Source organism: Drosophila bipectinata, chromosome 4 (genome assembly GCF_030179905.1).
Source record: "Drosophila bipectinata strain 14024-0381.07 chromosome 4, DbipHiC1v2, whole genome shotgun sequence".
Lineage (NCBI taxonomy): Eukaryota > Metazoa > Arthropoda > Insecta > Diptera > Drosophilidae > Drosophila > Drosophila bipectinata.
The window spans coordinates 20,398,715-20,470,803 of record NC_091740.1 but is presented as its reverse complement, the minus strand read 5'-3'; the positions used below and the strand labels follow the sequence as shown (position 1 = coordinate 20,470,803).

The 72,089-nt window shown below is 37.1% G+C and overlaps 2 protein-coding genes and 2 long non-coding RNA genes across 4 annotated transcripts; 1 reads left to right on the top strand and 3 right to left on the bottom strand.

Moving 5' to 3' along the window:
• Nucleotides 1–37,223: 37,223 nt before the first annotated feature.
• On the bottom strand, nt 37,224–40,447 carry LOC138926929 (uncharacterized). Its single transcript, XM_070282549.1, has 4 exons — nt 40,330–40,447; nt 38,323–38,879; nt 38,003–38,251; nt 37,224–37,751 (listed from the first exon to the last, which is right to left on the bottom strand). Exons 1-4 carry the CDS (start codon nt 40,445–40,447, stop codon nt 37,224–37,226), a joined length of 1,452 nt encoding a protein of 483 aa, XP_070138650.1.
• Nucleotides 40,448–40,569: 122 nt separating this feature from the next.
• LOC138926928 (uncharacterized) lies at nt 40,570–42,169 on the bottom strand. The gene is made up of 3 exons (XM_070282547.1): nt 41,669–42,169; nt 41,349–41,597; nt 40,570–41,097 (listed from the first exon to the last, which is right to left on the bottom strand). Exons 1-3 carry the CDS (start codon nt 42,167–42,169, stop codon nt 40,570–40,572), a joined length of 1,278 nt encoding a protein of 425 aa, XP_070138648.1.
• An 8,640-nt stretch (nt 42,170–50,809) lies between these two features.
• LOC122322062 (uncharacterized) lies at nt 50,810–71,558 on the bottom strand. Its single transcript, XR_006246414.2, has 11 exons — nt 71,472–71,558; nt 71,241–71,303; nt 67,932–68,253; nt 65,037–65,127; nt 64,806–64,868; nt 62,903–62,992; nt 61,146–62,680; nt 54,316–54,417; nt 54,167–54,229; nt 51,087–51,142; nt 50,810–50,984 (listed from the first exon to the last, which is right to left on the bottom strand). It is a non-coding gene; the product is annotated as an uncharacterized lncRNA (long non-coding RNA).
• LOC138926819 (uncharacterized) lies at nt 50,930–55,418 on the top strand. Its single transcript, XR_011443498.1, has 3 exons — nt 50,930–51,530; nt 55,116–55,254; nt 55,313–55,418. It is a non-coding gene; the product is annotated as an uncharacterized lncRNA (long non-coding RNA).
• Nucleotides 71,559–72,089: the final 531 nt, after the last annotated feature.

Below are 72,089 nucleotides of genomic sequence, written 5' to 3'. Positions count from 1 at the left end.
AAACGAGAACAAAAGATGGCACACTCAACCATTGATATTTCCAGATTATCTGCTTGTTCCAAAAGACCCAGAAAAACCATTAAGGGGAGGGTAAGGTATTAAATTTTTTTTTTTTTCATTTTTTTTTTATTTTTTAAATTGAATGCATAATATCTGAAGAATATTGTGTCAAAATTTCAAGTCAATTAAAGCAAAATTGACGATGTTATTAGTTATTGACAAAGTTGCTTATAAACATTTTACACTGGATTACACTGGTGTTTAAAACTTTAAAGCGTTTTTCCCACAACTCACGTTTTCAAAGTCGGTGCCCCTCATAACTTCAAAACTACTGCACCGATCCTTTTTAAATTTTAAACACTATTTCTGTACATATTTTACGAGGTAACGCTGTCGATTTTTTTTTTTTTTTTGTTCATAATTTTGATTTTGCAATGACAAATTAACCAATTTTTTCCAAAAAAATTGAGTTTTTCACTTCAAAGTCTTCAAAAAAATTAAAAAATTGCAATTTTCAAAAAACCTTCACAGCGTTACCTGGGGCGAACTATTATCTGACGAATGAATTTTCATTTTTTGATTACAAATGATCCAGCACCGAGTTATGAGCCATTAAAAAAGAGTCCAGCCTAAACAACTTATTTTAGTGTTTTCGTGACTCACATATATTTGCAAGTTAAGCACAAGAATTTATTGTTATAGAACGTTTCGAGAAGAAACAAAATTCGACAGTTCTATTAAAACGAGAACAAAAGATGGCGCACTCATTCATTGATTTTCCTAGAGTATCTGCTGGTTCCAAAAGACCAAGAAAAACCATTAAAAAATGAATCAGCCTAAACAACCTTATTTTAATGTTTTCGTGTCTCACATTTATTTGCAAGTTAAGCACAAGAATTTATTGTTATGGAACGTTTTAAGACGAAACAAAATTCGAAGTTCTACTTAAAAGTGAACAAAAGACGGCACACTCAACCATTGATTTTTCCAGATTATCTGCTTGTTCCAAAAGACCCAGAAAAACCATTAAAAAAAGAGTCAGCCTAAACAACCTTATTTTAGTGTTTTCGTGTCTCACATTTATTTGCAAGTTAAGCACAAGAATTTATTGTTATGGAACGTTTCGAGACGAAACAAAAATTTGAGTTCTACTTAAAAGTGAACAAAAGACGGCACACTCAACCATTGATTTTTCCAGATTATCTGCTTGTTCCAAAAGACCCAGAAAAACCATTAAAAAAAGAGTCAGCCTAAACAACCTTATTTTAGTGTTTTCGTGTCTCACATATATTTGCAAGTTAAGCACAAGAATTTATTGTTATGGAACGTTTCGAGAAAAGAAAAAATGCGACAACTCTATTAAAACGAGAACAAAAGATGGCACACTCATTCATTGATTTTCCCAGATTATCTGTTTGTTCCAAAAGACCCAGAAAAATCATTAAAAAAAGAGTCAGCCTAAACAACCTTATTTTAGTGTTTTCGTGTCTCACATTTATTTGCAAGTTAAACACAAGAATTTATTATTATGGAACGTATCGAGACGAAACAAAACTTCGACAGTTCTATTAAAACGAGAACAAAAGATGGCGCACTCATTCATTGATTTTCCCAGAGTATCTGCTGGTTCCAAAAGACCCAGAAAAACCATTAAAAAAAGAGTCAGCCTAAACAACCTTATTTTAGTGTTTTCGTGTCTCACATTTATTTGCAAGTTAAGCACAAGAATTTATTGTTATGGAACGTTTTGAGACGAAACAAAAATTTGAGTTCTACTTAAAAGTGAACAAAAGACGGCACACTCAACCATTGATTTTTCCAGATTATCTGCTTGTTCCAAAAGACCCAGAAAAACCATTAAAAAAAGAGTCAGCCTAAACAACCTTATTTTAGTGTTTTCGTGTCTCACATATATTTGCAAGTTAAGCACAAGAATTTATTGTTATGGAACGCATCGAGACGAAACAAAAATTTTAGTTCTACTAAAAACTGAGCACAAGAAGGTGAACTACACCATTGATTTTCCCAGATTATCTGCTTGTTCCAAAAGACCCAGAAAAACCATTAAAAAAAGAGTCAGCCTAAACAACCTTATTTTAGTGTTTTCGTGTCTCACATATATTTGCAAGTTAAGCACAAGATTTTATTTTTATGGAACGTATCGAGACGAAACAAAAATTTGTGTTCTACTAATAAGTGAACAAACGACGGCGCACTCATTCGTTTATTCTTTCAGATAATCTGCTTGTTCTAAAAAACAAAGAAAAACTATTAAAAAAAGAGTCAGCTTAAACAACCTTATTTTTAGTGTTTTCGTGTCTTACATTTATTTGCAAGTTAAGCACAAGAATTTATTGTTATGGAACGTTTTGAGACGAAACAAAAATTTGAGTTTTACTTAAAAGTGAACAAAAGACGGCACACTCAACCATTGATTTTTCCAGATTATCTGCTTGTTCCAAAAGACCCAGAAAAACCATTAAAAAAAGAGTCAGCCTAAACAACCTTATTTTAGTGTTTTCGTGTCTCACATATATTTGCAAGTTAAGCACAAGAATTTATTGTTATGGAACGTTTCGAGACGAAACAAAAATTTGAGTTCTACTTAAAAGTGAACAAAAGACGGCACACTCAACCATTGATTTTTCCAGATTATCTGCTTGTTCCAAAAGACCCAGAAAAACCATTAAAAAAAGAGTCAGCCTAAGCAACCTTATTTTAGTGTTTTCGTGATTCACATTCATTTGCAAGTTAAGCACAAGAATTTATTGTTATTGAACGTTTCGAGAAGAAACAAAATTCGACAGTTCTATTAAAACGAGAACAAAAGATGGCACACTCAACCATTGATTTTTCCAGATTATCTGCTTGTTCCAAAAGACCCAGAAAAACCATTAAAAAAAGAGTCAGCCTAAGCAACCTTATTTTAGTGTTTTCGTGTCTCACATATATTTGCAAGTTAAGCACAAAAATTTATTGTTATGGAACGTTTCGAGAAGAAATAAAATTCGACAGTTCTATTAAAACGAGAACAAAAGATGGCACACTCAACCATTGATTTTTTCAGATTATCTGCTTGTTCCAAAAGACCCAGAAAAACCATTAAAAAAAGAGTCAGCCTAAACAACCTTATTTTAGTGTTTTCGTGTCTCACATATATTTGCAAGTTAAGCACAAGAATTTATTGTTATGGAACGTTTCGAGAAGAAACAAAATTCGACAGTTCTATTAAAACGAGAACAAAAGATGGCACACTCAACCATTGATTTTTCCAGATTATCTGCTTGTTCCAAAAGACCCAGAAAAACCATTAAAAAAAGAGTCAGCCTAAACAACCTTATTTTAGTGTTTTCGTGTCTCACATATATTTGCAAGTTAAGCACAAGAATTTATTGTTATGGAACGTTTCGAGAAGAAACAAAATTCGACAGTTCTATTAAAACGAGAACAAAAGATGGCGCACTCATTCATTGATTTTCCCAGAGTATCTGCTGGTTCCAAAAGACCCAGAAAAACCATTAAAAAAAGAGTCAGCCTAAACAACCTTATTTTAGTGTTTTCGTGATTCACATTTATTTGCAAGTTAAGCACAAGAATTTATTGTTATGGAACGTTTTGAGACGAAACAAAAATTTGAGTTTTACTTAAAAGTGAACAAAAGACGGCACACTCAACCATTGATTTTTCCAGATTATCTGCTTGTTCCAAAAGACCCAGAAAAACCATTAAAAAAAGAGTCAGCCTAAACAACCTTATTTTAGTGTTTTCGTGTCTCACATATATTTGCAAGTTAAGCACAAGAATTTATTGTTATGGAACGTTTCGAGAAGAAACAAAATTCGACAGTTCTATTAAAACGAGAACAAAAGATGGCGCACTCATTCATTGATTTTCCCAGAGTATCTGCTGGTTCCAAAAGACCCAGAAAAACCATAAAAAAAAGAGTCAGCCTAAACAACCTTATTTTAGTGTTTTCGTGTCTCACATTTATTTGCAAGTTAAACACAAGAATTTATTGTTATGGAACGTTTTGAGACAAAACAAAAATTTGAGTTCTACTTATAAGTGAACAAAAGACGGCATACTCAACCATTGATTTTTCCAGATTATCTGCTTATTCCAAAAGACCCAGAAAAATCATTAAAAAAAGAGTCAGCCTAAACAACCTTATTTTAGTGTTTTCGTGTCTCACAATTATTTGCAAGTTAAGCACAAGAATTTATTGTTATGGAACGTTTCGAGAAGAAATAAAATTCGACAGTTCTATTAAAACGAGAACAAAAGATGGCGCACTCATTCATTGATTTTCCCAGAGTATCTGCTGGTTCCAAAAGACCCAGAAAAACCATTAAAAAAAGAGTCAGCCTAAACAACATTATTTTAGTGTTTTCGTGTCTCACATTTATTTGCAAGTTAAGCACAAGAATTTATTGTTATGGAACGTATCGAGACGAAACAAAAATTTGAGTTCTACTTAAAAGTGAACAAAAGACGGCACACTCAACCATTGATTTTTCCAGATTATCTGCTTGTTCCAAAAGACCCAGAAAAACCATTAAAAAAAGAGTCAGCCTAAACAACCTTATTTTAGTGTTTTCGTGTCTCACATATATTTGCAAGTTAAGCACAAGAATTTATTGTTATGGAACGTTTCGAGAAGAAACAAAATTCGACAGTTCTATTAAAACGAGAACAAAAGATGGCGCACTCATTCATTGATTTTCCCAGAGTATCTGCTGGTTCCAAAAGACCCAGAAAAACCATTAAAAAAAGAGTCAGCCTAAACAACCTTATTTTAGTGTTTTCGTGTCTCACATTTATTTGCAAGTTAAGCACAAGAATGTATTGTTATGGAACGTTTTGAGACGAAACAAAATTCGACAGTTCTATTAAAACGAGAACAAAAGATGGCGCATTCATTCATTGATTTTCCCAGAGTATCTGCTGGTTCCAAAAGACCCAGAAAAACCATTAAAAAAAGAGTCAGCCTAAACAACCTTATTTTAGTGTTTTCCTGTCTCACATTTATTTGCAAGTAAAGCACAAGAATTTATTGTTATGAAACGTTTTGAGACGAAACAAAAATTTGAGTTCTACTTAAAAGTGAACAAAAGACGGCACACTCAACCATTGATTTTTCCAGATTATCTGCTTGTTCCAAAAGACCCAGAAAAACCATTAAAAAAAGAGTCAGCCTAAACAACCTTATTTTAGTGTTTTCGTGTGTCACAATTATTTGCAAGTTAAGCACAAGATTTTATTTTTATGGAACGTATCGAGACGAAACAAAAATTTGTGTTCTACTAATAAGTGAACAAACGACGGCGCACTCATTCATTTATTCTTTCAGATAATCTGCTGTTTTTAAAAAACAAAGAAAAACTATTAAAAAAAGAGTCTTAATCAACCTTATTTTTAGTGTTTTCGTGTCTTACATTTATTTGCAAGTTAAGCACAAGAATTTATTGTTATGGAACGTTTTGAGACGAAACAAAAATTTGAGTTCTACTTAAAAGTGAACAAAAGACGGCACACTCAACCATTGATTTTTCCAGATTATCTGCTTGTTCCAAAAGACCCAGAAAAACCATTAAAAAAAGAGTCAGCCTAAGCAACCTTATTTTAGTGTTTTCGTGTCTCACATATATTTGCAAGTTAAGCACAAGAATTTATTGTTATGGAACGTTTTGAGACGAAACAAAAATTTGAGTTCTACTTAAAAGTGAACAAAAGACGGCACACTCAACCATTGATTTTTCCAGATTATCTGCTTGTTCCAAAAGACCCAGAAAAACCATTAAAAAAAGAGTCAGCCTAAACAACCTTATTTTAGTGTTTTCGTGTCTCACATATATTTGCAAGTTAAGCACAAGAATTTATTGTTATGGAACGTTTCGAGAAGAAACAAAATTCGACAGTTCTATTAAAACGAGAACAAAAGATGGCGCACTCATTCATTGATTTTCCCAGAGTATCTGCTGGTTCCAAAAGACCCAGAAAAACCATTAAAAAAAGAGTCAGCCTTATTTTAGTGTTTTCGTGTCTCACATTTAGTTGCAAGTTAAGCACAAGAATGTATTGTTATGGAACGTTTTGAGACGAAACAAAGTTCGACAGTTCTATTAAAACGAGAACAAAAGATGGCGCACTCATTCATTGATTTTCCCAGAGTATCTGCTGGTTCCAAAAGACCCAGAAAAACCATTAAAAAAAGAGTCAGCCTAAACAACCTTATTTTAGTGTTTTCGTGATTCACATTTATTTGCAAGTTAAGCACAAGAATTTATTGTTATGGAACGTTTTGAGACGAAACAAAAATTTGAGTTCTACTTAAAAGTGAACAAAAGACGGCACACTCAACCATTGATTTTTCCAGATTATCTGCTTGTTCCAAAAGACCCAGAAAAACCATTAAAAAAAGAGTCAGCCTATGCAACCTTATTTTAGTGTTTTCGTGTCTCACATATATTTGCAAGTTAAGCACAAGATTTTATTTTTATGGAACGTATCGAGACGAAACAAAAATTTGTGTTCTACTAATAAGTGAACAAACGACGGCGCACTCATTCATTTATTCTTTCAGATAATCTGCTTTTTTTAAAAAACAAAGAAAAACTATTAAAAAAAGAGTCAGCTTAATCAACCTTATTTTTAGTGTTTTCGTGTCTTACATTTATTTGCAAGTTAAGCACAAGAATTTATTGTTATGGAACGTTTTGAGACGAAACAAAAATTTGAGTTTTACTTAAAAGTGAACAAAAGACGGCACACTCAACCATTGATTTTTGCAGATTATCTGCTTGTTCCAAAAGACCCAGAAAAACCATTAAAAAAAAGTCAGCCTAAGCAACCTTATTTTAGTGTTTTCGTGTCTCACATATATTTGCAAGTTAAGCACAAGAATTTATTGTTATGGAACGTTTTGAGACGAAACAAAAATTTGAGTTTTACTTAAAAGTGAACAAAAGACGGCACACTCAACCATTGATTTTTCCAGATTATCTGCTTGTTCCAAAAGACCCAGAAAAACCATTAAAAAAAGAGTCAGCCTATGCAACCTTATTTTAGTGTTTTCGTGTCTCACATATATTTGCAAGTTAAGCACAAGAATTTATTGTTATGGAACGTTTTGAGACGAAACAAAAATTTGAGTTCTACTTAAAAGTGAACAAAAGATGGCACACTCAACCATTGATTTTTCCAGATTATCTGCTTGTTCCAAAAGACCCAGAAAAACCATTAAAAAAAGAGTCAGCCTAAACAACCTTATTTTAGTGTTTTCGTGTCTCACATATATTTGCAAGTTAAGCACAAGAATATATTGTTATGGAACGTTTCGAGAAGCAACAAAATTCAACAGTTCTATTAAAACGATAACAAAAGATGGCACACTCAACCATTGATTTTTCCAGATTATCTGCTTGTTCCAAAAGACCCAGAAAAACCATTAAAAAAAGAGTCAGCCTAAACAACCTTATTTTAGTGTTTTCGTGTCTCACATTTATTTGCAAGTTAAGCACAAGAATTTATTGTTATGGAACGTTTCGAGAAGAAACAAAATTCGACAGTTCTATTAAAACGAGAACAAAAGATGGCGCACTCATTCATTGATTTTCCCAGAGTATCTGCTGGTTCCAAAAGACCCAGAAAAACCATTAAAAAAAGAGTCAGCCTAAACAACCTTATTTTAGTGTTTTCGTGATTCACATTTATTTGCAAGTTAAGCACAAGAATTTATTGTTATGGAACGTTTCGAGAAGAAACAAAATTCGACAGTTCTATTAAAACGAGAACAAAAGATGGCACACTCAACCATTGATTTTTTCAGATTATCTGCTTGTTCCAAAAGACCCAGAAAAACCATTAAAAAAAGAGACAGCCTATGCAACCTTATTTTAGTGTTTTCGTGTCTCACATATATTTGCAAGTTAAGCACAAGAATTTATTGTTATTGAACGTTTTGAGAAGAAACAAAATTGGACAGTTCTATTAAAACGAGAACAAAAGATGGCACACTCAACCATTGATTTTTCCAGATTATCTGCTTGTTCCAAAAGACCCAGAAAAACCATTAAAAAAAGAGTCAGCCTAAACAACCTTATTTTAGTGTTTTCGTGTCTCACATATATTTGCAAGTTAAGCACAAGAATTTATTGTTATGGAACGTTTCGAGAAGAAACAAAATTCGACAGTTCTATTAAAACGAGAACAAAAGATGGCACACTCAACCATTGATTTTTCCAGATTATCTGCTTGTTCCAAAAGACCCAGAAAAACCATTAAAAAAAGAGTCAGCCTAAACAACCTTATTTTAGTGTTTTCGTGTCTCACATATATTTGCAAGTTAAGCACAAGAATATATTGTTATGGAACGTTTCGAGAAGCAACAAAATTCAACAGTTCTATTAAAACGATAACAAAAGATGGCGCACTCATTCATTGATTTTCCCAGAGTATCTGCTGGTTCCAAAAGACCCAGAAAAACCATTAAAAAAAGAGTCAGCCTAAACAACCATATTTTAGTGTTTTCGTGATTCACATTTATTTGCAAGTTAAGCACAAGAATTTATTGTTATTGAACGTTTTGAGAAGAAACAAAATTGGACAGTTCTATTAAAACGAGAACAAAAGATGGCACACTCAACCATTGATTTTTCCAGATTATCTGCTTGTTCCAAAAGAACCAGAAAAACCATTAAAAAAAAGAGTCAGCCTATGCAACCTTATTTTAGTGTTTTCGTGTCTCACATATATTTGCAAGTTAAGCACAAGAATTTATTGTTATTGAACGTTTTGAGAAGAAACAAAATTCGACAGTTCTATTAAAACGAGAACAAAAGATGGCACACTCAACCATTGATTTTTCCAGATTATCTGCTTGTTCCAAAAGACCCAGAAAAACCATTAAAAAAAGAGTCAGCCTAAACAACCTTATTTTAGTGTTTTCGTGTCTCACATATATTTGCAAGTTTTTTTTTTTTTTTTTTTTTTTTTTAACGTTGCTTTTATTTCTTGAATCTTCTCTTTGCGAGACTAACAAGAGGTGTATCAAATCTTATATTTTTAACTTAACTAACAGTCATATTGACTGATACGGAGTTAGACGGCCCTAAAAATCGATTGCTGGGTTGGGAGGTCGTTGCGTCTAAGGCGGGATACGCTAGAAACCCGAGTCAATCCCCGAGCGAGAAAATTTGGGTGCGAAGACAGTTTTTCTTTGTATGACTCTTTTTGCTTCTGGATTTCGTCTTTCACTGCGAGGATGCCCAGATCCCGGTGGATGTTTTCGTTGCGAACATACCAAGGTGCCCCTGTGATAGTTCTCAGGATTTTTGATTGTGCGCGCTGTATGATGTCTATGTTGCTGCTGCTCGCGTTCCCCCACAGCTGGGAGCCATACGTCCAGATTGGCTTTAGGACTGAATTGTACAGTAGTAGCTTGTAGTCCAGGCACAGTGGCGATCGTGAGTTTATGATCCAGTGGAGGCTGCTGGCTTTCAGTTTTAGATGCATCTTTTTGCATTCGATGTGCTTACGCCAGGTAAGTCGTCTATCAAGGTGAACGCCAAGGTACGTTACGTCGTTAGCTTGAGGGATCTGCATACCGTTTAGTAAAAGCGGAGGGCATGTTTGTCTATTAAGAGTAAACGTTAGATGTTTACACTTTTGTTCGTTTTTTTTAATGCGCCAGTCGGACAGCCACCTTTCCACTATTGTGAGATGATTAGCCAGTTGGGTTGTTGCCTGCGTTGGGCATCTGGAGCGACTAAGAATAGCGGTATCATCGGCGAACGTTGACGTTGTTAGTTGTGCGCTCGTAGGAATATCCGCAGTATACAAAGCATATAGACACGGCCCGAGTGCGCTTCCCTGTGGAACTCCAGCTTCGATGGTGTAGTCGCCCGAAGTAGCTGCGTTGCATCTCACTGAGAATACCCTATTGAAGAGGTATGATTCCAGTAGCTTGTGGGTGTATGTTGGCAAATACGTTTTAATTTTGTGCATGAGTCCGATGAGCCAAACTCGGTCGAAAGCTTGAGATACGTCGAGGAAAATAGCGCTGCAGTATTCTCTTTGTTCGAAGGCTGAGCGTATTTCGGATGTTAATCTGTTCACTTGTTCGATGGTTCCATGGTTTCTTCGAAAGCCAAATTGGTGTGCCGGGATGATATTGCAAGCTTCCAGATGTGGTATTATGCGAGTTAACAAGCATTTTTCAAACAGTTTAGACAAACAAGATAGAAGGCTTATTGGTCTGTATGATGACGGAATTGTGTGGTCTTTTCCAGGCTTCGGTATCATTATAATAATGGATTTCTTCCACTTTTTTGGGAAATAGCCAAGATTAATGATTCCATTAAATAGTTTGCAGACGACCTCTATAGCGCATTTTGGAAGTTCGATCAGCATCTTTGGGGTCAATAGGTCACCACCGGGAGCCTTTTTTGGTTTTAGCCCTCTTATGACTTTTTCGATTTCGTTCGGCCGGAATGGAGGTGCGGCTGGCTGAGGGGAGGACTCTGGCTGAATTACTGGCAGGAGGAATGAATTTGAGGCTGGGTTTGGCTGGAAGACACTTTGGAGATGTGTGGCGAATGTTTCAGCTCGGTCTTCGTTGCTGCGAGCCCAGCATCTCGAAGAGTTTCTTATCGGGGTGGTCGTTTCAATTGGGGCACTAAGATTTGGGTGGGCCCTCCACAGGGGGTACTTTGTGCTTGTTGGCGAGAGATTCTGGATGTACCTCAGCTGTGCATTTTCTTCCTGTTGGTGAAGAGCCTGGTCGAGTGATCGGGTTGCTTCCTTAAGGCGTTGTTTTGAAGCTGGTGATCTGCTGTTTTGCCAATCACGACGCGTGCGCCTCTTTTCTCGCACGAGCTGTTCGATTTGCTGATTAGATTTGAAGTGTTTGTTTCGGTCTACTTCTTTCCTATGAGGAGTAGAGATTTTAGCTGCCGCAACGAGTACTTCTTCCAGGGCGCTCGTAGTGTAGTCGATGTCCGATTCCATGTTAAAATCCGGGGCGAGTTCTATGTGGGCACTCACGTACTTTTTGTATTTTAGCCAGTTTGTTTTTGTCGTCGTCAGACTGAAGGGGTGTTCGGTTATTTCTGGGCTTTGAAGAAGCGTTAGAAGCACAGGCGAGTGGTCTGATGATAAGTCCGAGACTGCTTTGGCACTTATTAGATTGCGAGGTATGTTTTTTGTCACTGCAAAATCAATAAGGTCTGGGAGCTTTCGTGAGTCTGTTGGCCAGTATGTGGGACTTCCAGGGGAAACGTAGTCCAGTTTATTTTTCACATTTATAATTGCATTGTACAGTGGACCGAATGAGGATCTCGCAGCTTTGGCGAAGAAGACGTCTGGCGTGGTTTTTGACGAAACGTACGCATTCTATGGATTTTGGTTGCGCGTTGCGGTCGCTTGAGGCATGCGACTCTTCAACTCCTTATACACAATACATCCTCTATAGTTTGCCGTATGGCTGCCTCCGCAGTTTCCACATTTCTTCACGGTACTGTCCTTGTTTGTAGTGCAGCAAGCGGACTTGTGGGCGTCCCCGCAGACTACACAGACAGCCCGAAGTGTGCAGTAAGACCTTGTGTGTCCATACTCTTGACATTAGTGCATTGCACTGGACCGTTACGTTTATGTGGCTCTTCAACAGTGATTTTCCGATGCAAAAGATATTGCAGGTTGTAGATTGGGTGGACTTCGTTCTTCTTCAGCGACCTGCTTTCAGGCTCGAGCTCGACCTTGAAGAGGGGTTGTGGCTTTTTATCTTTATTTAGAATGTTAATAACATTCTTGGCGGCGAAGCCCTTTTCTTTAAGGGCGGTTTTTATTTCCTCGGCGGTAACATCGGGTTCTATTCCCTTTACTACCACTTGTAGGCCCTTACTGCTTTTCAGCTGGTACGTGTAATAGTTTTTCTGTACAGTGTCCAGATATTTTGACACTATTCGGAAGTGCTCTTCAGTCTTGGTTTGCACCTTTGTTTCATGGATGTTCCCTTTGATAAGCGGAACAACATGAAAGTTTTCACCGTTCCCGATCAACGACGCAATTTTGTTGACCAGGGCACTCGAGCTTTTTTCCCTAATATAGATTGGAGGGGGCTTGGGTTTTTTTGCGGTGTCTTGGGCTGGTTGGTTTTCCTCAGCCTCCGCCAGTAGGGCAAATCTGTTAGTAGTGGATCTGTCTGGTTCATTATCGTTATTCAGGACACGGTTAATTTTTGTTTTGTTGCCTGCCGGATTACTCTGCGGGCTAAGCTTGCGCTTAATTTGGATGTAGCGATCCATTCCAGTCTGTGTGGCCGTTGCCGCTTTGGCACTTTCCGAGGTTGTTGTTTTTGTACTCGCTGTAGTCGTTGACGTCGTGGTACTTTGAGTTGCAGGGGTTTTCGCTGTTGTTGCAGAAGTTGTAGCGCTGCTTGTTGTTGGTGCGAAATTTGTTTCCGATATTGGAGGGGGGGTTTTACACTGCGAACTCCATGACGCGGGAGTCGGAGTGAGCAGAGCGGGTGAGCAAGACCGTGCCCTTTGGGTTTCAGCGGTCAGTAAAGCCGGGTTGCTTTTAAGCGCCGATTTTTCCACTTCGGTATCGCGGGTTGAAAAGTAAGAGTAGAAGCCGTCTCTTTGGTTCACTGAATTTCTACGCTCGTTCTTTTGGTCGTTGCTCAATGAGCTCATTGCGTGGTACGTATTTTTTTTTTTCAACAATGCACTAGTTTTGGTTTAGCACATTACAACTGTTACAAAAAAAAAAGCTTGTCTGTCGCTTTTAATAAATTGTATTTCAGTGTCTTTTCGCTTATATTGGCGAAAATATAAGCAAAGTGAAGTTTTCCCGGAGCTCGGACAAAGCACGTCCGCTCAGTTCGGTAGTTCGATTACGATTCGATTCAAATAAATGTGTCTCACATTTATTTGCAAGTTTAGCACAAGAATGTATTGTTATGGAACGTTTTGAGACGAAACAAAAATTTGAGTTCTACTTAAAAGTGAACAAAAGACGGCACACTCAACCATTGATTTTTCCAGATTATCTGCTTGTTCCAAAAGACCCAGAAAAACCATTAAAAAAAGAGTCAGCCTAAACAACCTTATTTTAGTGTTTTCGTGTCTCACATATATTTGCAAGTTAAGCACAAGAATATATTGTTATGGAACGTTTCGAGAAGAAACAAAATTCGACAGTTCTATTAAAACGAGAACAAAAGATGGCGCACTCATTCATTGATTTTCCCAGAGTATCTGCTGGTTCCAAAAGACCCAGATAAACCATTAAAAAAAGAGTCAGCCTAAACAACCTTATTTTAGTGTTTTCGTGATTCACATTTTTTTCATTTTCGCAGAGTATCTGCTGGATCCAAAAGACCCAGAAAAACCATTAAAAATAGAGTCAGCCTAAACAACCTTATTTTAATGTTTTCGTGTCTCACATTTATTTGCAAGTTAAGCACAAGAATTTATTGTTATGGAACGTTTTGAGACGAAACAAAAATTTGAGTTCTACTTAAAAGTGAACAAAAGACGGCACACTCAAACATTGATTTTTCCAGATTATCTGCTTGTTCCAAAAGACCCAGAAAAACCATTAAAAAAAGAGTCAGCCTAAACAACCTTATTTTAGTGTTTTCGTGTCTCACAATTATTTGCAAGTTAAGCACAAGATTTTATTTTTATGGAACTTATCGAGACGAAACAAAAATTTGTGTTCTACTAATAAGTGAACAAACGACGGCGCACTCATTCGTTTATTCTTTCAGATAATCTGCTTGTTCTAAAAAACAAAGAAAAACTATTAAAAAAAGAGTCAGCTTAAACAACCTTATTTTTAGTGTTTTCGTGTCTTACATTTATTTGAAGTTAAGCACAAGAATTTATTGTTATGGAACGTTTTGAGACCAAACAAAAATTTGAGTTTTACTTAAAAGTGAACAAAAGACGGCACACTCAACCATTGATTTTTGCAGATTATCTGCTTGTTCCAAAAGACCCAGAAAAACCATTAAAAAAAGAGTCAGCCTAAGCAACCTTATTTTAGTGTTTTCGTGTCTCACATATATTTTCAAGTTAAGCACAAGAATTTATTGTTATGGAACGTTTTGAGACGAAACAAAAATTGGAGTTTTACTTAAAAGTGAACAAAAGACGGCACACTCAACCATTGATTTTTGCAGATTATCTGCTTGTTCCAAAAGACCCAGAAAAACAATTAAAAAAAGAGTCAGCCTATGCAACCTTATTTTATTGTTTTCGTTTCTCACATATATTTGAAAGTTAAGCACAAGAATTTATTGTTATGGAACGTTTCGAGAAAAAATAAAATTCGACAGTTCTATTAAAACGAGAACAAACGATGGCACACTCAACCATTGATTTTTCCAGATTATCTGCTTGTTCCAAAAGACCCAGAAAAACCATTAAAAAAAGAGTCAGCCTAAACAACTTTATTTTAGTGTTTTCGTGTCTCACAATTATTTGCAAGTTAAGCACAAGATTTTGTTTTTATGGAACGTGTCGAGCCGAAACAAAAATTTGTGTTCCACTAATAAGTGAACAAACGACGGCGCACTCATTCGTTTATTCTTTCAGATAATCTTCTTGTTCTAAAAAACAAAGAAAAACTATTAAAAAAAGAGTCAGCCTAAACAACCTTATTTCAGTGTTTTCGTGTCTCACATTTATTTGCAAGTTAAGCACAAGAATTTATTGTTAAGGAACGTATCGAGACGAAACAAAAATTTTAGTTCTACTAAAAACTGAGCACAAGAAGGTGAACTACACCATTGATTTTCCCAGATTATCTGCTTGTTCCAAAAGACCCAGAAAAACCATTAAAAAAAGAGTCAGCCTAAACAACCTTATTTTAGTGTTTTCCTGTCTCACATTTATTTGCAAGTTAAGCACAAGAATTTATTGTTATGGAACGTTTCGAGACGAAACAAAAATTTGAGTTCTACTTAAAAGTGAACAAAAGACGGCACACTCAACCATTGATTTTTCCAGATTATCTGCTTGTTCCAAAAGACCCAGAAAAACCATTAAAAAAAGAGTCAGCCTAAACAACCTTATTTTAGTGTTTTCGTGTCTCACAATTATTTGCAAGTTTAGCACAAGATTTTGTTTTTATGGAACGTGTCGAGCCGAAACAAAAATTTGTGTTCCACTAATAAGTGAACAAACGACGGCGCACTCATTCGTTTATTCTTTCAGATAATCTGCTTGTTCTAAAAAACAAAGAAAAACTATTAAAAAAAGAGTCAGCCTAAACAACCTTATTTCAGTGTTTTCGTGTCACACATTTATTTGCAAGTTAAGCACAAGAATTTATTGGTAAGGAACGTATCGAGACGAAACAAAAATTTTAGTTCTACTAAAAACAGCACAAGAAGGTAAACTACACCATTGATTTTCCCAGATTATCTGCTTGTTCCAAAAGACCCAGAAAAACCATTAAAAAAAGAGTCAGCCTAAACAACCTTATTTTAGTGTTTTCGTGTCTCACATTTATTTGCAAGTTAAGCACAAGAATTTATTGTTATGGAACGTTTTGAGACGAAACAAAAATTTGAGTTCTACTTAAAAGTGAACAAAAGACGGCACACTGAACCATTGATTTTTCCAGATTATCTGCTTGTTCCAAAAGACCCAGAAAAACCATTAAAAAAAGAGTCAGCCTAAACAACCTTATTTTAGTGTTTTCGTGTCTCACATATATTTGCAAGTTAAGCACAAGAATTTATTGTTATTAAACGTTTTGAGAAGAAACAAAATTGGACAGTTCTATTAAAACGAGAACAAAAGATGGCACACTCAACCATTGATTTTTCCAGATTATCTGCTTGTTCCAAAAGAACCAGAAAAACCATTAAAAAAAAGAGTCAGCCTAAACAACCTTATTTTAGTATTTTCGTGTCTCACATATATTTGCAAGTTAAGCACAAGAATTTATTGTTATTGAACGTTTAGAGAAGAAACAAAATTCGACAGTTCTATTAAAACGAGAACAAAAGATGGCGCACTCATTCATTGATTTTCCTAGAGTATCTGCTTGTTCCAAAAGACCCAGAAAAACCATTAAAAAAAGAGTCAGCCTAAGCAACCTTATTTTAGTGTTTTCGTGTCTCACATATATTTGCAAGTTAAGCACAAGAATTTATTGTTATTGAACGTTTTGAGAAGAAACAAAATTGGACAGTTCTATTAAAACGAGAACAAAAGATGGCACACTCAACCATTGATTTTTCCAGATTATCTGCTTGTTCCAAAAGAACCAGAAAAACCATTAAAAAAAAGAGTCAGCCTATGCAACCTTGTTTTAGTGTTTTCGTGTCTCACATATATTTGCAAGTTAAGCACAAGAATTTATTGTTATTGAACGTTTTGAGAAGAAACAAAATTGGACAGTTCTATTAAAACGAGAACAAAAGATGGCACACTCAACCATTGATTTTTCCAGATTATCTGCTTGTTCCAAAAGACCCAGAAAAACCTTAAAAAAAAGAGTCAGCCTAAACAACCTTATTTTAGTGTTTTCGTGGCTCACATATATTTGCAAGTTAAGCACAAGAATATATTGTTATGGAACGTTTCGAGAAGAAACAAAATTCGACAGATCTATTAAAACGAGAACAAAAGATGGCACACTCAACCATTGATTTTTCCAGATTATCTGCTTGTTCCAAAAGACCCAGAAAAACCATTAAAAAAAAAGTCAGCCTAAACAACCTTATTTTAGTGTTTTCGTGTCTCACATATATTTGCAAGTTAAGCACAAGAATATATTGTTATTGAACGTTTCGAGAAGAAACAAAATTCAACAGTTCTATTAAAACGAGAACAAAAGATGGCGCACTCATTCATTGATTTTCCCAGAGTATCTGCTGGTTCCAAAAGACCCAGATAAACCATTAAAAAAAGAGTCAGCCTAAACAACCTTATTTTAGTGTTTTCGTGATTCTCATTTATTTGCAAGTTAAGCACAAGAATTTATTGTTATTGAACGTTTTGAGAAGAAACAAAATTGGACAGTTCTATTAAAACGAGAACAAAAGATGGCACACTCAACCATTGATTTTTCCAGATTATCTGCTTGTTCCAAAAGAACCAGAAAAACCATTAAAAAAAAGAGTCAGCCTATGCAACCTTATTTTAGTGTTTTCGTGTCTCACATATATTTGCAAGTTAAGCACAAGAATTTATTGTTATTGAACGTTTTGAGAAGAAACAAAATTGGACAGTTCTATTAAAACGAGAACAAAAGATGGCACACTCAACCATTGATTTTTCCAGATTATCTGCTTGTTCCAAAAGACCCAGAAAACCATTAAAAAAAGAGTCAGCCTAAACAACCTTATTTTATTGTTTTCGTGTCTCACATATATTTGCAAGTTTTTTTTTTTTTTTTTTTTTTTTTTTAACGTTGCTTTTATTTCTTGAATCTTCTCTTTGCGAGACTAACAAGAGGTGTATCAAATCTTATATTTTTAACTTAACTAACAGTCATATTGACTGATACGGAGTTAGACGGCCCTAAAAATCGATTGCTGGGTTGGGAGGTCGTTGCGTCTAAGGCGGGATACGCTAGAAACCCGAGTCAATCCCCGAGCGAGAAAATTTGGGTGCGAAGACAGTTTTTCTTTGTATGACTCTTTTTGCTTCTGGATTTCGTCTTTCACTGCGAGGATGCCCAGATCCCGGTGGATGTTTTCGTTGCGAACATACCAAGGTGCCCCTGTGATAGTTCTCAGGATTTTTGATTGTGCGCGCTGTATGATGTCTATGTTGCTGCTGCTCGCGTTCCCCCACAGCTGGGAGCCATACGTCCAGATTGGCTTTAGGACTGAATTGTACAGTAGTAGCTTGTAGTCCAGGCACAGTGGCGATCGTGAGTTTATGATCCAGTGGAGGCTGCTGGCTTTCAGTTTTAGATGCATCTTTTTGCATTCGATGTGCTTACGCCAGGTAAGTCGTCTATCAAGGTGAACGCCAAGGTACGTTACGTCGTTAGCTTGAGGGATCTGCATACCGTTTAGTAAAAGCGGAGGGCATGTTTGTCTATTAAGAGTAAACGTTAGATGTTTACACTTTTGTTCGTTTATTTTAATGCGCCAGTCGGACAGCCACCTTTCCACTATTGTGAGATGATTAGCCAGTTGGGTTGTTGCCTGCGTTGGGCATCTGGAGCGACTAAGAATAGCGGTATCATCGGCGAACGTTGACGTTGTTAGTTGTGCGCTCGTAGGAATATCCGCAGTATACAAAGCATATAGACACGGCCCGAGTGCGCTTCCCTGTGGAACTCCAGCTTCGATGGTGTAGTCGCCCGAAGTAGCTGCGTTGCATCTCACTGAGAATACCCTATTGAAGAGGTATGATTCCAGTAGCTTGTGGGTGTATGTTGGCAAATACGTTTTAATTTTGTGCATGAGTCCGATGAGCCAAACTCGGTCGAAAGCTTGAGATACGTCGAGGAAAATAGCGCTGCAGTATTCTCTTTGTTCGAAGGCTGAGCGTATTTCGGATGTTAATCTGTTCACTTGTTCGATGGTTCCATGGTTTCTTCGAAAGCCAAATTGGTGTGCCGGGATGATATTGCAAGCTTCCAGATGTGGTATTATGCGAGTTAACAAGCATTTTTCAAACAGTTTAGACAAACAAGATAGAAGGCTTATTGGTCTGTATGATGACGGAATTGTGTGGTCTTTTCCAGGCTTCGGTATCATTATAATAATGGATTTCTTCCACTTTTTTGGGAAATAGCCAAGATTAATGATTCCATTAAATAGTTTGCAGACGACCTCTATAGCGCATTTTGGAAGTTCGATCAGCATCTTTGGGGTCAATAGGTCACCACCGGGAGCCTTTTTTGGTTTTAGCCCTCTTATGACTTTTTCGATTTCGTTCGGCCGGAATGGAGGTGCGGCTGGCTGAGGGGAGGACTCTGGCTGAATTACTGGCAGGAGGAATGAATTTGAGGCTGGGTTTGGCTGGAAGACACTTTGGAGATGTGTGGCGAATGTTTCAGCTCGGTCTTCGTTGCTGCGAGCCCAGCATCTCGAAGAGTTTCTTATCGGGGTGGTCGTTTCAATTGGGGCACTAAGATTTGGGTGGGCCCTCCACAGGGGGTACTTTGTGCTTGTTGGCGAGAGATTCTGGATGTACCTCAGCTGTGCATTTTCTTCCTGTTGGTGAAGAGCCTGGTCGAGTGATCGGGTTGCTTCCTTAAGGCGTTGTTTTGAAGCTGGTGATCTGCTGTTTTGCCAATCACGACGCGTGCGCCTCTTTTCTCGCACGAGCTGTTCGATTTGCTGATTAGATTTGAAGTGTTTGTTTCGGTCTACTTCTTTCCTATGAGGAGTAGAGATTTTAGCTGCCGCAACGAGTACTTCTTCCAGGGCGCTCGTAGTGTAGTCGATGTCCGATTCCATGTTAAAATCCGGGGCGAGTTCTATGTGGGCACTCACGTACTTTTTGTATTTTAGCCAGTTTGTTTTTGTCGTCGTCAGACTGAAGGGGTGTTCGGTTATTTCTGGGCTTTGAAGAAGCGTTAGAAGCACAGGCGAGTGGTCTGATGATAAGTCCGAGACTGCTTTGGCACTTATTAGATTGCGAGGTATGTTTTTTGTCACTGCAAAATCAATAAGGTCTGGGAGCTTTCGTGAGTCTGTTGGCCAGTATGTGGGACTTCCAGGGGAAACGTAGTCCAGTTTATTTTTCACATTTATAATTGCATTGTACAATTGTCTTCCTTTGGGAGTCACTAGACGTGATCCCCAGTGCGTATGTTTGGCGTTGTAGTCTCCTGCGGCTATAAATCGATCCCCAAGTGAATTGTAGAAGTCCATAAATTGTCCTTCCGAGATTGAGAAGCGAGGAGGGCAGTAAACGGCAGAAATTGAAAGGATTCCGTTGCTTGACTGAATTTGTATCGATGTGGCCTGCAAGAAGTTTGTTGCAAACCTTTTGTGAAAATGGTGTTTAATTCGTTCTCTGATTAGAACTCCAGTTCCGCCGTGGGCTTTCCCATCTGGATGATCTGTGCGGTAGATTGTGTAGCCTCTTATATGAAAGTTGTATTTGCTTGTAAGATGCGTTTCCACCAGTAGCATAACGTCAATATGGTTTTCGGTCAAGAATTGTGACAATTCTAGTTTATGCCGTGAGACACCATTGGCGTTCCACATTGATATTCGTAGCGCCTGCATAGATTATTTGGACTGTTGTGCTACGAGCAGCTGTATCACCATGTTCTGGTTTTGAACAAGCGTTTGCATGGTCGTTTTCATGAATGACATAAGCTCCATCATACTTTGTTGGAGGGTAAGCATCATAGTTTCCGTTTTGCTGTGTGGCTGTTCTGGGGCCTGTTGAGCGCTTTGAGAGTTAGGCTGAATTGGAATTTCCCTTCCAGATCGTAGAGCATCGGCATAGGAGAAGCCGTTGGTGGTGTTTAGTGGACCGAATGAGGATCTCGCAGCTTTGGCGAAGAAGACGTCTGGCGTGGTTTTTGACGAAACGTACGCATTCTGTGGATTTTGGTTGCGCGTTGCGGTCGCTTGAGGCATGCGACTCTTCAACTCCTTATACACAATACATCCTCTATAGTTTGCCGTATGGCTGCCTCCGCAGTTTCCACATTTCTTCACGGTACTGTCCTTGTTTGTAGTGCAGCAAGCGGACTTGTGGGCGTCCCCGCAGACTACACAGACAGCCCGAAGTGTGCAGTAAGACCTTGTGTGTCCATACTCTTGACATTAGTGCATTGCACTGGACCGTTACGTTTATGTGGCTCTTCAACAGTGATTTTCCGATGCAAAAGATATTGCAGGTTGTAGATTGGGTGGACTTCGTTCTTCTTCAGCGACCTGCTTTCAGGCTCGAGCTCGACCTTGAAGAGGGGTTGTGGCTTTTTATCTTTATTTAGAATGTTAATAACATTCTTGGCGGCGAAGCCCTTTTCTTTAAGGGCGGTTTTTATTTCCTCGGCGGTAACATCGGGTTCTATTCCCTTTACTACCACTTGTAGGCCCTTACTGCTTTTCAGCTGGTACGTGTAATAGTTTTTCTGTACAGTGTCCAGATATTTTGACACTATTCGGAAGTGCTCTTCAGTCTTGGTTTGCACCTTTGTTTCATGGATGTTCCCTTTGATAAGCGGAACAACATGAAAGTTTTCACCGTTCCCGATCAACGACGCAATTTTGTTGACCAGGGCACTCGAGCTTTTTTCCCTAATATAGATTGGAGGGGGCTTGGGTTTTTTTGCGGTGTCTTGGGCTGGTTGGTTTTCCTCAGCCTCCGCCAGTAGGGCAAATCTGTTAGTAGTGGATCTGTCTGGTTCATTATCGTTATTCAGGACACGGTTAATTTTTGTTTTGTTGCCTGCCGGATTACTCTGCGGGCTAAGCTTGCGCTTAATTTGGATGTAGCGATCCATTCCAGTCTGTGTGGCCGTTGCCGCTTTGGCACTTTCCGAGGTTGTTGTTTTTGTACTCGCTGTAGTCGTTGACGTCGTGGTACTTTGAGTTGCAGGGGTTTTCGCTGTTGTTGCAGAAGTTGTAGCGCTGCTTGTTGTTGGTGCGAAATTTGTTTCCGATATTGGAGGGGGGGTTTTACACTGCGAACTCCATGACGCGGGAGTCGGAGTGAGCAGAGCGGGTGAGCAAGACCGTGCCCTTTGGGTTTCAGCGGTCAGTAAAGCCGGGTTGCTTTTAAGCGCCGATTTTTCCACTTCGGTATCGCGGGTTGAAAAGTAAGAGTAGAAGCCGTCTCTTTGGTTCACTGAATTTCTACGCTCGTTCTTTTGGTCGTTGCTCAATGAGCTCATTGCGTGGTACGTATTTTTTTTTTTCAACAATGCACTAGTTTTGGTTTAGCACATTACAACTGTTACAAAAAAAAAAGCTTGTCTGTCGCTTTTAATAAATTGTATTTCAGTGTCTTTTCGCTTATATTGGCGAAAATATAAGCAAAGTGAAGTTTTCCCGGAGCTCGGACAAAGCACGTCCGCTCAGTTCGGTAGTTCGATTACGATTCGATTCAAATAAATGTGTCTCACATTTATTTGCAAGTTAAGCACAAGAATGTATTGTTATGGAACGTTTTGAGACGAAACAAAAATTTGAGTTCTACTTAAAAGTGAACAAAAGACGGCACACTCAACCATTGATTTTTCCAGATTATCTGCTTGTTCCAAAAGACCCAGAAAAACCATTAAAAAAAGAGTCAGCCTAAACAACCTTATTTTAGTGTTTTCGTGTCTCACATATATTTGCAAGTTAAGCACAAGAATATATTGTTATGGAACGTTTCGAGAAGAAACAAAATTCGACAGTTCTATTAAAACGAGAACAAAAGATGGCGCACTCATTCATTGATTTTCCCAGAGTATCTGCTGGTTCCAAAAGACCCAGATAAACCATTAAAAAAAGAGTCAGCCTAAACAACCTTATTTTAGTGTTTTCGTGATTCACATTTTTTTTCATTTTCGCAGAGTATCTGCTGGATCCAAAAGACCCAGAAAAACCATTAAAAATAGAGTCAGCCTAAACAACCTTATTTTAATGTTTTCGTGTCTCACATTTATTTGCAAGTTAAGCACAAGAATTTATTGTTATGGAACGTTTTGAGACGAAACAAAAATTTGAGTTCTACTTAAAAGTGAACAAAAGACGGCACACTCAAACATTGATTTTTCCAGATTATCTGCTTGTTCCAAAAGACCCAGAAAAACCATTAAAAAAAGAGTCAGCCTAAACAACCTTATTTTAGTGTTTTCGTGTCTCACAATTATTTGCAAGTTAAGCACAAGATTTTATTTTTATGGAACTTATCGAGACGAAACAAAAATTTGTGTTCTACTAATAAGTGAACAAACGACGGCGCACTCATTCGTTTATTCTTTCAGATAATCTGCTTGTTCTAAAAAACAAAGAAAAACTATTAAAAAAAGAGTCAGCTTAAACAACCTTATTTTTAGTGTTTTCGTGTCTTACATTTATTTGCAAGTTAAGCACAAGAATTTATTGTTATGGAACGTTTTGAGACGAAACAAAAATTTGAGTTTTACTTAAAAGTGAACAAAAGACGGCACACTCAACCATTGATTTTTCCAGATTATCTGCTTGTTCCAAAAGACCCAGAAAAACCATTAAAAAAAGAGTCAGCCTAAGCAACCTTATTTTAGTGTTTTCGTGTCTCACATATATTTGCAAGTTAAGCACAAGAATTTATTGTTATGGAACGTTTTGAGACGAAACAAAAATTGGAGTTTTACTTAAAAGTGAACAAAAGACGGCACACTCAACCATTGATTTTTGCAGATTATCTGCTTGTTCCAAAAGACCCAGAAAAACCATTAAAAAAAGAGTCAGCCTATGCAACCTTATTTTATTGTTTTCGTTTCTCACATATATTTGAAAGTTAAGCACAAGAATTTATTGTTATGGAACGTTTCGAGAAAAAATAAAATTCGACAGTTCTATTAAAACGAGAACAAACGATGGCACACTCAACCATTGATTTTTCCAGATTATCTGCTTGTTCCAAAAGACCCAGAAAAACCATTAAAAAAAGAGTCAGCCTAAACAACTTTATTTTAGTGTTTTCGTGTCTCACAATTATTTGCAAGTTAAGCACAAGATTTTGTTTTTATGGAACGTGTCGAGCCGAAACAAAAATTTGTGTTCCACTAATAAGTGAACAAACGACGGCGCACTCATTCGTTTATTCTTTCAGATAATCTTCTTGTTCTAAAAAACAAAGAAAAACTATTAAAAAAAGAGTCAGCCTAAACAACCTTATTTCAGTGTTTTCGTGTCTCACATTTATTTGCAAGTTAAGCACAAGAATTTATTGTTAAGGAACGTATCGAGACGAAACAAAAATTTTAGTTCTACTAAAAACTGAGCACAAGAAGGTGAACTACACCATTGATTTTCCCAGATTATCTGCTTGTTCCAAAAGACCCAGAAAAACCATTAAAAAAAGAGTCAGCCTAAACAACCTTATTTTAGTGTTTTCGTGTCTCACATTTATTTGCAAGTTAAGCACAAGAATTTATTGTTATGGAACGTTTCGAGACGAAACAAAAATTTGAGTTCTACTTAAAAGTGAACAATTTTCCAGATTATCTGCTTGTTCCAAAAGACCCAGAAAAACCATTAAAAAAAGAGTCAGCCTAAACAACCTTATTTTAGTGTTTTCGTGTCTCACAATTATTTGCAAGTTTAGCACAAGATTTTATTTTTATGGAACGTATCGAGACGAAACAAAAATTTGTGTTCTACTAATAAGTGAACAAACGACGGCGCACTCATTCGTTTATTCTTTCAGATAATCTGCTTGTTCTAAAAAACAAAGAAAAACTATTAAAAAAAGAGTCAGCCTAAACAACCTTATTTTAGTGTTTTCGTGTCTCACATTTATTTGCAAGTTAAGCACAAGAATTTATTGTTATGGAACGTATCGAGACGAAACAAAAATTTTAGTTCTACTAAAAACAGCACAAGAAGGTAAACTACACCATTGATTTTCCCAGATTATCTGCTTGTTCCAAAAGACCCAGAAAAACCATTAAAAAAAGAGTCAGCCTAAACAACCTTATTTTAGTGTTTTCGTGTCTCACATTTATTTGCAAGTTAAGCACAAGAATTTATTGTTATGGAACGTTTTGAGACGAAACAAAAATTTGAGTTCTACTTAAAAGTGAACAAAAGACGGCACACTCAACCATTGATTTTTCCAGATTATCTGCTTGTTCCAAAAGACCCAGAAAAACCATTAAAAAAAGAGTCAGCCTAAACAACCTTATTTTAGTGTTTTCGTGTCTCACATATATTTGCAAGTTAAGCACAAGAATTTATTGTTATGGAACGTTTCGAGAAGAAACAAAATTCGACAGTTCTATTAAAACGAGAACAAAAGATGGCGCACTCATTCATTGATTTTCCCAGAGTATCTGCTGGTTCCAAAAGACCCAGAAAAACCATTAAAAAAAGAGTCAGCCTAAACAACCTTATTTTAGTGTTTTCGTGATTCACATTTATTTGCAAGTTAAGCACAAGAATTTATTGTTATGGAACGTTTTGAGACGAAACAAAAATTTGAGTTCTACTTAAAAGTGAACAAAAGATGGCGCACTCAACCATTGATTTTTCCAGATTATCTGCTTGTTCCAAAAGACCCAGAAAAACTTATAAAAAGAGAGTCAGCCCAAACAACCTTATTTTAATGTTTTCGTGTCTCACATATATTTGCAAGTTAAGCACAAGAATGTATTGTTATGGAACGTTTTGAGAAGAAACAAAATTCGACAGTTCTATTAAAACGAGAACAAAAGATGGCGCACTCATTCATTGATTTTCCCAGAGTATCTGCTGGTTCCAAAAGACCCAGAAAAACCATTAAAAAAAGAGTCAGCCTAAACAACCTTATTTTAGTGTTTTCGTGTCTCACATTTATTTGCAAGTTAAGCACAAGAATTTATTGTTATGGAACGTTTTGAGACGAAACAAAAATTTGAGTTCTACTTAAAAGTGAACAAAAGACGGCACACTCAACCATTGATTTTTCCAGATTATCTGCTTGTTCCAAAAGACCCAGAAAAACCATTAAAAAAAGAGTCAGCCTAAACAACCTTATTTTAGTGTTTTCGTGTCTCACAATTATTTGCAAGTTAAGCACAAGAATTTATTGTTATGGAACGTATCGAGACGAAACAAAAATTTTAGTTCTACTAAAAACTGAGCACAAGAAGGTGAACTACACCATTGATTTTCCCAGATTATCTGCTTGTTCCAAAAGACCCAGAAAAACCATTAAAAAAAGAGTCAGCCTAAACAACCTTATTTTAGTGTTTTCGTGTCTCACATTTATTTTCAAGTTAAGCACAAGAATTTATTGTTATGGAACGTTTTGAGACGAAACAAAAATTTGAGTTCTACTTAAAAGTGAACAAAAGACGGCACACTCAACCATTGATTTTTCCAGATTATCTGCTTGTTCCAAAAGACCCAGAAAAACCATTAAAAAAAGAGTCAGCCCAAACAACCTTATTTTAGTGTTTTCGTGTCTCACAGTTATTTGCAAGTTAAGCACAAGATTTTATTTTTATGGAACGTATCGAGACGAAACAAAAATTTGTGTTCTACTAATAAGTGAACAAACGACGGCGCACTCATTCGTTTATTCTTTCAGATAATCTGCTTGTTCTAAAAAACAAAGAAAAACTATTAAAAAAAGAGTCAGCTTAAACAACCTTATTTTTAGTGTTTTCGTGTCTTACATTTATTTGCAAGTTAAGCACAAGAATTTATTGTTATGGAACGTTTTGAGACGAAACAAAAATTTGAGTTTTACTTAAAAGGAAACAAAAGACGGCACACTCAACCATTGATTTTTGCAGATTATCTGCTTGTTCCAAAAGACCCAGAAAAACCATTAAAAAAAGAGTCAGCCTAAGCAACCTTATTTTAGTGTTTTCGTGTCTCACATATATTTGCAAGTTAAGCACAAGAATTTATTGTTATGGAACGTTTCGAGAAGAAATAAAATTCGACAGTTCTATTAAAACGAGAACAAAAGATGGCACACTCAACCATTGATTTTTTCAGATTATCTGCTTGTTCCAAAAGACCCAGAAAAACCATTAAAAAAAGAGTCAGCCTAAACAACCTTATTTTAGTGTTTTCGTGTCTCACATTTATTTGCAAGTTAAGCACAAGAATTTATTGTTAAGGTACTTATCGAGACGAAACAATAATTTTAGTTCCACGAAAAAGTGAAAAAAAGATGGCGCACTTATTCGTTTATTTTCCCAGAGTATCTGCTTGTTCCAAAAGACTCAGAAAAATTATTAAAAAAGAGTCAGCCTAAACAACCTTATTTTAGTGTTTTCGTGTCTCACATTTATTTGCAAGTTAAGCACAAGAATTTATTGTTATGATACTCATCGAAACGACAAAATAATTTTATTTCCTCTAAAAAGTGAAAAAAAGATGGCGCACTCATTCGTTTATTTTTTCAGTTTATCTGCTTTTTCCAAAAGACCCAGAAATATTATTAAAAAAAGAGTCAGCCTAAACAACCTTATTTTAGTGTTTTCGTGTCTCACATTTATTTTCAAGTTAAGCACAAGAATTTATTGTTATGGAACGTTTTGAGACGAAACAAAAATTTGAGTTCTACTTAAAAGTGAACAAAAGACGGCACACTGAACCATTGATTTTTCCAGATTATCTGCTTGTTCCAAAAGACCCAGAAAAACCATTAAAAAAAGAGTCAGCCTAAACAACCTTATTTTAGTGTTTTCGTGTCTCACATATATTTGCAAGTTAAGCACAAGAATTTATTGTTATGGAACGTTTCGAGAAGAAACAAAATTCGACAGTTCTATTAAAACGAGAACAAAAGATGGCGCACTCATTCATTGATTTTCCCAGAGTATCTGCTGGTTCCAAAAGACCCAAAAAAACCATTAAAAAAGAGTCAGCCTAAACAACCTTATTTTAGTGTTTTCGTGATTCACATTTATTTGCAAGTTAAACACAAGAATTTATTGTTATGGAACGTTTTGAGAAGAAACAAAAATTTGAGTTCTACTTAAAAGTGAACAAAAGACGGCACACTCAACCATTGATTTTTCCAGATTATCTGCTTGTTCCAAAAGACCCAGAAAAACCATTAAAAAAAGAGTCAGCCTAAACAACCTTATTTTAGTGTTTTCGTGTCTCACATTTATTTGCAAGTTAAGCACAAGAATTTATTGTTATGGTACTCATCGAGACGACAAAACAATTTTATTTCCTCTAAAAAGTGAAAAAAAGATGGCGCACTCATTCGTTTATTTTTTCAGTTTATCTGCTTTTTCCAAAAGACCCAGAAAAATTATTAAAAAAAGAGTCAGCCTAAACAACTTTATATTAGTGTTTTCGTGTCTCACATATATTTGCAAGTTAAGCACAAGAATTTATTGTTATGGAACGTTTTGAGACGAAACAAAAATTTGAGTTCTACTTAAAAGTGAACAAAAGACGGCACACTCAACCATTGATTTTTGCAGATTATCTGCTTGTTCCAAAAGACCCAGAAAAACCATTAAAAAAAGAGTCAGCCTAAACAACCTTATTTTAGTGTTTTCGTGTCTCACATATATTTGCAAGTTAAGCACAAGAATTTATTGTTATGTAACGTTTCGAGAAGAAACAAAATTCGACAGTTCTATTAAAACGAGAACAAAAAATGGCGCACTCATTCATTGATTTTCCCAGAGTATCTGCTTGTTCCAAAAGACCCAGAAAAACCATTAAAAAAGAGTCAGCCTAAACAACCTTATTTTAGTGTTTTCGTGATTCACATTTATTTGCAAGTTAAGCACAAGAATTTATTGTTATGGAACGTTTTGAGACGAAACAAAAATTTGAGTTCTACTTAAAAGTGAACAAAAGACGGCACACTCAACCATTGATTTTTCCAGATTATCTGCTGGTTCCAAAAGACCCAGAAAAACCATTATAAAAAGAGTCAGCCTAAACAACCTTATTTTAGTGTTTTCGTGTCTCACATATATTTGCAAGTTAAGCACAAGAATATATTGTTATGGAACGTTTCGAGAAGAAACAAAATTCGACAGTTCTATTAAAACGAGAACAAAAGATGGTGCACTCATTCATTGATTTTCCCAGAGTATCTGCTGGTTCCAAAAGACCCAGAAAAACCATTAAAAAAAGAGTCAGCCTAAACAACCTTATTTTAGTGTTTTCGTGTCTCACATTTATTTGCAAGTTAAGCACAAGAATTTATTGTTATGGAACGTTTTGAGACGAAACAAAAATTTGAGTTCTACTTAAAAGTGAACAAAAGACGGCACACTCAACCATTGATTTTTCCAGATTATCTGCTTGTTCCAAAAGACCCAGAAAAACCATTAAAAAAAGAGTCAGCCTATGCAACCTTATTTTAGTGTTTTCGTGTCTCACAATTATTTGCAAGTTAAGCACAAGAATTTATTGTTATGGAACGTATCGAGACGAAACAAAAATTTTAGTTCTACTAAAAACTGAGCACAAGAAGGTGAACTACACCATTGATTTTCCCAGATTATCTGCTTGTTCCAAAAGACCCAGAAAAACCATTAAAAAAAGAGTCAGCCTAAACAACCTTATTTTAGTGTTTTCGTGTCTCACATTTATTTTCAAGTTAAGCACAAGAATTTATTGTTATGGAACGTTTTGAGACGAAACATAAATTTGAGTTCTACTTAAAAGTGAACAACAGACGGCACACTCAACCATTGATTTTTCCAGATTATCTGCTTGTTCCAAAAGACCCAGAAAAACCATTAAAAAAAGAGTCAGCCCAAACAACCTTATTTAAGTGTTTTCGTGTCTCACAGTTATTTGCAAGTTAAGCACAAGAATTTATTGTTATGGTACTCATCGAAACGACAAAATAATTTTATTTCCTCTAAAAAGTGAAAAAAAGATGGCGCACTCATTCGTTTATTTTTTCAGTTTATCTGCTTTTTCCAAAAGACCCAGAAATATTATTAAAAAAAGAGTCAGCCTAAACAACTTTATATTAGAGTTTTCGTGTCTCACATTTATTTTCAAGTTAAGCACAAGAATTTATTGTTATGGAACGTTTTGAGACGAAACAAAAATTTGAGTTCTACTTAAAAGTGAACAAAAGACGGCACACTGAACCATTGATTTTTGCAGATTATCTGCTTGTTCCAAAAGACCCAGAAAAACCATTAAAAAAAGAGTCAGCCTAAACAACCTTATTTTAGTGTTTTCGTGTCTCACATATATTTGCAAGTTAAGCACAAGAATTTATTGTTATGGAACGTTTCGAGAAGAAACAAAATTCGACAGTTCTATTAAAACGAGAACAAAAGATGGCGCACTCATTCATTGATTTTCCCAGAGTATCTGCTGGTTCCAAAAGACCCAAAAAAACCATTAAAAAAGAGTCAGCCTAAACAACCTTATTTTAGTGTTTTCGTGATTCACATTTATTTGCAAGTTAAACACAAGAATTTATTGTTATGGAACGTTTTGAGAAGAAACAAAAATTTGAGTTCTACTTAAAAGTGAACAAAAGACGGCACACTCAACCATTGATTTTTCCAGATTATCTGCTTGTTCCAAAAGACCCAGAAAAACCATTATAAAAAGAGTCAGCCTAAACAACCTTATTTTAGTGTTTTCGTGTCTCACATATATTTGCAAGTTAAGCACAAGAATTTATTGTTATGGTACTCATCGAAACGACAAAATAATTTTATTTCCTCTAAAAAGTGAAAAAAAGATGGCGCACTCATTCGTTTATTTTTGCAGTTTATCTGCTTTTTCCAAAAGACCCAGAAATATTATTAAAAAAAGAGTCAGCCTAAACAACTTTATATTAGAGTTTTCGTGTCTCACATTTATTTTCAAGTTAAGCACAAGAATTTATTGTTATGGAACGTTTTGAGACGAAACAAAAATTTGAGTTCTACTTAAAAGTGAACAAAAGACGGCACACTGAACCATTGATTTTTGCAGATTATCTGCTTGTTCCAAAAGACCCAGAAAAACCATTAAAAAAAGAGTCAGCCTAAACAACCTTATTTTAGTGTTTTCGTGTCTCACATATATTTGCAAGTTAAGCACAAGAATTTATTGTTATGGAACGTTTCGAGAAGAAACAAAATTCGACAGTTCTATTAAAACGAGAACAAAAGATGGCGCACTCATTCATTGATTTTCCCAGAGTATCTGCTGGTTCCAAAAGACCCAGAAAAAACAATAAAAAAAGAGTCAGCCTAAACAACCTTATTTTAGTGTTTTCGTGATTCACATTTATTTGCAAGTTAAACACAAGAATTTATTGTTATGGAACGTTTTGAGAAGAAACAAAAATTTGAGTTCTACTTAAAAGTGAACAAAAGACGGCACACTCAACCATTGATTTTTCCAGATTATCTGCTTGTTCCAAAAGACCCAGAAAAACCATTATAAAAAGAGTCAGCCTAAACAACCTTATTTTAGTGTTTTCGTGTCTCACATATATTTGCAAGTTAAGCACAAGAATATATTGTTATGGAACGTTTCGAGAAGAAACAAAATTCGACAGTTCTATTAAAACGAGAACAAAAGATGGCGCACTCATTCATTGATTTTCCCAGAGTATCTGCTGGTTCCAAAAGACCAAGAAAAACCATTAAAAAAAGAATCAGCCTAAACAACCTTATTTTAGTGTTTTCGTGTCTCACATTTATTTGCAAGTTAAGCACAAGAATTTATTGTTATGGAACGTTTTGAGACGAAACAAAAATTTGAGTTCTACTTAAAAGTGAACAAAAGACGGCACACTCAACCATTGATTTTTCCAGATTATCTGCTTGTTCCAAAAGACCCAGAAAAACCATTAAAAAATGATTCAGCCTAAACAACCTTATTTTAGTGTTTTCGTGTCTCACAATTATTTGCAAGTTAAGCACAAGAATTTATTGTTATGGAACGTATCGAGACGAAACAAAAATTTTAGTTCTACTAAAAACTGAGCACAAGAAGGTGAACTACACCATTGATTTTCCCAGATTATCTGCTTGTTCCAAAAGACCCAGAAAAACTATTAAAAAAAGAGTCAGCCTAAGCAACCTTATTTTAGTGTTTTCGTGTCTCACATTTATTTTCAAGTTAAGCACAAGAATTTATTGTTATGGAACGTTTTGAGACGAAACATAAATTTGAGTTCTACTTAAAAGTGAACAACAGACGGCACACTCAACCATTGATTTTTCCAGATTATCTGCTTGTTCCAAAAGACCCAGAAAAACCATTAAAAAAAGAGTCAGCCCAAACAACCTTATTTAAGTGTTTTCGTGTCTCACAGTTATTTGCAAGTTAAGCACAAGAATTTATTGTTATGGTACTCATCGAGAACGAACAAAATAATTTTATTTCCTCTAAAAAGTGAAAAAAAGATGGCGCACTCATTCGTTTATTTTTCAGTTTATCTGCTTTTTCCAAAAGACCCAGAAATATTATTAAAAAAAGAGTCAGCCTAAACAACTTTATATTAGAGTTTTCGTGTCTCACATTTATTTTCAAGTTAAGCACAAGAATTTATTGTTATGGAACGTTTTGAGACGAAACAAAAATTTGAGTTCTACTTAAAAGTGAACAAAAGACGGCACACTGAACCATTGATTTTTGCAGATTATCTGCTTGTTCCAAAAGACCCAGAAAAACCATTAAAAAAAGAGTCAGCCTAAACAACCTTATTTTAGTGTTTTCGTGTCTCACATATATTTGCAAGTTAAGCACAAGAATTTATTGTTATGGAACGTTTCGAGAAGAAACAAAATTCGACAGTTCTATTAAAACGAGAACAAAAGATGGCGCACTCATTCATTGATTTTCCCAGAGTATCTGCTGGTTCCAAAAGACCCAAAAAAACCATTAAAAAAGAGTCAGCCTAAACAACCTTATTTTAGTGTTTTCGTGATTCACATTTATTTGCAAGTTAAGCACAAGAATTTATTGTTATGGAACGTTTTGAGAAGAAACAAAAATTTGAGTTCTACTTAAAAGTGAACAAAAGACGGCACACTCAACCATTGATTTTTCCAGATTATCTGCTTGTTCCAAAAGACCCAGAAAAACCATTATAAAAAGAGTCAGCCTAAACAACCTTATTTTAGTGTTTTCGTGTCTCACATATATTTGCAAGTTAAGCACAAGAATATATTGTTATGGAACGTTTCGAGAAGAAACAAAATTCGACAGTTCTATTAAAACGAGAACAAAAGATGGTGCACTCATTCATTGATTTTCCCAGAGTATCTGCTGGTTCCAAAAGACCCAGAAAAACCATTAAAAGCCTAAACAACCTTATTTTAGTGTTTTCGTGTCTCACATTTATTTGCAAGTTTAGCACAAGAATTTATTGTTATGGAACGTTTTGAGACGAAACAAAAATTTGAGTTCTACTGAAAAGTGAACAAAAGACGGCACTTTCAACCATTGATTTTTCCAGATTATCTGCTTGTTCCAAAAGACCCAGAAAAACCATTAAAAAATGATTCAGCCTAAACAACCTTATTTTAGTGTTTTCGTGTCTCACAATTATTTGCAAGTTAAGCACAAGAATTTATTGTTATGGAACGTATCGAGACGAAACAAAAATTTTAGTTCTACTAAAAACTGAGCACAAGAAGGTGAACTACACCATTGATTTTCCCAGATTATCTGCTTGTTCCAAAAGACCCAGAAAAACTATTAAAAAAAGAGTCAGCCTAAGCAACCTTATTTTAGTGTTTTCGTGTCTCACATTTATTTTCAAGTTAAGCACAAGAATTTATTGTTATGGAACGTTTTGAGACGAAACAAAAATTTGAGTTCTACTTAAAAGTGAACAAAAGACGGCACACTCAACCATTGATTTTTCCAGATTATCTGCTTGTTCCAAAAGACCCAGAAAAACCATTAAAAAAAGAGTCAGCCCAAACAACCTTATTTTAGTGTTTTCGTGTCTCACAGTTATTTGCAAGTTAAGCACAAGATTTTATTTTTATGGAACGTATCGAGACGAAACAAAAATTTGTGTTCTACTAATAAGTGAACAAACGACGGCGCACTCATTCGTTTATTCTTTCAGATAATCTGCTTGTTCTAAAAAACAAAGAAAAACTATTAAAAAAAGAGTCAGCTTAAACAACCTTATTTTTAGTGTTTTCGTGTCTTACATTTATTTGCAAGTTAAGCACAAGAATTTATTGTTATGAAACGTTTTGAGACGAAACAAAAATTTGAGTTTTACTTAAAAGGAAACAAAAGACGGCACACTCAACCATTGATTTTTCCAGATTATCTGCTTGTTCCAAAAGACCCAGAAAAACCATTAAAAAAAGAGTCAGCCTATGCAACCTTATTTTAGTGTTTTCGTGTCTCACATATATGTATTTGCAAGTTAAGCACAAGAATTTATTGTTATGGAACGTTTCGAAAAGAAAAAAAAATTCGACAGTTCTATTAAAACGAGAACAAAAAATGGCACACTCAACCATTGATTTTTCCAGATAATCTGCTTGTTCCAAAAGACCCAGAAAAACCATTAAAAAAAGAGTCAGCCTAAACAACCTTATTTTAGTGTTTTCGTGTCTCACATTTATTTGCAAGTTAAGCACAAGAATTTATTGTTAAGGTACTTATCGAGACGAAACAATAATTTTAGTTCCACGAAAAAGTGAAAAAAAGATGGCGCACTTATTCGTTTATTTTCCCAGAGTATCTGCTTGTTCCAAAAGACTCAGAAAAATTATTAAAAAAAGAATCAGCCTAAACAACTTTATATTAGTGTTTTCGTGTCTCACATATATTTGCAAGTTAAGCACAAGAATTTATTGTTATGGAACCTTTCGAGAAGAAAAAAAAATCGACAGTTCTATTAAAACGAGAACAAAAGATGGCGCACTCATTCATTGATTTTCCCAGAGTATCTGCTGGTTCCAAAAGACCAAGAAAAACCATTAAAAAAAGAGTCAGCCTAAACAACCTTATTTTAGTGTTTTCGTGTCTCACATTTATTTGCAAGTTAAGCACAAGAATTTATTGTTATGGAACGTTTTGAGACAAAACAAAAATTTGAGTATTACTTAAAAGTGAACAAAAGACGGCACACTCAACCATTGATTTTTCCAGATTATCTGCTTGTTCCAAAAGACCCAGAAAAATCATTAAAAAAAGAGTCAGCCTAAACAACCTTATTTTTGTGTTTTCGTGTCTCACAATTATTTGCAAGTTAAGCACAAGAATTTATTGTTATGGAACGTATGGAGACAAAACAGAACTACGATAGTTCTATTAAAACGAGAACAAAAGATGGCGCACTCATTCATTGATTTTCCCAGAGTATCTGCTGGTTCCAAAAGACCCAGAAAAGTTATTAAAAAAAGAGTCAGCCTAAACAACCTTATTTTTAGAGTTTTCGTGTCTTACATTTATTTGCAAGTTACGCACAAGAATTTATTGTTAAGGAACGTATCGAGACGAAACAATAACACAGTGCGACAGTGATTTGGAACTTTTGAAGAGACCTAGTAGGAATTGTTCATTAGGTCGAGTATAGTATAAAACCATGTTTGAAATTTTTCATACACCCTCAAATCTTGATTTATTTCGAAAAAACGGTTTTTCGAAAGTGTTTTGCTCTTAAAAATTCCTGAACGCGTAATTTTAGGCCTATTTTCAATTTTTTTTACGTTTTTCAATAGTTAAATGTTGTAGCTTTTGAAAAAAATACATCTTTAATATATTTAAACAGAAAGGATACACATTTTACAAAAGAAACTGACATTTTTGATTTTTTGTCGTGTTTTTCGAACTTGGACGCCATTTTTTCGGTACAACTTCCAGGACATGGTATCATTTTTAACACATATCAATATTGTCTCATTAATCCTCAATAAAACAAGACAATAAAATCTTGAAACAATAAATTCTTGTGTTTAACTTGCAAATAAATGTGAGACACGAAAACACCAAAAATAAGGCTGTTTAGGCTGACTCTTTTTATACCCTTGAAGAGCGTATTATAATTTTGTCCAAAAGTGTGCAACGCAGTGAGGGAGACATCTCCGACCCTATAAAGTATATATATTCTTGATCAGGATCACCTCCTGAGTTGATATGAGCATCTCCGCCTGTCTGTCCGTCTTTCTGTCAGTCCGTTTCTACGCGAACTAGTCTCTCAGTTTTAAAGCTATCGTCTTGAAACTTCGCACACACCCTTCTTTCCTTTGCACGCAGTATATAAGTAGGAACGGCCAGGATCGGCCGACTACATCCTATAGCTACCATATAACTGATTGATCGGAAATGGTATAACTTAAGTGTTTTTAGAGTTAGAGAGTTTCAATTTTACACGAGAGCTATTTTTGGCAAAATAATACGACATGGCAAATTTCATAGGGATCGGCCGACTTAATCTTATAGCTGCCATATAACTGAACGATTGGAAATAGTATTTGGTAGAAATACCAACTTTGGTATTTTTGAAGATAGAAGCTTGGGACTTTTTCTTAAATATTTTATTGTAATTAATTGGTTTTATTATTATGTTCTCATAAGGATTGGCCAACTATATCCGATGTTTGCGATATATATCCGGTTTTGAATGCAAGGGTATATCAACTTCGGCTCCGCCCAAATTAGCTTTTCTTTTCTATAGCTGCCATGTTACTGATTTATCAGAAATGGCATGACTTTAGTGTTTTCAGAGTTAGAGAGTTTAAATATGACACGAGAGCTATTTTTGGCAGAACATTACGACATGCCAAATTTCATAAGGATCGGTCGACTATATCCTATAGCTGCCTTATAACTGAACGGTCGAAAATGGTATTTGGTAGAAATATCAACTTTCGTATTTTTGAAGATAGAAGCTTGGGACTTTTTTTTAGATTTTTTATTTTAATTAATTGGTTTTATTATGATGTAATCAAAAGGTTCGGCCAACTATATCCGATGTTTGCGATATATATCCGGTTTTAACTGCAAGGGTATATCAACTTCGGCTCCTCCCCAAATTAGCTTTCCTTTTTTGTTTTAATGGGTTTTCTGGGTATTTTGGAACCAGCAGATACTCTGGGAAATCAATTTGATAGAATAGAACTGTCGAATTTTGTTTGGTCTCGAAATGTTCCATTAAAATAAATTCTTGTGCTTAACTTGCAAATAAATGTGAGACACGAAAACTGTAAAGTAAGGTTGTTTAGGCCGACTGTTTTTTTAATTGTTTTTCTGGGTCTTTTGGAACCAGAATATACTCTGGGAAAATCTATGAATGTGTGCGCTATTTTTTGTTCTCGTTCTTTGTTCAAGCGGCCCGCCGTCGTCTCCAGTCGGTGGCGCTCTCGTGCAAGCTGGCGGCACTCGAAGACACCGTGCTTGGCGTTCTTGACTATCGATCTCCCACATTCCGGGCACCAGTCCTCCTCCGCGTGGCCAAAACGCTTCAGGTATAGCCGGAAGCAGCCATGACCACTCAAGACCTAGGTCAGGTAAAAATCAACGTGCCGTGGCTTCGAAGCACCCACCTACACCCACCACCTCCACCGTGAAGCAATGCATCGCACACCTCTGGCGCCCTACTCCTTCCGCCCATTGCCCTCTCCAGGGCTCTCAGCTCCGTCATTATCTTGGTCACAAATACGGCTAAGGCTTCTTATTTGACTGGTGTCTGGAGCATTTGAGGCACCATGCTGCTGGGTGTAAAGGCCTCTTCAAAGATCTCCTCCAGGGTTAGGCGATCCTCCTCAAATCGCCTGCTATCGAAGAGGACGTGGAGTGGGTCTTCTGTGACTCCACTGCCGCACGACGGGCAGCAGTCCTCGCTTTCATGACCAAAGCGCTTTAGGTAACTTCGGAAGCACCCATGCCCACTAAGGGCCTGCGTGAGGTAAAAGTATACCTGACCATGCTTCTTTCCAGTCCACTCTCCCACGTCCGGAGCGAGACGAAACGTCCAGCGTCCCTTGGATGATACCTCCCATCGCCGTTGCCAGTTTGACAAACTTGTGGCTCTCGTTTCCCTCTTCCTGACCAACGCCGAAGAGAGGCTGTCCTGAGCCATGTTGGCCAGCTCCTTCCTCTCTCGGACCAGCTCTTTTATGGGTATCAGACCTTCGATCACGAGAGCCGCGTCGTCCGACACCGTCCACGCAGGACGTCCGTAGCGCGCAAAGGCGGTGGTCTGCCTCGATTCCTCGTGCGTAGGATCTTACTCCCATCGCCTCGGCCCACACTGGGGCGGCGTACAACATTTGGGAGCTCACCACGGGCCTCTGATATTAAGGAGCATCCGCGAGAGCGCTCTCGTCGTCTCATTCGCCCTCCTATGGGCGTACTCAAGGTGTTCCCGGAACGAAAGCCTCGTATCCAGCATAACCCCAAGGTATTTTATTGCTTTTTTTGCAGTAACGGCCACTCCTCCTACCATCCTACGATGATAGTACCCTCCGCCATGGGTAATCGGAAGACTCCATCATACATGGTGTTCCTCAAGAGCGGGCCTAGCACAGATCCCTGCGGCGCTCTAGCGGAGTCCACTCGATCTTTCTGACCTTCCCGCGTGTCGTACAGGAGTATTCTGTCACTCAGGTAGCTGTCCACCATATTCATCAGGTACTCCGGGATCCTTAGCTCCTTCAGGGCTTCGAGAGTCCGCAACCAGTTCGCCGTGTTGAATGCATTCTTCACGTCCAGGGTGGTAACCAGACAGTATTGTTTGTTTGGGCCAGATCTGGTATTTGGGCCAGAGCCACCTTGAGCGCTCGGTTTGGCACCGCGTCCGGGCCGGCAGCTTTGTTGGGGGCCAGATACCGAGCGGCCGCTAGCACCTCTTCTGCTGTGACCGCTTCCACCGACTCTTCTTCGAAGTGCTCAATAGCCAGGCGTGTTCCTTCTAATTGACAGCTTGGGAACAGGACGTCTATTTTGGCGCTCAGTGCTACTGGGTTGGAGGGGGGCTGGCTCCCCGCCCTGACCTTTTTTGATACGATTTTATACGCCTGTCCCCATGGGTCGTGTTCCGCTTCGTCGCATAGCTTGAGGAACAGATTGCGCTTACTGTCCCGAATGGCCGTTTTCAGCGTTTTCCTCTCTGCCTCGTTGAATTCAAGGCGACTTTGCTCCTGCGTGTTAGTGCCTCGAGTTCGCTGCAGGGATCTTCTAGCCCTTAAGCACTTCTTACGAAGAGACGAGATATGGCTTGCCCACCATGGAGCTGGTTTGTGATGCCGAGTTAAGGTCGTGCGCGCCTTCATGCAAGCCTTACAGGCCGCATCAAGGGCCGTAGCAAGCGCCGCCGCCGAGTCGTTTGCTGTAGCGTGGAGATCGAGCTGCGCTCTCCGCACGTGGCTTGCCAATTTGGTTTGCTCGAGGTAACCCGGCTGGTTCCGTGCGAGCAAGCAATGGCCTCGTGGTCACCTTCTAAATTTGGGGATGATCCTTGATCAGGATCACCTCCTGAGTTGATATGAGCATCTCCGCCTGTCTGTCCGTCTTTCTGTCTGTCCGTTTTTACGCGAACTAGTCTCTCAGTTTTAAAGCTATCGTCTTGAAACTTGGCACACACCCTTCTTTCCTTTGCACGCAGTATATAAGTCGGAACGGCCAGGATCGGCCGACTACATCCTATAGCTACCATATAACTGATTGATCGGAAATGGTATAACTTAAGTGTTTTTAGAGTTAGAGAGTTTCAATTTTACACGAGAGCTATGAAGCTATTTTGGAAAAATAATACGACATGGCAAATTTCATAGGGATCGGCCGACTTAATCTTATAGCTGCCATATAACTGAACGATTGGAAATAGTATTTGGTAGAAATACCAACTTTGGTATTTTTGAAGATAGAAGCTTGGGACTTTTTCTTAAATATTTTATTGTAATTAATTGGTTTTATTATTATGTTCTCATAAGGATTGGCCAACTTTATCCGATGTTTGCGATATATATCCGGTTTTGAATGCAAGGGTATATCAACTTCGGCTCCGCCCAAATTAGCTTTTCTTTTCTACAGCTGCCATATTACTGATTTATCAGAAATGGCATGACTTTAGTGTTTTTAGAGTTAGAGAGTTTAAATATGACACGAGAGCTATTTTTGGCAGAACATTACGACATGCCAAATTTCATAAGGATCGGTCGACTATATCCTATAGCTGCCTTATAACTGAACGGTCGAAAATGGTATTTGGTAGAAATATCAACTTTCGTATTTTTGAAGATAGAAGCTTGGGAGTTTTTTTAGATTTTTTATTTTAATTAATTGGTTTTATTATGATGTAATCAAAAGGTTCGGCCAACTATATCCGATGTTTGCGATATATATCCGGTTTTAACTGCAAGGGTATATCAACTTCGGCTCCTCCCCAAATTAGCTTTCCTTTTTTGTTTTAATGGGTTTTCTGGGTATTTTGGAACCAGCAGATACTCTGGGAAATCAATTTGATAGAATAGAACTGTCGAATTTTGTTTCGTCTCGAAATGTTCCATTAAAATAAATTCTTGTGCTTAACTTGCAAATAAATGTGAGACACGAAAACTGTAAAGTAAGGTTGTTTAGGCCGACTGTTTTTTTAATTGTTTTTCTGGGTCTTTTGGAACCAGAATATACTCTGGGAAAATCTATGAATGAGTGCGCTATTTTTTGTTCTCGTTCTTTGTTCAAGCGGCCCGCCGTCGTCTCCAGTCGGTGGCGATCTCGTGCAAGCCGGCGGCACTCGAAGACACCGTGCTTGGCGTTCTTGACTATCGATCTCCCACATTCCGGGCACCAGTCCTCCTCCGCGTGGCCAAAACGCTTCAGGTATAGCCGGAAGCAGCCATGACCACTCAAGACCTGGGTCAGGTAAAAATCAACGTGCCGTGGCTTCGCACCCATGTTCACCCACCACCGTGAAGCAATGCTTCGCACACCTCTGGCGCCCTACTCCTTCCGCCCATTGCCCTCTCCAGTGCTCTCAGCTCCGTCATTATCTTGGTCACAAATACGGCTAAGGCTTCTTATTTGACTGGTGTCTGGAGCATTTGAGGCACCATGCTGCTGGGTGTAAAGGCCTCTTCAAAGATCTCCTCCAGGGTTAGGCGATCCTCCTCAAATCGCCTGCTATCGAAGAGGACGAGGAGTGGGTCTTCTGTGACTCCACTGCCGCACGACGGGCAGCAGTCCTCGCTTTCATGACCAAAGCGCTTTAGGTAACTTCGGAAGCACCCATGCCCACTAAGGGCCTGCGTGAGGTAAAAGTATACCTGACCATGCTTCTTTCCAGTCCACTCTCCCACGTCCGGAGCGAGACGAAACGTCCAGCGTCCCTTGGATGATACCTCCCATCGCCGTTGCCAGTTTGACAAACTTGTGGCTCTCGTTTCCCTCTTCCTGACCAACGCCGAAGAGAGGCTGTCCTGAGCCATGTTGGCCAGCTCCTTCCTCTCTCGGACCAGCTCTTTTATGGGTATCAGACCTTCGATCACGAGAGCCGCGTCGTCCGACACCGTCCACGCAGGACGTCCGTAGCGCGCAAAGGCGGTGGTCTGCCTCGATTCCTCGTGCGTAGGATCTTACTCCCATCGCCTCGGCCCACACTGGGGCGGCGTACAACATTTGGGAGCTCACCACGGGCCTCTGATATTAAGGAGCATCCGCGAGAGCGCTCTCGTCGTCTCATTCGCCCTCCTATGGGCGTACTCAAGGTGTTCCCGGAACGAAAGCCTCGTATCCAGCATAACCCCAAGGTATTTTATTGCTTTTTTTGCAGTAACGGCCACTCCTCCTACCATCCTACGATGATAGAACCCTCCGCCATGGGTAATCGGAAGACTCCATCATACATGGTGTTCCTCAAGAGCGGGCCTAGCACAGATCCCTGCGGCGCTCTAGCGGAGTCCACTCGATCTTTCTGACCTTCCCGCGTGTCGTACAGGAGTATTCTGTCACTCAGGTAGCTGTCCACCATATTCATCAGGTACTCCGGGATCCTTAGCTCCTTCAGGGCTTCGAGAGTCCGCAACCAGTTCGCCGTGTTGAATGCATTCTTCACGTCCAGGGTGGTAACCAGACAGTATTGTTTGTTTGGGCCAGATCTGGTATTTGGGCCAGAGCCACCTTGAGCGCTCGGTTTGGCACCGCGTCCGGGCCGGCAGCTTTGTTGGGGGCCAGATTCCGAGCGGCCGCTAGCACCTCTTCTGCTGTGACCGCTTCCACCGACTCTTCTTCGAAGTGCTCAATAGCCAGGCGTGTTCCTTCTAATTGACAGCTTGGGAACAGGACGTCTATTTTGGCGCTCAGTGCTACTGGGTTGGAGGGGGGCTGGCTCCCCGCCCTGACCTTTTTTGATACGATTTTATACGCCTGTCCCCATGGGTCGTGTTCCGCTTCGTCGCATAGCTTGAGGAACAGATTGCGCTTACTGTCCCGTATGGCCGTTTTCAGCGTTTTCCTCTCTGCCTCGTTGAATTCAAGGCGTCTTTGATCCTGCGTGTCAGTGCCTCGAGTTCGCTGCAGGGATCTTCTAGCCCTTAAGCACTCCTTACGAAGAGACGAGATATGGCTTGCCCACCATGGAGCTGGTTTGTGATGCCGAGTTAAGGTCGTGCGCGCCTTCATGCAAGCCTTACAGGCCGCATCAAGGGCCGTAGCAAGCGCCGCCGCCGAGTTTTTGAATTTCTAGCGTGTCTTGCCGCAGGGGGGAATGCTCGAGGTCGCCCGGCTGGTTCCGAGCGAGCAAACTATGGCCTCGTGGTCACCTTCTAAAGTTGGGGATGAGGGTGTGCGTCCATCGTCCCTTCGTCGATGAGTCCCAGCAATCCTGCCAGGCTGTGAGTGACCTCTCCTTGGCCTTCTCCCTTGTAATTATATCACAAGTTTCCTTTAGCTCCTTGAGCTCTCGAGCGCGCTCTTTCAGCGGGACCACCCCCGCAATGACCAGAATGGCGTCGTCGTCGCTACCCTTATGGCTCCCAGCCTGTACGCTGCGTCTACTCCTCTCCTGTAGCTAGGCGTATTCATCGCCTCAGCCCAGATGGGCGCCGCGTACAGAATTTGTGGCGAGACAACGCTCACGAGGAGCCTTCTCCTATTCTGCTTGAGGCCTCTGGTATTGAGAAGGATCCTGGCGAGGACCCTGGTAGTGGCTGCAGCCTTGCCCTGGATGTATTCTAGGTGCTTATTGGATGTGCTAGGTGCTATACACCCAGATATTTTATGGTCCGCTGGGAGGTTATGGGCATTCCACCAACCTTAATCGTCGCCGTTTCTAGTACCTTGCGGCTCCTGACCAGCACCGCTTCCGTCTTTTGCGGGGCTAGGCTTAGTCCAGCATTTTGGAGCCACTGCTCCATCGCCTTGTTCGCCGCTCTCACCGCTTCCTCCCTATGCTTGGCCATCAACGCTACGTCGTCTGCGAAGCCCGTCAGCCTTAGGAGCCCGTCATAAATGGCGTTCCACAGCAGCGGTCCTAGGACCGATCCTTGGGGCACACCCGCCGTGACGTCGTAGGACTTCGTGCCCATAGCTGAAGTAGCTACTGAAAACGTTCATTATTGAATTGGAAACGATGAACCGCCTTAGGGCTGCCAGTGTTTTGTCTAGGGTGACTATTAGGCAGTATTGCTTTGAGCCACCCTTCCACCTGGTTCTCGCTATTGCGTTGCGAGCAATTCCAACCACCGCTGCTGTGGCATCTACTGTCAATCTTCCCTTCCGGAACCTATACTGCTTGGGAGACAGCCCTCCCGCCTCCTCTATGGCTCTTAGAGCCTCGCCGCGATCAACCTTTCTAAGACCTTGCCCGTTGTGTCCAGCAGGCAGATTGGCCTATAGGACGACGCCTCCTCCCTTGGTTTCCCTGGTTTCAGTAACAGCAGGATCTTCTGCACCTTCCACCTGGTGAAAAAGGTGCCTTCGCGGATGCATTTGTTGTAAAGCTCCGCAAAACTTCCCGGCTGCAGTGCCAGAGCTAGCTTCAGGGCTGGGTGCTTTGTTGGGGGCTAGGCCTCTCCCTATGTCCAGAACTTCCTCTTCCGTTACCCCCTCAACCTCTTCAAATGTCTACTGGGGGGGTGGGTAGCTGGGTGACCTGTCTGCCGGCTGGAAACAGCGCTCGCAATATGGTCCTTAATGCGTTTGGGTCCGTAGGGAACTGGCCTCCTTCGCGCAGCCTCTTCACCACTAATCGGTATGCGTTGCCCCATAGGTTTTCCTCCGCCGAGTCACATAGCTCCAGAAAGTATATTCATTTGCTGTCTCGGATGGACACCTTCAGTGCTTTGCGTCGGTCCTTGAAGGATTGGTGCCGCTTTTCAAAGTTGTCGCTGCATCTCGCTCGCTGCATCAGCCTCCTTGCTCTCATACACTCCGCTCGGATGGAGCCAATCTCGTCGCTCCACCAGTAAACGGGAGCGCGCTTTCTCACCGTGAGCGGCTTCTCAACGGCATGCTCGCCATGCACGCTGCCTTGAGTTTAGCTGCCAGGGTGTCAGCCATTTCGTTGGCTCCGCTTGGTGCGACGTTCCCGATCCAGTTAGCGCCAGTCGATAGCGAGGGTCTTTCAAACGGATCTATGATGGATCCTGCTCCGGCTCTGCTAAAAGAATAACTTACTGCTCTGCGGTGTGTAGGAACTACTTAGATGACATCATTATCTCTATTTCTATAATATTCGGAGTGAAACGTTTTCACCAATATTTGTACGGCCGAAAGTTTACCCTTATAACGGATCACAATCCACTTGTAAAGATTTTCAATCCAGTCAAGCACCTTCCTTTAATGACGTCAAACAGGCTACAGCGCTGGGCCATCATTCTCATGGCCTATATTTTTGAGATTCAGTATCGTTCTACATCTGCTCAAGCCTACCACATCGAAATGGAACTGTCACCACCGATCAATTCCGATATCATTCGTAACCACATCGAAAAGGACAAACTTCACAAACAAGTCTTACGGTATGTTACTGTAGGATGCCCAGAAAAAGTTCAGCAAGACGAGGAAGCATTATCACCATACTTTTATCGAAAATTTGCCCTCACAATCAACAAAAAATTGCTTTGCCTACACACAGATGCCAGTCGTATAGTAATCCCAGTAACTCTTCAGGCGCGTATCCTGAATCTGTTACACGAAGGACATTGGGGCATTGTTCGAATGAAGCAGCTAGCTAGGCAACATGTTTGGTGGCCTAAAATCGACGCAGACATTAAAAGCCTTACTCAGTCATGCAGCATCTGCAAGTGCAACAATCCTGATCCTCCAAAAGAGTACCAAAGTTGGCCTGCAGCAACAACAACGTGGTAGCGAATCCATATCGACTTCGCCGGCCCATTATTCGATTCCATGTGGCTAATCTGTGTACACTAGTCGGCATATATATTTTGACATAGCTTTCATTTAACTACATACGTTTGCTTTGCTAGTACCGTTGTGTACTAGCAAATTCTTGCTTATTCTTCAAAAAAATTGCGTTTTTAGCAATCAATATGGTTAAAACATCGGAACTAAGTACAATTATTAGAACAGAAATTGTAACAAAATATATAACTTGGTTATTTCTGTAATAAATATTGCTAAAGAATATAATTTGAAACGAAAAACTATTTTTTATCAAATTAATAAATATAAAAAATTAAATGAAATAATAAATTTGCGCCGAGCAGGTCGAAAACGAAAGACAACAACTGAAGCAGACCACCTGATTGTGCGCCAATTGTCCTCTCAAAACCCCAAAAGCTGCGGCATTGGAGTGGAATTTGACTGTTTTAAATTCTATGAGTGAAAGATCTATACGAAGGCGTTTAATTGAGTCTGATTAATAACCTTTTCTTACCCCCAAAAATAAACTCAAACGTTTTGACTTTGCAAAAAAGTAAATCTCAAAGCCTGTCTCATTTTGGCGAAATTTTTTGTGGGCGGATGAAAGTAGTTTTGAGTTCCACTCATCACCAAAAAAAGTTTATGTACGATTAAACAAAAGTAAAAAAATGGGCCTGTATGCCAAAAAATTAGCCATGGAGGTGGTAGCGTAATGTTTTGGGGATGCGTTTCCTATAATGGTGTGGGAGACTTAGTTCCCATTAATGGTTCTATGAACCAGAGAACTGCAACGAGTATAAAATTTTTGTTCATACTCGAGTACTGATTCAGTACTCTGTTTGATTTATTCCGTTTGCTTCGGGTATAAGTATTGAACTTTTCGTTTCCAGTCAATGTGAACGAACAAGTTCCAAACACGAGTAATGGGCCCATATATGATTTTTTCTATGACAGTACACAATACCCGAAATTTAATCATAGTCAAAAATGTTTGATTTAAATTCTAACCGATTTCGGTCACATTGTGTTAGTGTATAAATTTTATAATATATTATACTTTTGCTTTATTCTATCTTAAAAAAATGATTACAGGCAGACAGAGCACATACTTTGGATGTGCATTGAACATATCAAACATTTCTATCACACGTATCATAACAGAATCACTAAAGTAAACAACAGATGATTGAAATCAAACAATTATACTCGAGTAAAAATGCCTTGAATTCTGACTTAACAACAGTTCAACGAAATGAATCGTTAGCAGCAATCGCATCAAACGATTTGATCGAAGCCTACTTCGCCCATACCTTGTTCTTGATTGTGATTGCCGAGAGAAAATAGGTTCATGTAAAATCAAATCACCTGTCGTTGGAAGTATTTGAGTTGAATCGAACTCGTTGTGTCAATTGCTTTGCAACGAGAACTGCAACGAGTATAAAATTTTTGTTCATACTCGAGTACTGATTCAGTACTCTGTTTGATTTATTCCGTTTGCTTCGGGTATAAGTATTGAACTTTTCGTTTCCAGTCAATGTGAACGAACAAGTTCCAAACACGAGTAATGGGCCCATATATGATTTTTTCTATGACAGTACCCAATACCCGAAATTTAATCATAGTCAAAAATGTTTGATTTAAATTCTAACCGATTTCGGTCACATTGTGTTAGTGTATAAATTTTATAATATATTATACTTTTGCTTTATTCTATCTTAAAAAAATGATTACAGGCAGACAGAGCACATACTTTGGATGTGCATTGAACATATCAAACATTTCTATCACACGTATCATAACAGAATCACTAAAGTAAACAACAGATGATTGAAATCAAACAATTATACTCGAGTAAAAATGCCTTGAATTCTGACTTAACAACAGTTCAACGAAATGAATCGTTAGCAGCAATCGCATCAAACGATTTGATCGAAGCCTACTTCGCCCATACCTTGTTCTTGATTGTGATTGCCGAGAGAAAATAGGTTCATGTAAAATCAAATCACCTGTCGTTGGAAGTATTTGAGTTGAATCGAACTCGTTGTGTCAATTGCTTTGAATTGATTTGATTGCCCTTAGGGTATGAGTATTCGATCATACTTAATCATACTCGTTGCAGTTCTCTACTATGTCAATATTTAAATACCCTAAACGATTTTGCTTTTCCCAGCGGCGACAGATTGATCGGTGAAGCTTTTATTCTCCAGCAGGACAACGCTCCTTGCCACAAGGCAAAAATGATCCGCCGATCTATTCAGGACAAAGGATAAACCATTTCTTAGGTCACAAAGAAGTGGAATAAGATTCAGTTGACCTACCTCAAAACCGTGGTGGATTCCGTTCCAAATCGTCTTCAAAAGGTCATAGACACAAAAGGAGGATAAATTTTTTATTAATTTTTTGTTTAAATTGAATTTACATAACAATATATTATATTTAATTGTGAAACAAAGCTATGTCAAAATGCATATGCCACCTATGGAATTTAGTTTATTTTAGTTTAAATTAAAAAAAATACAAAATAAATTTATAAAAAAAATAAAATTGTTTTTTTGGTAGTAATACATTACTAATATCTATTAAAAATTAAATCACTAATTGTTTTCCTTTAAATAAAGAATAAATAAGAAATAAATGAAAAAGAAAATGAATCATCGCTATATCAAAATATATATACCGACTAGTGTATACGCCTACTCGCAGTTCCCATTTGTAGCTCAAATGTCGTCCACTACAACCGCTAACAAGATCGCTGCACTATCATCGATACTCGCCATCGAAGGATATCCGAAAACCATGGTCAGCGCCACCGGTCCGCAGCTTACGGCTGACGCCTTTGAGGAATTTTGCAAACGTCATGAAATAAAACACATTACCACAGCACCGTTCCATTCAGCATCTAATGGATTAGCAGAGCATTTCGTTCAGACGTTCAAATTCTCAGTCAAGAAAAACCTCAAAGACGGTATACCAGTCCGAGCAGCAGTTAGTAAACCTTGCTTCCCACAGGTTCACTCCAAATTCCTACGGAAAATCTTCCGCCGATTTAATCCATGGTCGTCCAGTCCGTACTGTACTAAGTCAACTTTTCGAGCAGCCTGTCTAAGCCAAGCAATCGGTTACCAAGTACGTCCCAAATCAAATGGACTACGCTCGTAATTATGCAAGGGGAGAAAGGTGGATTGAAGGCTCTATTGACCGTCCATTGCAAAATGCTTTTCTTGGTTCGCACCACAAATAGTTATATCAAGCGCCATTTCAACCAGCTAAAACCGAAGTTCTCAGCAAGCAGCTCCATCGAAAAACCTTTAGAGCTCTTTTGGATCCCAGATACTCCGCCCTCTTCAAATCAAAACCTGAAACAACAAGATCAACCACTACAACAACAAAAAGATGAACCAGTAACCGTTCAGCAACGTCATTCTGAACCTGAGCCACCCGAGCCGAGAGCTCGACGTCATCGAACCAACAGCCAAGGCAAAAACAACCAGCACGACTTTCATCCGGCATACCAGCATATCGCCATTTATTTGCATTAAAATCATTTTATCCGCGAAATCTTTATACATTAAATCAGGGGTGCCCAAGCTCTGCATACGGAAGAGCCAACTACCATACCAATGCAAAAAATCACCAATACTTTGGTGGGAGAATTTTTTTTCCCATCCATGTAGGTGCACTGAAAAATAAAATTATAAAATCATTCACAAGGGGCTCAAAAAAAATCAATATATAAAAAATACATTTTATTATAGCCTTTAAAAAATCCCTCCATTTTACAACAATCCCTCCATTATTATACTATGACAAATAATGCGAAGCTTCTTAAAAAAAATGTTCTGCGTAGAAGAAATTTATCGCTTTAGGTCGACCATTTTGGCAGAAACAGAAACAAGAATGAATTTCTTGCAGTGAAAAGTTTTCGGCACTCCAACAACAAAATTCATTCGGATTAGCACGATTGAGGAGAACAGGGAAAACACGAAAAATTGTTATTGTAATAGCCCTTTGCTTATGCTGGGACCAACGAAGCTTATGGCGTGAGCAGTCTCACACAACTCCGTATACATGAACATTTGCAAAAAAAAATGAGCAGCGAGAGCAATGGGATGAGCACCACTACATTAAATGTTCATATATACCGCCTTCGTCCGAACCGCCCACATATTGGCATCATTTGTCCGCTATTTAATCCGTTTTTAATATTATGACTGATGGTGACCAGCTGGAAGTGTGGGCGACTATAATATCCCAGAATTAAAGTGGTCCAACGTCGATAACTCACCATCTTTATCATTTATCACGCACCACTTCACCGCGGGCATGTTTGACATGTCCTTAGGTCAAATTAACCATGTTATAAATTCGTTGGGTCGGCTTTTAGACTTTTGTTTTGAATCTGATCCTGTTGGTCCCTTCTCTCCAGAGCTTTCCCCCTTTCAACCCCAGAGAATCCATATCACCCCACGCTGGAGGTCTTAATCGAAACCATTCCTGGTATCGATCAGATGTCTCCATGCGGGGCAAATAAGATTCGCTGTTGTCGTAAAGCTGATTTTCACAAACTTAATAACCTTATCGATTCATTTGATTGGTCCAATATTCTGGCATGCACCGATTTAACCGATTTAAATGTCACCTTAAAAAAATTTGCAAAATTTTTTTTCTGTCTGTCTTTCTCCGAGAACATCTTATTATCTGATCTTATAAGGGTCAAACCAGTTTATTTGGCAAATATGGACTACCAGGCTGTGTGCTCAAATACTGTGCCAGGGCTCTGTGCAAACCTCTTCTAAGACTTTTCAACTTATCTTTGGAAACCTCGATTTTTCCTTCTAAGTGAAAAGAATCTTTCATAATTCCCATACATAGAAAAGGGGAAAAGTCGAATGCTGCCAACAACAGAGGCATCTCAAAATTGTCTCAAATGCATCGCAAAATATACATGCCTTCTAAAGAAGGTCTAGAAACTTTAGTCCTTTATTCCTTAGCCATTGTAGTTCGACATTTGAACAACAAGACCTCCTTAGGGTCTTATGTTCAAACTATTATACTGTACCTAATCTCACTTTCCTGTCCTTCAAATATAAAAACATTTATTTTAAATTTTCTAAGTAATTCTTTCATGTTAGGCTGATGTCAGAGTGCGCGCGAGAAGCGAAGCAAAGCAATGCGAGAGGGAAATTTCATAAATTTTTATAATGAATTGGGAAATAACCCAGAAAAGTTTTTTAACTATTCGCGGATGTCTATTGTGTTGGTCTGTGCTTTTAACACTTAATCTTATTCCTAAATAAATGTAAAATTTATACTGAAATATTAATAAATAGAATATAATAATAATATAACAAAAAACATAATTTCTTTCGTCATGTCACCCAATAACGAATACCTGAATTATTTTAGGGTAGATAGCCTGAAAAGTTAGAAATATCAAAATTTTTGTGCGCTGGCTTCGAACGATGAGCGTAAAAAAAAGAATAAGATCTCGCTCTAAGGCCTTCAGCAAGAAATATTTGCGTCCATTTCGTTATATGAAATAGGTTGTCTATATGCTGTATGGTTAAGTTAGTGATATTTAAAAGGTTGCAGTGGTTTAACGCTCGTTCTCGCCCAATATTATCGCATCGCTTCTCGCGCTCCGAGAGTTAATTGCACGAACGAAACTGCCTTCAAAGCAGTGAGCTCATGGTCTTTGTACTACAATAATAAAACAATACTTTTTAAAAAAGTTGACACCGAAATGGACCTAATTTATTATATTAGATTGGCTTCACTCAGAAAAAAAGTTTTCGTTGGTTTGAACATATGTTTCACTTAATATTAAAGTAAATATTTACTCATTCTTTCGATTTTTTTTTATTTAATACTTTTTTATGTATTTTGTTCTTCCCAACAAAGACCCACGTCGGGTCTTTTGGATTTTAACGACCTTAAATATACAAAAAACAAATTTATTCGTGAAATACTTTTCACTTTCTAGCTACTGAAAATCAACAACTACCTTAGAAACTAGAAACTACTACCTAACAAATCTAAAATTATATTCATGTTTTTTATTGCTAAATCCTTAAGCATTTGGCGCAGTCAGAGAGTATTCATATTCCAAAACCTGTTTAAATTAACAAAAAAAATTTGTAAATACATTTTGATAAACCGTCGTAATTTTACATCATGTTTGATATTTAACATTACATTCCGAACATATACAAACCTGCATAATAGGACCGATTTTGAATGTATAACTGCATGTAGCTCGTGGTCGTTGCACTACAATAATAAAACAATACGCTTTAAAAAAGATTACACCAAAATAGAGAAAATTTAATATATATGTAGATGTTGGTATGAGTGTATGGGTGTGCTGTCGTCGGATGCTTAATTTCATCGTTATAGGAATATTGCGTCAGACACTAATTGTGCTGTGATTGGTTGTGTGTATGTTGTCGCTTTAAGAAGCGTCGTTTTAGCAGGGCGACAACGTAGTGTCGCTGTCGCCGAGTGTGGTTCGGTGGTAAGGAGAGAAAGAAGAAGGGCGACGCAAGCAGTTACGTATAGACCGTCGTATGTGCAAAACCGAAACTCGCTGTGCTATTACGATGTCGAAAAACATGTGCTCCGGTTGCGTTGGTTTGAACTTAATATCAAAGCGAGCTGGGTAAATATTTCATCATTCATTTTTTTTTATTTTTTTTATTATCAATCAATCAATAGTTATATTTAAAATCTGTCCGGAGTTATGGACAATAATTAAATTTTATAATGGGACCTTAACTTAATGAAATATTGAGTTGTACAATGTTTGCTTATCCTAGGAAACTAATTTTAACAGTAACCCTTAGCGATAGAATTCAAGTTATTTATTGTCTGGCCCTTTAGTGGGCCTTGTTGGTTTTACAACTGCAGCTCAGTCCCATTCGCCCGAGTGGCAGAGGTCCAGGTGCCAAAACAGTGAGCTCCTGGTCGTTGCACTACAATAATAAAAAAAACAAGAAAGGAAAGCTAACTTCGGGCGGAGCCGATGTTGATATACCCTTGCAGTTAAAAGCGGATATATGGTATATCGCAAACATCGGATAAAGGTTGCCGGTCCTTGTGAGAATATCATCAGAAAACCAATTAATTACAATAAAATATATAAAAACAAAAAGTCCCAAGCTTCTATCTTCAAAAATATCAAAGTTAGTATATCTACCAAAAACCATTACCGATCATTCAGTTATATGTCAGCTATAAGATATAGTCGACCGATCGTTGTGGTAGATTTGGTAGATCGGATTAACTGACCAAAAATAGAATTTGTACCAAGTTCCAGCTTTCTATCTTCAAAAACACAAAAGTTGGGTCATTTCCGATCGTTCAGTTATATGTCAGCTATAGGATATATTCGGCCGATCCCGGTCGTTCCGACTTATATACTACGTGCAAAGAAACAGACAGACAGACGGACAGACGAACATGCTCATATCAACCCAGGAGGTGATCCTGAGCAAGAATGTATATACTTTATAGGGTCGGAGATGTCTCCTTCACTGCGTTGCACACTTTTGGACAAAATTATAATACCCTACAAGGGTATAATAAGCTTTAAAATAGGTAAGACCAAAATGGAGACAAATTTAATATATAAGTTTGGCTTCACTCAAAAAAATATTTTGCGTTGGTTTGAACATTTTTGTCACATAAGGGGACCCCCCTTCTCGATTTCAAATTTTCCCCTTCAAACGAAAATCAAACAATTTTCAATGGGATGGCAAATGAACATAAATTATTTTTTAGGGTTGTAACTTTGCGTACATTTATTTGAAGACATAAAAAGGAAGAAAAAATTTTACATAATTTTTTTTTTTCTTTTTTGTTGTTTTTTATGATTAAACAAAAGACCTTCTTTTCGGGGGCGCAGGTGATTTCCGCTCCTTGGAACATCAGAAACCAAAAATTCCAAGTACATGTTTGGCTCTGGTATAAACTAGGATTATTAATTTCGCACAAAAATTAACAAAATGGCGGACCTTAGATATTTTGTTTTTGTCTTTTTTTCAGACATAAATCAAGTTGAAAATTAAAGAAGATCTTCACCGATTTGATTTATCCTAGTTCTTACTATTATGAGAGCTATAATAACTTACTTCTTACTATCATAACTTTTCATACATTTGTTTGAAGACATAAAAAAGAAGAAAAAAATTGTACATAATTTTTTTTTCTTTTTTGTTGTTGTTTTTTGGTTGTTTAAAGCAGGGACCGTAATTATTATAATTTTTAAAATAAAAATTATTTGTTGATTTTTATGACAAAAATTGAAATATAACTCTTATTGTCAATTTGTATAATAATTAGAAAAATAATTATTTTTCAATTTTTACAACAAAATAAAAAATAAAAATTTAAATTTGATTTTTTTTTTTAAATTGAAAATAAAAATTAAATGCGAATAACTTCTAAACCATGTGGACTATTAAAAAACGATTAACATATTTATGATCTGTGGCGCAGTACCTTTGAAATGATGTATGAATGTGTTATATTTCAATTTTAACAATAGAAATCGAAATAAAAGTTTATTGTGTTTCCGGATCCACCGTTAAAAAATGGTACATGTGCCCTTTTCCCACTCCCCGCAAATGCTTTTTTGTGGTTCAATTTTTTTGAACTCATAAGTCTTATTTGCAGTCCCTGGTCGGAACGGCCGGGATCGGCCGACTTTATCCTATAGCTGCCAAATAACTGATTAATCGGAAATGGTATAACTTTAGTGTTTTTAAAGTTAGAGAGTTTAAAGAGAGCTATTTTTGGCAAGTTAGAGAGCTATTTTTGGCAAAATAATACGGCATGCCAAATTTCATAAGGATCGGCCGACTATATCTTATAGCTGCCATATAACTGAACGATCGGAAATGGTATTTGGTAGAAATACCAACTTTGGTATTTTTGAAGATAGAAACTTGGGACTTTTTTTTTTAGATAATTTATTGGATCGGCCAACTATATCCGATGTTTGCGATATAAATCCGGTTTTAACTGCCAGGGTATGTCAACTTCGGCTCCGCCCGAATTAGCTTTTCTTTCTTGTTTTTGAATAAATCGATACTGAAGTTATTTCTTTGTTGATGAAATGAGATATACAACAAAAATTATTTTATTAAATTGTCCTATTATTACCTATACCATTAAAAAATATTTTACAATTCTAAATGAGATTCGTGAACTGTCCAGAAATGTAAAAAATAAAGTGCTTGTTTGATTGACTTTGATTTGAGTGAGTGCTTGACTTTGATTTTTAAAATTAAATACCTGTGCTTTACTGCTATATCCTCAAGCATTTGTCGCAGTCAGAGAGCATCCATATTCCGAAAGCTGTTTAATGAAAAACATACATTTATAATACAAATTTATTAAAACCATCATTGGTATTTAATAATATATTCTAAACATATTCAAACCTGAATAATAAGCACGATTTGGAATCTGTAACTCCATGTACAAAAGGGGTGGTCCAACTGACTCATTATAGGTGCCAAAACGGTGAAATCGTGAGTGTTGCACTAAAAAAATTTAAAAAAATACGATTTAAATAAGTGGCAACAAAACAGAGCAAATTTAATATATAAGTTTGGCTTCACTCAGAAAAATAGTTTGCGTTGGTTTGAACATTTTCTTCACTTAATATCAAGGACTGCAAATAAGACTTATGAGTTCAAAAAAATTGAACCACAAAAAAGCCTTTTTTAACGGTGCATCCAGAAACTCAATAAACTTTTATTTCGATTTCTATTGCTAAAATTAAAATATACCTCTTTTATCAATTTTTATAATAATAATTAAGAATAAGAATTATTTTTCAATTTTTATTTAAAAAAAAAAAAAGTAAAAATTATGATTCAATTTTTATTAAAAAAATTGAAAATAAGTGTGATGATTAAATTTTTATTATAAAAAGTGAATGCGAATAACTTCTAAACCGAGTGGACTATTAAAAAACCGCTTACGTATTTATGATATGTGGCGCAGTACTTTTCAAATGATGTATCGAACGTCCTCAAAGGACATAATCAAGGATTCTTCAATTATTCAATTTATTTAGTTATATTTCTACTAGAAATTTTCAAGTCTGTACACACCCATTTTCAAGTACGGACGTTTCAACATTTTCAAGTTTCAAGTCTTAACATTCTTTTGATTATATTGAAATATTTGTTGTATATTTTTTAATTTTCTTTTTATTCATTTTTAAAAACAACAGTTTCTTTATGGACTCCGATGATAAGTTACACCGTAAATCCGAAAGTACCAATTTCAGTGCAGAAAATGCTCTTTCTACTGAAACCTGGGTAGCAAGCACACTATGCAAAACTTTTGCTAGTTGGTAGAGCCGAGGATAAGTAAACTTTTTGCCTTTCCAGTATTCCATTATATTCTCCTGCAGTCAAATTTTCTTAGGAGAGTATGTGTGGATCTCTGTCATAATCAACTTTAACTCAGGATCATCGTCGTCATTGGATTCCTCATTTTCCGAATTTACCTCAATGGAGCTAAGGAAATCCTTCAGTAGAGAACTCTGGGATGCTCCATCAATCTCACTTAACGACGAACTTTGGCTTTCAGATGAAACTTCCAGTTCTTTTCTTACTATGCTTTCCTAAAAAAAAATATAAATTATTTTAGAATAATTATTGCATTACTTTAACAATACGCGATTACCTTTTTATTTAGGGCTAGTATTTTTCGCATTAATGCTGCTAAATGATTTAAATAAATAAAAAAAATTTCAGATAAATTTCATTTTCGGTAAGATTTTTTTCTCGGTTCTCTAAGTGTTCGACAAGGTTCTTAGAGTGTGTGCTCTTCATAGACTTAATGAATAACTTTGTTTCAAGCCAAAGCTTATAAAAATCGCCGAAATATAATTGTTCGCTTTGCAATTTTTGAGTGGCTATAAAAATCGGTTCTAGTGCCGCCAACAGCAAGTTAGGTTAGGTTAGGTTGAGGCGGCGATGAGGGCCGGTTCTGACCCCCATCCACTTGAGCCGCTGGGGCTCCTTGTGATACCGCACAGGCAAGGATCCTACAAAAGGACCTCTCCCTTCCCACTACTTATGTGCCCAAGGGTGCTCTATCCTTCTTGAAGCGGCTCGCGGTCACATCCAGATTTACGGATGAAGGCTACGAGTCTGTGTGGAGCGACCTCCGCGAGGTCTGTAAGTATTGCTGCGCCCAAGAATTTGAGTCGGATGCGCCCCAGCGCAGGGCATTGACACAGGAGGTGTGCGACTGTCTCTTCCTCTTCTTCGTCTCCACAGCTCCTGCAGTAGTCATAATGTGGCACCGCTAGTCTAGCCGCGTGTGCTCCTATTAACCAATGTCCCGTAATGGCCTTGATCGCCAGACTACAGTCCTGCCTATTCAGGGCGATAAGCATCATTGACCTCTTCCTAGATCGGATTGGCCATATCATGCGGGAGTTCCTGCAGTTTTGGAGGTTTCTCCATTTCCGCAGTGATGCGCGGTCAAAGTGATCCCTGCATTTTAGCCTACACGTAGCTAAGGGGATACCTACTGGTTCCTTCTCCGGTAGGAGAGGATTGGTAGTACCTGCTCTTGCTAGTTCGTCGGCGGCGCAGTTACCCTCGTGGTCCCTATGCCCGGGCACCCATATGAGGTGTATGTCATGCTGCTCTGCCATCTCGTTAAGAGATCTGCGACAGTCATTCACTGTCCTGGAGTTGGATGAAAGACCGTCAAGGGCTTTGAGTGCCGCTTGAACGTCTGAAAAGATACAGATTGTGTCCTGATTACCAATAAGTGCTGGGGATCTGAGTGCTTCTCCGATAGCTATTACTTCTGCTTGGAAAACACTACAGTGGTCTGGGAGTCTGAAGGACTCATTTAAACACAGCTGTTCGCAATGGAAACCGCCTCCCACCTGGCCATTCAATTTTGAACCGTCTGTGTAAATATGGAGGGAACCTGCTGGTCCCGGGATTTAACAGCAAGTTAATTTCCTCCCAATTTGATTCCGTTAACTGCAAGGTATCACTTAGGTTTCCTTCTGAAAACTTCTTGAATACGCATACCTTTTTCAACATAGTGTACGTGGAGTTCCATCTTGTTGGCACATCCAGTAGAGGTTGGGGTAGCCCTTGTGAAGAAATGGCCAGCCTAAACATAATTTTAAAATAGTATTGTAATTTTTAAGTGTAATGTTATGCATTTAATTTGTTTACCTATAAGTCGGAGTTCGCAATGTTTTTATTATGGATTGTGCGCTATCGACAAGGATCGTGCGCTACCGTATGCCTTTTATGCAGCTCAATCACTCCAAGCGTTTTTACTTCAATGCGGTGGTCTCGATAGTATTGGACATTGATTCCCAATATACCCCTGTAATACCTCGAAGCAATGTCAATTTTAAGCGAAAGTACTCTATCCTTCAATAACTTCGAAAGAGTCTCCTTTATGTTGTGGTATTTTTCGCTTACGTGATTCATAATTATTTTTCAATTTTTATTAAAAAAAAAAAAATAAAAATTATGATTCAATTTTTATTAAAAAAGTTGAAAATACGTGTTATGATTCAATTTTTACTATAAAAATTGAAAATAAAAAGTGAATGCGAATAACTTCTGAACCGAGTGGACTATTAAAAAACCGCTTACGTATTTATGATATGTGGCGCAGTACTTTTCAAATGATGTATCGAACGTCCTCAAAGGACATAGTCAAGGATTCTTTAATTATTCAATTTATTTAGTTATATTTCTAGTGTGGGTCAACCATGTAAAAGTGCACATCAGGTTAACACTGTTATTTTAAGTATGAAATGATTTGGTTAGCATCAAATTGTCGTTGATTTTTTCTTCATTTCATTTGGGTGATGATCGCAATGGGACGAAAAAAAGATTTAATTGTCCGCGTGTGTCTAAATGTAAAATTTGTGGTCGTACCTATAAAGGGCACTACTTAACGAATTTGAGAAGACATTTGCAGGAGGTGAACGTGATAAACGTTCGATAAACGAACGTATAAACGTGAACTGGAAGAAAAAAATCCAAACGAGCCTCAAGCAAAGAAGAAAAAATTTTCCATTGCTCTTTCTTCTTTTGAAGACTGTGTGCAACTTGTGACCGAGGAGAAGGTGCCCTTTGCTTTGCTGGACAGGGCTCTTTTTAAGAAGTTGACGGAACAAATTTTTTGTGGCTTGGACATGAGCCCCATAACATCTCGCAACGTTATGAATCACGTAAGCGAAAAATACCACAACATAAAGGAGACTCTTTCGAAGTTATTGAAAGTTATTGAGTTATATTTCAATTATTGTCATAAAAATCAATAAATAATTTTTATTTTTAATTTTTATTTTAAAAATTATAATAATTACGGTCCCTGCTTAATATCAAAGCGAGCTGGGTAAATATTTCATCATACATTCGATGTTATTTTATTTTCCTATTAATACGTATTAAATAAAATATATTCTGACCATATACAAACCCAAATAACAAGCTCGATTTTTAATCTATAATTGCATGTACGAAAGGTGGTCATTCTAAATGCCAAATCGGTGAGCTCGTGGTCATTGCACTACAATAAAAAAAAACATACGCTTTAAAATAGGTGACACCAATAGGTGTCCTGTTCGACATACCAAAAATCGCATATAAAGTGAGTTACTACCTCATAACACTGACAAAATTACGCTACCATAGCATTTTAACTCAATTTAAACTGAGGCAAAAATCCTTCATCATTAAGTAAATACATTGAGTGTTTTGTACAGTGTGCAATGCCCATAAAACGCAAAGGGGGTGATTTAAGCCGTGACACAATTAGATCTCGAAACATGCGAAGTAGAAGATCCGAAAGAACCGAAAAACAAATTCAGCAAAAAAATACATATGTACGTGTTAGAATAGCGCAACAACAACAATCACAGTTTCACAGTCAATAGACGCAGAACAAATGACCAACAACGACAACAGGTACATCGAGCATTTATATCTCAATTATTCCTGCGTCTAGCATTCCAGTATCAGCTTGATATTGAGTATTATGCTCACTCAAAAGTGGTAATTGGTGCTACGGACAAGGTCATGCTCTGAAATTCAAAAACAAGCCAGTTGGGATGTGTTGCGCGTCAGGAAAAGTGCAACTACTAGAAATTGAAACACCACCTGAACCATTAAACGGCTTACTTATCGGCACGGATCCAGATTCTAATGTGTTCCTTAAGTCAATTCGAACATTTAATTCATGCTTTCAAATGACATCGTTCGGAACAACAGAAATAGTTCGAAATACTAATGCAAATGGCCAAGTTTATCATAATATGGGCTCACTGCTGCCAATGCCAAACGGACCACATAATTTCTTACAAATCTACTTTATGGGCGGCGAAGATTCCGGAAGCGCACTTGCCAATCGCGTGAATGCACGTTGTGATTATAATAACCTTGATTCATTTTATGCCAGACGTAGCGTCAGTGCAGTGAGCTATATGCTCTATTGAACAAACACAATGCATTTTTGAAACGAAGCCGTAAATTTTCCTACAGAGTTTTTGAACTCACTGGATTCGCAAGGCATGCCAACGCATAATGTACAATTAAAGGTTGGATCTCCAATTATCCTACGTCGGGTACCCGCCCCGACTCTGCTACGGTACGCGATTAGTCATTAAAAAATTAATGAAAAACGTGATCGAAGCCAGCATTTTAAATGGAAAATTGGTAATCCGGATAAGAATATATTCTTATAGATTCCTATCCGTGGTATTAGTATATTTTCACCACTGAACTTTACTCTGAACTCTGAACTCTTTTCAACTCTGAACTATACTTACAGATGCACCAATTCAATTCAATCGTATTCAGTTTCCGATTATATTGGCATTTGCAATGACTATCAACGAATCCCAAGGTCAAACGATGTCTATTTGTGGCTTAGATTTAAGATCACCATGTTTTTCACACGGACAATTATACGTGGCATGCTCTCGAGAGGTAAATCATCCAGTTTGTGTTAGCTAAAGATGGACTAACAAAAAATATTGTTCACGCTATAGCACTAAGAGATTGACTTGCTGAATTACGATCAAATAATAACTTAAAAATAATGTTTGCCTTTTGTTGTTTTTATATTCCCTCATGGTTCACAGCGCTTCAGATGACTTTATAATACATAATTCTAGAACTAAGTGAATTTTGTACATAAATTATAAAGACATCTGGTGGCAAAACATCGTTTGCCGAGTCAGCTAGTTTTATATATTAGTTTGGCTTCACTCAGAAAAATAGTTTGCGTTGTTTTGAAAATTTTTTTCACCTAATATCAAAGCGAGCTGGGTAAATATTTCATAATACATTCGATGTCATTTTATTTTCGATTCAAGACTTTCTTTTGTGGGTTTTGTTCTTAACATGTGCCCATATCGGGTCTGTTGGTATTGGATTTGGAAGTTACTTACACTATATAGTTATAGTTATACGCTTAAAGCAGTTATTAAACTTTTAAAATTTAAGGACATTAAATATACAACAAACAACTTTATCTGTGAAATAATATTCAACAATTACAGATTTTTTCATTTCAGCTACTGAAAATCAATAACTACCTATTAATAGAAACTATAAATTACTAACTAACAAATCTACTTTCTTGGCTTCTTTTTTATATTATATTATAATATTTTATATTACAATTTCACAATTTAGAGTTAGAGAGTTTAAATTTTACACGAGAGCTATTTTTGGCAAAATAATAATACATCATACGAAATTTCATAACGATCGGTCGACTATATCTTATAGCTGCCTTATAACTGAACGATCGGAAATGGTATTTGGTAGACATACCAACTTTGGTATTTTTGAAAATAGAAGCTTGGGACTTTTTCTTAGATATTTTATTGTCATTAATTGGTTTTATTATGATGTTCTCATAAGGATCGGCCAACTATATGCGATGTTTGCGATATATATCCGGTTTTAACTGCCAGGGTATGTAAACTTCGGCTCCGCCCGAATTAGCTTTTCTTTCTTGTTTTTGAATAAATCGGCACTGAAGTTATTTCTTGGTTAATGAAATGATATATACAACAAAAATTATTTTATTACATTTTCCTATTAATACCTATACTATTAAAAAATATTTTACAAATCTAAATGAGATTCGTAAACTGTCTAGAAATGTAAAGAATAAATGTAAAAAATAAAGTGCTTGTTTGATTGACTTTGATTTGAGTGAGTGCTTGACTTTGATTTTTAAAATTAAATACCTGTTCTTTACTGCTATATCCTCAAGCATTTGTCGCAGTCAGAGAGCATTCATATTCCGAAAGCTGTTTAATGAAAAACATACATTTGTAATACAATTTTATTTAAACCATCATGCGTAAAATTTTCTGATTCAGTTTCTATGGTGTAAGGATTCATCAATCGTTTCAAGAGTAGCAAATAATTTAACATCATGATTGGTATTTAATAAGTCTGATTTTGAATTATTAACTGCATGTACGAAAGGTGGTCATTCTAGGTGCCTGTTTGGTCATTGAGCGTTTTCAATGCCGTAAATAAAAGAATTTGTATTTAATATGACGTTATAAAAATGTTTATTTCTGCATGCAGATCAAGCCGGATGATCCGCAGATAGACCGGCTATGGTGCATGCAGGGACTCAAGTAAAAGTACAGAGAGGGCGGCCCGACTGGTCACTGCGAAGCTAAAGCTCTCGAATAATGGAGAGGGCGGCCCGACCTAGACACTGCGAGCTAAAACTCTCTATGGAATGCTTGTTGAGTCGAGCGGCCGAGAAAGAGTCGGCTTGCGATCAACAAAGCCTTTGTAAAAACTTAAGCCTAATAAATAAACATTACACTAATAATTACACTAAACATTACATAAACATTATTTAAACATTATTTAAACATAAACATTAAACGCCGTGCTGCTGCTTGACCCGACATTCCCCCCCCCCCGTTGGGGCCTGTCCTCCAACTCCATCCGTAAGGGGAAAGGCAGTGCATAATACGTCCCGCTCGAAGTACTCCATCGCAGCCAGGGATGAGCTCCATAGTTGTGGCCAGTGGTCACATCCAAAACCTCCAACGTCCTGCATCGCTGCTCCAGAAACTCCGCCATAATTTATCGCTCAAACATATTTTCTCGCGGCGCATACGATCTGTCCCACTGTGCGCTCAGAACCGCAAGTAGCGTTGTGGAACATATATATGTATGAAGCCGTTATGCGCGGGCCAATGCACTTGCAGTGGAACGTATGTATATATGTTTTTAAATGTTTTTTCGCGGGTCAATAGTTTTTTTTAAATGTTAATTATATTAACTAAATCACGTCGGGGTCACCAATGTTTGGTCATTGAGCGTTTTCAATGCCGTAAATAAAAGAATTTGTATTTAATATGACGTTATAAAAATGTTTATTTCTGCATGCAGATCAAGCCGGATGATCCGCAGATAGACCGGCTATGGTGCATGCAGGGACTCAAGTAAAAGTACAGAGAGGGCGGCCCGACTGGTCACTGCGAAGCTAAAGCTCTCGAATAATGGAGAGGGCGGCCCGACCTAGACACTGCGAGCTAAAACTCTCTATGGAATGCTTGTTGAGTCGAGCGGACGAGAAAGAGTCGGCTTGCGATCAAGAAAGCCTTTGTACAAACTTAAGCCTAATAAATAAACATTACACTAATAATTACACTAAACATTACATAAACATTATTTAAACATTATTTAAACATAAACATTAAACGCCGTGCTGCTGCTTGACCCGACAAACGGTGAAATCGTGAGTGTTGCACTAAAAAAATAAAAAAAAATACGATTTAAATAGGTGGCAACAAAATAGAGCAAATTTAAAATATAAGTTTGTCTTCACTCAGAAAAATAGTTTGCGTTGGTTTGAACATTTTCTTCACTTAATATCAAAGCGAGCTGGGTAAATATTTCATCATTCGTTCGATGTTATTTTATTTTCCTATTAATACGTATTTAATAAAATATATTCTGATCATATACAAACCCAAATAACAAGCTCTATTTTTAATCTATAATTGCATGTACGAAAGGTGGTCATTCTAAATGCCAAATCGATGAACTTGTGGTCATTGCACTACAATAAAAAAAAAAAAATACGCTTTAAAATAGGTGACTCCAACATAGAGCAAATCTATCTTCTTCTTCTATATATATAAAGTTCTCGGTTCACAGTTTTTATACCCTTGCAGAGGGTTTTATAATTTTGTGCAAAAGTGTGCAACGCAGTGAAGGAGACATCTCCGACCCTATAAAGTATATATATTCTTGATCAGGATCACCTCCTGAGTTGATATGAGCATGTCCGTCTGTCCGTACGCGAACAAGTCTCTCAGTTTTGAAGCTATCGTCTTGAAACTTTGCACACACCCTTCTTCTAGATTTTGTATTTTAGTAAATTGGTTTTATTATGATGTAATCATAAGGATCGGCCAACTATATCCGATGTTTGCGATATATATCCGGTTTTAACTGCAAGGGTATATAAACTTCGGCTCCGCCCGAAGTTAGCTTCCCTTTCTTGTTGTTACTATACTCCTCCGAAACTGCTATACCAATTCTCATGAAATTTTTTTCATCCTTTTAAATCCTACCAAAAATCGCATATAAAGGTAGTTACTACCTCATCACACTGAAAAAATTACGCTACCATAGCATTTTAACTCAATTTAAACTGAGGCAAAAATCCTTCATCATTAAGTAAATACATTGAGTGTTTTGTACAGTGTGCAATCGTAACTCGGCAGGAAGAAACGAAATAAGGAATGTTCACTTTGGAACTTTCACTTTGAATGTTCACAATAATCACTTTGGAATAAGCAGAATTTTCAACATCAGGCTCTTACTGGAACTTGTTGCCGTTGTTAGTTAATTCTTCTTCTAACTATTAATCTGTGCGCTTCTCTTCTTTGAAAAGTGGTCTTTGTTGATTATGTTCATCTCGTGCATCTTTCGATTTTCGATTGTGATTCACGTAACTGCGCCATGCTTACACGCGCCTTTTCATTACCTTTATAAATTTGTTCTCCTGATCTCGTATTCTTCTATCTCGCGCAGCTCTAGAATTGACTGTTTGATGACTAAAATTGGCCCAATTGCGTTTTCTTGGCATTGGTGACTGTAGATAAGTAATCGGGCATATGATACACACATAAATGTACAATACGTTACGCTCTCAGCCTACTTATTGTTATTCATTACTATAAAAGCAGCCATTTCGGAGGAGTATAATTCCCGTTGTCGAACGGGATAAAAAAGTATCCTATGTCCGTCTCCTGGCTCTAAGCTACCTCCCTACCAATTTTCAGCCAAATCTGTTTTGCCGTTCTTGAGTTATAAGTGGTGTAACTAACACGACTATCTTTTACACGAGAGCTATTTTTGGCAAAATAATAATACATCATACGAAATTTCATAACGATCGGTCGACTATATCTTATAGCTGCCTTATAACTGAACGATCGGAAATGGTATTTGGTAGACATACCAACTTTGGTATTTTTGAAGATAGAAGCTTGGGACTTTTTCTTAGATATTTTATTGTAATTAATTGGTTTTATTATGATGTTCTCATAAGGATCGGCCAACTATATCCGGTGTTTGCGATATATATCCGGTTTTAGCTGCAAGGGTATATCAACTTCAACCGAATTAGCTTTTCTTTCTTGTTTTTGAATTAATCGATACTGAAGTTATTTCTTTGTTGATGAAATGAGATATACAACAAAAATTATTTTATTAAATTGTCCTATTATTACCTATACCATTAAAAAATATTTTACAATTCTAAATGAGATTCGTGAACTGTCCAGAAATGTAAAAAATAAAGTGCTTGTTTGATTGACTTTGATTTGAGTGAGTGCTTGACTTTGATTTTTAAAATTAAATACCTGTTCTTTACTGCTATATCCTCAAGCATTTGTCGTAGTCAGAGAGCATTCATATTCCGAAAGCTGTTTAATGAAAAACATACAATTGTAATACAATTTTATTTAAACCATCATGCGTAAAATTTTCTGATTCAGTTTCTATGGTGTAAGGATTCATCAATCGTTTCAAGAGTAGCAAATAATTTAACAGCATGATTGGTATTTAATAATATATTCCGAACATATACAAACCTGCATAATAAGTCTGATTTTGAATTATTAACTGCATGTACGAAAGGTGGTCATTCTAGGTGCCAAAACAGGTGAAATCGTGAGTGTTGCACTAAAAAAATAAAAAAAAAATACGATTTAAATAGGTGGCAACAAAATAGAGCAAATTTAAAATATAAGTCAGAAAAATAGTTTGCGTTGGTTTGAACATTTTCTTCACTTAATATCAAAGCGAGCTGGGTAAATATTTCATCATTCGTTCGATGTTATTTTATTTTCCTATTAATACGTATTTAATGAAATATATTCTGACCATATACAAACCCAAATAATAAGCTCGATTTTTAATCTATAATTGCATGTACGAAAGGTGGTCATTCTAAATGCCAAATCGGTGAGCTCGTGGTCATTGCACTACAATAAAAAAAAACAATGCCCATAAAACGCAAAGGGGGTGATTTAAGCCGTGACACAATTAGATCTCGAAACATGCGAAGTAGAAGATCCGAAAGAACCGAAAAACAAATTCAGCAAAAAAATACATATGTACGTGTTAGAATAGCGCAACAACAACAATCACAGTTTCACAGTCAATAGACGCAGAACAAATGACCAACAACGACAACAGGTACATCGAGCATTTATATCTCAATTATTCCTGCGTCTAGCATTCCAGTATCAGCTTGATATTGAGTATTATGCTCACTCAAAAGTGGTAATTGGTGCTACGGACAAGGTCATGCTCTGAAATTCAAAAACAAGCCAGTTGGGATGTGTTGCGCGTCAGGAAAAGTGCAACTACTAGAAATTGAAACACCACCTGAACCATTAAACGGCTTACTTATCGGCACGGATCCAGATTCTAATGTGTTCCTTAAGTCAATTCGAACATTTAATTCATGCTTTCAAATGACATCGTTCGGAACAACAGAAATAGTTCGAAATACTAATGCAAATGGCCAAGTTTATCATAATATGGGCTCACTGCTGCCAATGCCAAACGGACCACATAATTTCTTACAAATCTACTTTATGGGCGGCGAAGATTCCGGAAGCGCACTTGCCAATCGCGTGAATGCACGTTGTGATTATAATAACCTTGATTCATTTTATGCCAGACGTAGCGTCAGTGCAGTGAGCTATATGCTCTATTGAACAAACACAATGCATTTTTGAAACGAAGCCGTAAATTTTCCTACAGAGTTTTTGAACTCACTGGATTCGCAAGGCATGCCAACGCATAATGTACAATTAAAGGTTGGATCTCCAATTATCCTACGTCGGGTACCCGCCCCGACTCTGCTACGGTACGCGATTAGTCATTAAAAAATTAATGAAAAACGTGATCGAAGCCAGCATTTTAAATGGAAAATTGGTAATCCGGATAAGAATATATTCTTATAGATTCCTATCCGTGGTATTAGTATATTTTCACCACTGAACTTTACTCTGAACTCTGAACTCTTTTCAACTCTGAACTATACTTACAGATGCACCAATTCAATTCAATCGTATTCAGTTTCCGATTATATTGGCATTTGCAATGACTATCAACGAATCCCAAGGTCAAACGATGTCTATTTGTGGCTTAGATTTAAGAACACCATGTTTTTCACACGGACAATTATACGTGGCATGCTCTCGAGAGGTAAACCATCCAGTTTGTGTTAGCTAAAGATGGACTAACAAAAAATATTGTTCACGCTATAGCACTAAGAGATTGACTTGCTGAATTACGATCAAATAATAACTTAAAAATAATGTTTGCCTTTTGTTGTTTTTATATTCCCTCATGGTTCACAGCGCTTCAGATGACTTTATAATACATAATTCTAGAACTAAGTGAATTTTGTACATAAATTATAAAGACATCTGGTGGCAAAACATCGTTTGCCGAGTCAGCTATTTTTATATATTAGTTTGGCTTCACTCAGAAAAATAGTTTGCGTTGTTTTGAAAATTTTTTTCACCTAATATCAAAGCGAGCTGGGTAAATATTTCATAATACATTCGATGTCATTTTATTTTCGATTCAAGACTTTCTTTTGTGGGTTTTGTTCTTAACATGTGCCCATATCGGGTCTGTTGGTATTGGATTTGGAAGTTACTTACACTATATAGTTATAGTTATACGCTTAAAGCAGTTATTAAACTTTTAAAATTTAAGGACATTAAATATACAACAAACAACTTTATCTGTGAAATAATATTCAACAATTACAGATTTTTTCATTTCAGCTACTGAAAATCAATAACTACCTATTAATAGAAACTATAAATTACTAACTAACAAATCTACTTTCTTGGCTTCTTTTTTATATTATATTATAATATTTTATATTACAATTTCACAATTTAGAGTTAGAGAGTTTAAATTTTACACGAGAGCTATTTTTGGCAAAATAATAATACATCATACGAAATTTCATAACGATCGGTCGACTATATCTTATAGCTGCCTTATAACTGAATGATCGGAAATGGTATTTGGTAGACATACCAACTTTGGTATTTTTGAAAATAGAAGCTTGGGACTTTTTCTTAGATATTTTATTGTAATTAATTGGTTTTATTATGATGTTCTCATAAGGATCGGCCAACTATATGCGATGTTTGCGATATATATCCGGTTTTAACTGCCAGGGTATATCAACTTCAACCGAATTAGCTTTTCTTTCTTGTTTTTGAATTGATCGATACTGAAGTTATTTCTTTGTTTATGAAATGAGATATACAACAAAAATTATTTTATTAAATTGTCCTATTAATACCTATACCATTAAAAAATATTTTACAAATCTAAATGAGATTCGTAAACTGTCTAGAAATGTAAAGAATAAACGTAAAAAATAAAGTGCTTGTTTGATTGACTTTGATTTGAGTGAGTGCTTGACTTTGATTTTTAAAATTAAATACCTGTTCTTTACTGCTATATCCTCAAGCATTTGTCGCAGTCAGAGAGCATTCATATTCCGAAAGCTGTTTAATGAAAAACATACATTTGTAATACAATTTTATTTAAACCATCATGCGTAAAATTTTCTGATTCAGTTTCTATGGTGTAAGGATTCATCAATCGTTTCAAGAGTAGCAAATAATTTAACATCATGATTGGTATTTAATAATATATTCCGAACATATACAAACCTGCATAATAAGTCTGATTTTGAATTATTAACTGCATGTACGAAAGGTGGTCATTCTAGGTGCCAAAACAGGTGAAATCGTGAGTGTTGCACTAAAAAAATAAAAAAAAATACGAATTAAATAGGTGGCCACAAAATAGAGCAAATTTAAAATATAAGTCAGAAAAATAGTTTGCGTTGGTTTGAACATTTTCTTCACTTAATATCAAAGCGAGCTGGGTAAATATTTCATCATTCGTTCGATGTTATTTTATTTTCCTATTAATACGTATTTAATGAATTATATTCTGACCATATACAAACCCAAATAATAAGCTCGATTTTTAATCTATAATTGCATGTACGAAAGGTGGTCATTCTAAATGCCAAATCGGTGAGCTCGTGGTCATTGCACTACAATAAAAAAAAACATACGCTTTAAAATAGGTGACACCAATAGGTGTCCTGTTCGACATACCAAAAATCGCATATAAAGTGAGTTACTACCTCATAACACTGACAAAATTACGCTACCATAGCATTTTAACTCAATTTAAACTGAGGCAAAAATCCTTCATCATTAAGTAAATACATTGAGTGTTTTGTACAGTGTGCAATGCCCATAAAACGCAAAGGGGGTGATTTAAGCCGTGACACAATTAGATCTCGAAACATGCGAAGTAGAAGATCCGAAAGAACCGAAAAACAAATTCAGCAAAAAAATACATATGTACGTGTTAGAATAGCGCAACAACAACAATCACAGTTTCACAGTCAATAGACGCAGAACAAATGACCAACAACGACAACAGGTACATCGAGCATTTATATCTCAATTATTCCTGCGTCTAGCATTCCAGTATCAGCTTGATATTGAGTATTATGCTCACTCAAAAGTGGTAATTGGTGCTACGGACAAGGTCATGCTCTGAAATTCAAAAACAAGCCAGTTGGGATGTGTTGCGCGTCAGGAAAAGTGCAACTACTAGAAATTGAAACACCACCTGAACCATTAAACGGCTTACTTATCGGCACGGATCCAGATTCTAATGTGTTCCTTAAGTCAATTCGAACATTTAATTCATGCTTTCAAATGACATCGTTCGGAACAACAGAAATAGTTCGAAATACTAATGCAAATGGCCAAGTTTATCATAATATGGGCTCACTGCTGCCAATGCCAAACGGACCACATAATTTCTTACAAATCTACTTTATGGGCGGCGAAGATTCCGGAAGCGCACTTGCCAATCGCGTGAATGCACGTTGTGATTATAATAACCTTGATTCATTTTATGCCAGACGTAGCGTCAGTGCAGTGAGCTATATGCTCTATTGAACAAACACAATGCATTTTTGAAACGAAGCCGTAAATTTTCCTACAGAGTTTTTGAACTCACTGGATTCGCAAGGCATGCCAACGCATAATGTACAATTAAAGGTTGGATCTCCAATTATCCTACGTCGGGTACCCGCCCCGACTCTGCTACGGTACGCGATTAGTCATTAAAAAATTAATGAAAAACGTGATCGAAGCCAGCATTTTAAATGGAAAATTGGTAATCCGGATAAGAATATATTCTTATAGATTCCTATCCGTGGTATTAGTATATTTTCACCACTGAACTTTACTCTGAACTCTGAACTCTTTTCAACTCTGAACTATACTTACAGATGCACCAATTCAATTCAATCGTATTCAGTTTCCGATTATATTGGCATTTGCAATGACTATCAACGAATCCCAAGGTCAAACGATGTCTATTTGTGGCTTAGATTTAAGAACACCATGTTTTTCACACGGACAATTATACGTGGCATGCTCTCGAGAGGTAAACCATCCAGTTTGTGTTAGCTAAAGATGGACTAACAAAAAATATTGTTCACGCTATAGCACTAAGAGATTGACTTGCTGAATTACGATCAAATAATAACTTAAAAATAATGTTTGCCTTTTGTTGTTTTTATATTCCCTCATGGTTCACAGCGCTTCAGATGACTTTATAATACATAATTCTAGAACTAAGTGAATTTTGTACATAAATTATAAAGACATCTGGTGGCAAAACATCGTTTGCCGAGTCAGCTATTTTTATATATTAGTTTGGCTTCACTCAGAAAAATAGTTTGCGTTGTTTTGAAAATTTTTTTCACCTAATATCAAAGCGAGCTGGGTAAATATTTCATAATACATTCGATGTCATTTTATTTTCGATTCAAGACTTTCTTTTGTGGGTTTTGTTCTTAACATGTGCCCATATCGGGTCTGTTGGTATTGGATTTGGAAGTTACTTACACTATATAGTTATAGTTATACGCTTAAAGCAGTTATTAAACTTTTAAAATTTAAGGACATTAAATATACAACAAACAACTTTATCTGTGAAATAATATTCAACAATTACAGATTTTTTCATTTCAGCTACTGAAAATCAATAACTACCTATTAATAGAAACTATAAATTACTAACTAACAAATCTACTTTCTTGGCTTCTTTTTTATATTATATTATAATATTTTATATTACAATTTCACAATTTAGAGTTAGAGAGTTTAAATTTTACACGAGAGCTATTTTTGGCAAAATAATAATACATCATACGAAATTTCATAACGATCGGTCGACTATATCTTATAGCTGCCTTATAACTGAATGATCGGAAATGGTATTTGGTAGACATACCAACTTTGGTATTTTTGAAAATAGAAGCTTGGGACTTTTTCTTAGATATTTTATTGTAATTAATTGGTTTTATTATGATGTTCTCATAAGGATCGGCCAACTATATGCGATGTTTGCGATATATATCCGGTTTTAACTGCCAGGGTATATCAACTTCAACCGAATTAGCTTTTCTTTCTTGTTTTTGAATTGATCGATACTGAAGTTATTTCTTTGTTTATGAAATGAGATATACAACAAAAATTATTTTATTAAATTGTCCTATTAATACCTATACCATTAAAAAATATTTTACAAATCTAAATGAGATTCGTAAACTGTCTAGAAATGTAAAGAATAAACGTAAAAAATAAAGTGCTTGTTTGATTGACTTTGATTTGAGTGAGTGCTTGACTTTGATTTTTAAAATTAAATACCTGTTCTTTACTGCTATATCCTCAAGCATTTGTCGCAGTCAGAGAGCATTCATATTCCGAAAGCTGTTTAATGAAAAACATACATTTGTAATACAATTTTATTTAAACCATCATGCGTAAAATTTTCTGATTCAGTTTCTATGGTGTAAGGATTCATCAATCGTTTCAAGAGTAGCAAATAATTTAACATCATGATTGGTATTTAATAATATATTCCGAACATATACAAACCTGCATAATAAGTCTGATTTTGAATTATTAACTGCATGTACGAAAGGTGGTCATTCTAGGTGCCAAAACAGGTGAAATCGTGAGTGTTGCACTAAAAAAATAAAAAAAAATACGAATTAAATAGGTGGCCACAAAATAGAGCAAATTTAAAATATAAGTCAGAAAAATAGTTTGCGTTGGTTTGAACATTTTCTTCACTTAATATCATAGCGAGCTGGGTAAATATTTCATCATTCGTTCGATGTTATTTTATTTTCCTATTAATACGTATTTAATGAAATATATTCTGACCATATACAAACCCAAATAATAAGCTCGATTTTTAATCTATAATTGCATGTACGAAAGGTGGTCATTCTAAATGCCAAATCGGTGAGCTCGTGGTCATTGCACTACAATAAAAAAAAACATACGCTTTAAAATAGGTGACACCAATAGGTGTCCTGTTCGACATACCAAAAATCGCATATAAAGTGAGTTACTACCTCATAACACTGACAAAATTACGCTACCATAGCATTTTAACTCAATTTAAACTGAGGCAAAAATCCTTCATCATTAAGTAAATACATTGAGTGTTTTGTACAGTGTGCAATGCCCATAAAACGCAAAGGGGGT

Coding starts and splice junctions, on each gene's coding strand:
- LOC138926929 (XM_070282549.1), bottom strand. CDS start 40,447: ATGGGTGCGAAGCCACGGCACGTTGATTTTTACCTGACCCAGGTCTTG. Junction 38,880..40,329: donor GGAGGACTGGTGCCCGGAAT/GTGGGAGATCGA, acceptor TCCACGCTACAG/CAAACGACTCGGCGGCGGCG. Junction 37,752..38,002: donor TGGCGGAGGGTACTATCATC/GTAGGATGGTAG, acceptor GAATCGAGGCAG/ACCACCGCCTTTGCGCGCTA.
- LOC138926928 (XM_070282547.1), bottom strand. CDS start 42,169: ATGAAGGCGCGCACGACCTTAACTCGGCATCACAAACCAGCTCCATGG. Junction 41,598..41,668: donor TGCCAAACCGAGCGCTCAAG/GTGGCTCTGGCC, acceptor CTGGACGTGAAG/AATGCATTCAACACGGCGAA. Junction 41,098..41,348: donor TGGCGGAGGGTTCTATCATC/GTAGGATGGTAG, acceptor GAATCGAGGCAG/ACCACCGCCTTTGCGCGCTA.